Genomic DNA, 68,634 nt, shown 5'->3' with positions numbered 1-68,634 from the left:
CGTCAGGTAAGTTTTTAAGTATGTTGCTGTAATCGTTTACCACACATTTAACAATACATATCAATTTTGTTATAACGTTAGGAATTCAGAAATGTTTTCACACTTTGCATTTTCTGGTCTAAAATTTTATTCTTGACTTGTCTGTGGTCAGCATAGGTAGGCTATCTTTGAAATGAAACTATTTTGTTTTGATGCAGAGTTTCTTATCTTGGTTTTGTTGTCGCTTTGAAACGCAAGGGAAATGTACGATACAAGTAGTGGCGTAGAGATCCTAAAATCTGGGGGGTGTCCTAATATCTTAACTTTTAGCGATTAATAATAAGCTATAGCCTACTTTGTTTGGGGCACCACCTATTCAACCATAGCCGATTGCGACAAAAATGCTTAACTGGCAATCTAATAATTGAAAAGATAAGTCATTAGGTTTTGACAATATAAAATCGACTTTTTCAAACATTTTTTATCTGAAGCATAACATATAGGCTACCTAGAACCAACTCTTCTTCTAACGGTTAATCTAACGAGACGCTTGCAAGAGGTGAACTGTTGCATAACAGTTAACTCATCAAAATAGAGTAGTCTACTCCTCAGACAGCAAAATCCGTCTTTCTTACATTGATTCAACGTCTGCGGACGTGGCCCAGCCCGACCTAAATGCAGACATACAAGAACAAAGCAAACAGTATTCGAATTGTGTGGAGTTCCAGAATAAATCTTCTAAAGTGAACAACCACCCGTGGATGATGCCGAAAAATCATGAAGTCGGATACACCCAGACCACGCAATACAGTTCATCGGTAGAAACTGGCTAGTGATCGTTGTCGCCTACTCCAAATATCCGTATATTTATCCATTCCAAGTAGTTCTGTATCGACAAATACCACCATGGAACTACTAGAAAATTTCTTCACTCATTTTGGTTACCCCCACAGCCTTGTAGCCTAAAGGATAATGCAGATAATTTAATGTCGAATGACTTTCAGCAAATGGTGTAAAGAAAGAAGAATTGTCCACCTCACTGGAACACCTTACCATCCAACTACCAACGGAGCCGCTGAAAGACTCGTTTAAACCTTCAAACAAGCTCTGCGAAAGTCCACTCTTTCACCGAAAGCCGTTCTGCATGAATATTCGATGCGGTAGGGGCGTACCTCACTACCCTGTGGATATTCTCCAAGTGAACTACTCACTGGACGCCAGATCAGAACAAAATTGACGTCCTACTATCATAACCCGCTCATGCTGCATAAAAGAAGCAAGTGATGGAAGCTCGAAGAAAGAGGAAGAGAAGAATAAAAACCCTTATAAAAAAATACATGAACGTTTAAGCTTTTGTGTGTGGTCAAGCACAAAGCAGCTAACCTCGTTGGTCTAGCGGTTGCTATCAAAATATTAGGAACTCGTGCTGTTCAGGTACGAGTACACAGTGGGCATATACGGCGCAGACACGTTGACCAGCTCCGTCCACGATTCGACAGTAAATCTCAACCTTCGATTGGCGCTTATTTGGGTGATGAGGTTGACACTTGACAGTGGCATGACGACTCCCCAGAGATCGAATCGGCCTAAAAGAGTCATCAATCCCAGGGTGCCATATGATGTGTAGAATCGTTTTGCATCATAAATGTTATTTTATGTGTACCTCCTCAAACGTATGTGTTACATATGATTTATGTATACTTTCTTTTTTACGTGGGAGGTGTTATGGTGTTTTTTTCTGGCTGCGCCACTGGCTTATCGTAGCTTTATTTACAGTATTTTGTTGTAAGAACCCAAACAGTAAGCTAACAATTAGCTGTTTTTCTGCTTTATGGACTTTGAGTCCAAATTCATCGCAAAGACGTTTTACAGGTATAGTAGAAGAACTTAGGTTACATTTGTATCTGTGCATAACAAAGCTGATTTAATGTGGTTATGGAAGATAATTGGTATTGTTAACCGAAAAAAAATCATCCTAAAAACGAGAAGTTATAGCCTAAGATGTTGGAAAACAAGATATGTCTCACTCATTGAAATAATAACAAGGCAACATCAATAGAACAAGAACACTCTTCCTTAAGAAGGAAGTAGTTGAAAATTGCATGGAAGGTAGGCTACAAAACGACGAGGAAAAAACGATGAAGTTTTATATTCTTGATGTATTCTAGGTGTTTTTCAACCTTTTTTGAGCCACGGAACACTTTATGCATTAAATTAAGTTTGTGAAGTACCAAATGAAACTTTATAATGATGCTAATGTTATAAAATAAATAACACAACAATTTATTCACTTTCGGTTTTTCCTACTAAGATATCTGGGCCTGTTCGGATGAGCACAAGGTAGGTAGGCCTATTCGGGCAAGAATTAAAGCTCTTTTGATTTTCGACGGTTACTCTATGGAACAATAGTCAAACTAGTGGTAATGAACCAGTGTTCCGCAGAACACCGGTTGAAAATAGCTGTTCCGTTCGAAACCTATGGCAAAACGACGAAGACAGACGATAGTGATTAAGGAAAGACTAATGGACTAGCCAAGAAAGCAGACAATTAAACTGGACTACTAGGCTTCCGGTTTTTTTTAATTAGCTCAAACTTAAAAATACAACGTTACGTAAAGTTATCGCCGGTTGACAAGCTATTTGGTATTTTGAACAAAAGATGTCTAATTTAATTACGAAACATTGCATATTATTACAAGCAGATATGCAAACATGCATATTTAAACATAAGTTCATTAACTGTTGATCAATTTACAATAATGGCAAACGGATTGTCACAGACTACGTTGTTAACAAATAAAACTATTTTGCTAGCAATAAAATCCAATTGGATAAATGAAACCAGTAGCGCACCCAGCATGGGGCTAAGGGGGCTCAAGCCTCTCCCAAACTCGCCACAAAAAATAAAGTTTTTGTATGTTCTCTATGTATACCTTTTGCTTACAGGTTAGATATGAATAAGACACAACAATACAACAAGGCTGAGCATTATTTATAACAATATATTTTACATATTTTGAAATAGTTTTAACAGTCGAACGTTTTCGGCTTAACTTTAAGCCCTAATCAAGAATCAGAAAATAATTAATAAATGCATTAAATTTTAACTTCTTGAAGGTAAATTTACATTAGGAAAAGGCAACTACATAGATAACTACAAAAAAATTTGCACCACAGGGAACGTGATACATCAAGTAAATGTTGAGGAGAATATGGACGCGCCTCCAGCAAATAATTATTTGTTTAAATTTGGATTGTAGCGTATAGCGTTAACAGTGCTTCCTGAATTTTGGTGTCAAATTGGGATTTGCCTTTGCGTAAAATTATAAATGAGTCAGCAGAGAATTTTTGATCTGTGCAAAAAGAACACTCCATGATATGATCTTTGATGGCACCTTTCTTTAACTCTCTAAAGTTTAGATGCTCCGTACTCTCGTGGTCAAATGTCTGGTGGACTACTGGATATACCGATGTACCATACCGTCATACGTCAATGCCGAATCACACGGACATGTAAAACTGCATAGGCCTACGACATTTGAGCAGAGAGACGAAGGCGTCTGGGACTTTAATTGAAAATACGAACTAATTTTGAATGTTTTGTAAATAGGAAGAACGTCCACATCAAATTTAGCCTACTGTTTACAAAATTAGTGCTTTGTTTCAAACTGTTTTCGTGCTAGTTGTTGGTTTCGCACTTATCTGTGTTGGCAAACGGAAAGCTAATTTTATCTTGTCATAGGCCTACATGCAGTGGCGTAGCTAGGGGGGGGGGCGGGGAGGCGGACCGCCCCGGGCGGCACTTTCAGACAGGACGTTTTTTTTATAATGCAAAAGTACACGAAAAATAAAAGCAAACAGAATGGCAACGTTCAAAACACAGGGCCGGATTTAGCCTAAGCGCTGCCCTAGGCAGATACGAAAAGTGCCGCCCCCCAAAAAAATTTTTTCGATGGTGCGCTACGATTTATATTTTCAATTCCTTACAAAAAAGTTATTTGCACTGTTTATTTGAATACATCAATGAATGTCATTGTATAATGAACTAATTGTTTAAAATCGCTTGCGGCGGGCTTTTTCTCTTGCAAACAAATCAATAATTTCTTCAAAGTCTGTAGAAACAAGTAAAGATGAACTAATCCTCAAAAATGTGAGATCATTCATGGTTTACATACTTTAAGCATCAAGGCAAGTACACAAAATAGCCTGCAACTTTTCCTTCAACCTAACATTGACTAAAAACATTTTTTCTAGGCTCCTTTAAATTTACTAACAGTGAAACAACCGAACAAAGATTAATAAAAATTGCACAGACAAACCCTAGTCCTCCATACTAAGCGAAACAGAAAAATAAAACAAGCGCTAAGCAGCACATATTGTTGAAAACCAACCAAACGTGAAGTACTCTAGGGGCGATGACTTGCCATACATGACTTGCCGCACTGTTTATAAATGTGTGTGATGTGATAACATATTTATTAATTCCTATATATCTGTTGTGAATTATTATATTCACGTACAGTATTATCATTTATCAATGTAATATATTCGTATATTTTGCCGCCCCCAATAATTTGCCGCCTTAGCCAACTGCCTACTCTGCCTACTGCTAAATCCGGTCCTGTCAAAACATCTTAAATATCTAAAAACGTTTCAAATTTTCATGAATTTTTCTGCCGTTATGTTTTTAATACGTTACAAAATTCCTACTAGCCTTTATTAAGCAGAGGCGGAAACATGCTCTTCAAATTTGGGTAGCCTTGTAAAAGATTACAAATTGATTATTTTAATTCTGCAGCAGTGTTTGTGCTTTTGCATTCAGTATATTACTAAATTATAGTGGTCAGTGGCGTAGTCAAAGGGTGGGGAGGGTTAGGGGTTTCAACCCCCCCTTTTGAGAAAAACTAAATGGAGAAAACTGAATCACTCTTTGAATTTTACGAAGCAGATCTGCGTGTATAAACGCCCTTGCCATTATATCTGAACTGCGTATATGTGGTATCGATGTCTTTTCAATTCTTCCCGAACCAGTTTGCCAAAAAGTGCTGTAAGTGCATTGCCATTTTGCCCGCAGTCAACGTTTCCAAACATTAATATTTTACTCCGCATTCTGGTTACTCTTCCAGTTAGCCTACCACTTGCACCAATGAAAGATCTTTTTCTGCTCTTCGAAGACTTAAACTTATTTAAGAAATTCAACCTCTGAAAACCGATTAAATGGTTTGGCTTTGGTTAATCTGTATAGAAAATTGGTCCCAACTGTGGAGGATGTCATTAACAAGATGTGTGAAAAGGTTCGTCGACTTCCTTTTTCCCTTTAGTTTCATCAGTATCAATGATTTTTTGCATTCTTATTGCTTGTGTTGATGAATTTTTCATAGCTGTTAGCTGTAAGCATGATTCTACTAATTCGACATGTTAAAGCAATTCTGGTGCTTTATCTTTTAAAATGAGTAAGAACTTGTGTGTCATATTATGCTTTATAATTCGAATGACCTTTCATAATTCATATAGCAGGGTGTGACCGCTCTACAACTGTTCAGTATCCATGGTATCCAGCTAACTCGTGCAGTCGATGGAAACACTGCAATATCTACAGCTGTGAAAAATTGCACTAACCTTTTATAGCCTATACCCGATTCCAGTGATTCGTTATACAAAACTTGAATATATCAGAAATAAAGTAGCTCCTTTGTCTCAAAGCTTTTTGTCTGACACTCATTAAAATGTATGACGTGTATGACGTTACATTTTTTAAACTTCGGGTTAACTTTAAAATATAAAAGTTAGTGACTTACCGGAGTAAGATCGTTTTTTGGATCAACTAAGGAGAAAATTGATAAATAATAAAACTGTAATAATCTCGCAAAAAAAAGCAATCAACCTATGTCTCTAAAAAAAAGTTTGCCCAATTTTAAATGAAACTGCATTAAAAGAGCTAGTTTTTCCAATACCAAACATTCAAATATCTCAGTCAGGAATTAGCAACAAGAAAACATAAAGACTTCAGCTTTATTTTCGAAAAATGCCGAAGAAAACATGATCTTATTCTTTTGCTATGCCACCGGACAGCACCATTTTACAGGAATATTTATACCCACATTTTTGTTGAAAATGCTCTCAGAATGCACCAAATTCAAAATAATTTTTCAAAAATTTCTGGGGGAGGCCCCCCAGACCCCCCGCGGATAAGTGTCGTCTTCGGCGAGTACACCGTTGGGCTTCGCCCGCCGGCCGTCAAAACCTCTCCCTTTCACAATTCCTGGCTGCGCTACTGATAATGGTACGTTCGTCTGACTTTGCACCGCAAATTGAAAATAGCACGTTGCGTTTTGCCATGCTGATAAAAAAAACGCATTTCATTTTCACATGATTTTTCTTGAAGGGGCGGCAAAATCTGTATCCGCCCCGGGCGGCACATTCCCTAGCTACGCCACTGCCAACATGACGAAAAGTCGAGATCTATAGAAGATTGCGAGAGTGGACGTAGGGATGAGAGTGTTGATGGTTCTAATAGCTTGGGGTTCACTAGGCCAACTTCTAATCTGATTTGAGAGAACGAATCCTGCCTGATGTATCGGCAACCGGTGGGTTGTGGGCGTGAGTGACTTTAAGTATTAATGAAAGAGATGGGCTGCTGGGCATTGGCCTACTGTCACTATTGTCGCAAATCACTCGGCCAACATTTCTGAATTTGCCCCCCCTTAAATTTTTTTCTGGGTGCGCTATTGAATGAAACTACAAATATATTACCAAGGGAACTTCAAAAGGAAAGTTTGTTTAAAAGTGCTTACTGGATGCTAATTATTGCTAATGAATGCACTATGTAAACAACTTAATAATGAAAAGTTGACTCGCATTTAGGAGATTTACTTTGCCCTGCTCCATTTGGTATTTCAAGTAGCATATTTTTGACAGTTGAGCGTAGGCTATATCGCAAAAAAATAAAATGAAAGTAAAACCTGGTGTGGATTGAACCTTAAAAATATTTTAAAGTAGGCCTAAACTTTTGTTCTTTTCTGGCATGAATCCCAATATTGTATGATTGAAATCACTGGTAAGATTATTCTTTTTTCTTGTTGTACTTTCCCACATGAATGTGTGGTACTTTCCTATCTATTTATAACAAAACAGAAATATTTTTGAGATAAAAAATTGATGTCAATGTAAACAATTTCTGCCAAGATATCGCGACTTTGTTTAATATTTCACTTAGCCATCTCTGATAAATTTTACGCTAAACTAAACATAACGTTGACGCAACACATTCTTTTGTTGATTGTATGCCGGTATCTTGTTTTTAAGTCGGGCGTAAAAATCGTCATGGTAGCACAAGGCACGCAGTGACAACAAAAAAATCCTAGTCTGGTGCGCAACGCCAAGAGCGTTGCGCGGAGCAAAACGTCAGAACGTCAACGTGAGTTGTTGCTGTTTGACAATATCACGTTATCGGAATCCAGTATTTAATCTCACTTGCGATCAACGAAAGAAAATCGTTTTTTTTTATTATGGACTTTAGCCCCAGGGTCTGTACTTTTGTATATAAGTAGAGCCGCACTTCAGTTTCGTTATTTAAAAACTCATTCCAGTTTGGTTCGTCTGACAATCAAGACCAAAAGCTTATTTTTTTTCGTCAAGGTAAGTGACTTTGGCATTTTTATAACTTTTATTGATAACCATTGCTAAAACAACCTTACAAAAGATACGTACAAAATATTATGAGATCACTTGAAATCTCTTTGTCAGATAAGCATACCTACATATTTAAATAGACATAAATAAAATAGAAGTTATCTAATATTGCGTCAAAAGAAATGAAGCGGAACGTACGTAGCTGAGAATGCGGTTTTATAGTTCATATCATAATAAGCCTTCATGTAATGTGCCTAATTCTTCTGCCATATAGCCGCAAACGTTAGCAAGTTTTGTTCATTTTTAAAAATTAGCGTTGCTTGGTTTTATTTGTTTGTGGTGCAAGAAAGTTATCTCTCCATCAAATTGTATATGATAATTTTTTTTTCTTTTACGTATCCCGGATAAAAAATGACGTACACCAGTGGTATACCAGCATGCAAACTTAAAATAGTTGCTTGTGAACGGTAGCTGCAGAAATTGTCGGCAACTAAAAAAATTTGTATTAATTTTTACTTTAAACCTGAAGTTATTTTGTTGCATTTGGTGGAGGATGTTGCATGAAGCATCTTGCACATGATACAAGCAGATAGTCTAGTGCGCAAAGAAGTCATACGATGAAATATAGAAACTGATATGAAATGCCATTGAAATGCGACAAATATATGTTGCTAACAACTCCCAAAAAATCTGCTTAGTTTTCGAAAGTGATAAACGCTTTTTGGTTTGAATTGACTTTGCAAAAGGAAACTTGAGCGACTTATTCTGCATGTGACTTGTAATTACAGATGTTTAGCCTGCAGTTAACTGGCAAAAGTTGATAAAACGAACATAGAATGTTTAATTTGTGCATAAATTTCAGATAAAAAGTAACTGTACCCTGGTAAGCAAATGTTAAAACTGTTGTTTATGATTCGCGTCAGAGATGTGATTTTTGACCCACATGCATTTCCCTTCACCCGAACGAATTTTCCACCATTGGTTTTTGGTAGCGTACGTACAGCAGTAGTCTTAATCATTTTAAACATACTGTTTTCTACATCGCTCAAACAACTCAAGGTGTTACTTTTTTGCATGCTTGATGGCCTGTAAAATCAAGCATGAAGCATTTTAAACAGGATTAAAGTGTATCTTACATATTCTCTCATTTATTTTCAATAATATTCCACAACGATTACATCAATTCTAGTTGGACTACATCGAACCAACAAAAATGAAATATTTTTGGTTTTGTTTTACACTGCAATATATATATTTCTTTTTTGTGCATCTTTTCGGAAGCTTTTCTGTTTGCGCAGCAAAATGCAGCAGAAATTGTTTGATAGTTCGACGTCTACAAACGCTAACTCAATGATAGAAAGAGCCGACTTTCTAAATAGTGAGTGCCAGCCGAGACAGAAATAAATGTCATTTAAAATTAGCGTTACATTGTGATAACTCAGAATATTAATGTTAGTATAAAAACTTAGCTTGGCAGTTCGCTATTGCTTTATCAATAGCTACGTTGTAGAGCTACCAAGGGGGGTCGTAACTCGTATTTACGAAAGACAATAAAGCAATCATTATAGAAACTTTTGCACTCTATGTGTGAATAACCGATACTTTTTCAAAGAGCATGGAGGATATTTATTCAGTGGGATGACGAGTGACCTAGTGCAGGGCTTACCAAAGTAGGCGTAGCGCTACACAGTTTAAGAGTCGCAAGTATACCAGCTTTCCACAATGTGTTGCATACATACCTTGTACGTTTTTAGACCTTGCTGGGTACTAAAATGTCAAAACTCAAAAGTAATAATAAAAATAGAAGCCCTTTTTAACATATTATGCCAATCTATGCTTTCATCATGCGATTTTGTCACATGCAAACGTTATGCGACTAATCTCACAATGCAGAGTATCTTTACCTTTTTTACTTCATGGCGCACCTGCAGACTCTTGAAAATGTGATGGCCCACCAGGCGAGCATAATTTTTTTTGGGTACGGTACACCAGTAGGCTATTTTTCTCGAATTGATTGCAAGTTTTTATCACATAAGCCTCATAGTTGCCTTATCTTTAAAGTACTATGCTCATTTGCTCAACCAGACAAGCCAAATAAGAAAGCAAAAAGAAATATAACATATAAAGCCTTTTTTATATTGTATTAATTTTAAATTGTAAAAACACAAAGCACAGCATTTGATTAAAAAAAAATTGATTCTGATCAACAAAATATTACACCATTCATAAGCTGAACTACTCATTTTATTGCCTCAAGTTCAAAGAATACATACTTTCTATTTCTAATTCTAAAATTAATACAACCTTTTTTTTAATATTTTTTCGATTCCCCGCGGCGCACTTGGTGATCTTCCGCGGCGCACCGGATAAGCAGCGCAGTCCTAGTCTACAGACAGCAACGACGCGATGTGAGATATTTCGACAAGGAAAAGTTTTACTTCAACTCCACTTTTTGTAGCTGCTTGTACTTGAAGTAAACATCAGAAGGACAAATGAGTTTCTGAGACTTGCAAAAAGTAAAAAAAAAGTATAACATTGGCGAAGTAGCTTCTTTTAAGAACGGCAATTAAAATGTCTGCTATTGTTCACTGCCAACCAGAACCCGATAAAACATGGACCAACAATAATAAAAGTAGCGCATTAATATTTGTACAAATGTGGCAAAGTAATTGTACATGTACTATTTGACAAAATACATTTATTTTCCAGTAATGAAATTAGTGGTAGCAGTGAGAAAGTAGGAGCAGTGTATGATTTGTTGCAAAAACTATTAGGACAAGATTTTTTGCACCCCTACAAACTAAGCTTTCCTTACATCTATAAAACTAATCAAAACAAGTCAGCTTGATTTTGCTGTCTATTAGTATTTTTTTAATAAATGGTATGTTTTGAAATGCTATTTTTATCGTCAAACGTGCAGGGTCGCAAAATATTTCAAAACGTAAAAAGGGTTACAGACCAAAAAGTTTGGGAAGCCCTGGCTGAAGGGATGGAGTATCTACAGACAAGATTTCTACAAACGGAAATTTTACTTTGTAAATCTCGGTAACCAAACCTTCACAAGTATTTTTATTAGTTACTTATTTTTTTACACATTACGTTTCTTATTTCAACGGAGTAAAATATCATAGTGCCTACAGTCACATTATTCTCGCAGAGACGTGAAAGTCTACACGGTGTGCATTCTGACTTCACCAATTCCTCACTTCCGGCCCACTACTGTAGGTTAACAGAAATCTTACAACACTGTTCGTCTAACTTTTTAAGATTAATAAAGTTTTCGATGGGTCCGGGCCATCCAACAGTATTTTGTAAGCATGAGTGGTATCTGAAAACACAGCAAAAAAATTGATTAAAATGAATTCTTTAGTCACTTAATTGTTGCGATTTTGTTGGTCAGCCACCTCCAAGAGACACCACCAATGGCAAAGTGTGCACATGCAGGGCTGTTAAGATAATAATTTGGGCTCGGTATCAATAGAATATTTGGGCCCACAAACATCTATAAAAGAAAGAGACAATTTTCCCCAAAAAAAAACAGCAAGAGTTGTCTCCAATACAAAATAAACGAAATGGAAATGCGTAACAGCAAAAGAATAGCCTATGTGATGTTTTCTTCTAACTCTCCCCCCTGGACTTGGAAAGGTTCTGGGGCCTTAAAATCAATCATCAAGGGTGGGCATCTAAAAGTTAGATACCCCTGGGAGTCTCATAACAAAGTTAATGAACACATATATGTAACTAAGTGACTAGCTATCTTTGTTGAGGAAATTAATGGTAAATGCTCCGTTTGTGTATATTTTTGCATCAAAAATAGCATTTTTAGCAAAAATTGACCAGTTAACCCATTTTCACGCAAGGGAAGTTAATAGTTTCTACACTAGACAAACCTTTAAGTGTGCTATTTCACATGGTAATCTCCTTGCAAAAAAGGTAAAGGTGAGTCCCATACTTGATCCAAGCATCGGGGGATGAGAAGATAAGGTTCTCATTATACTAAGCCTTCGGCACTAACGAGAGTAGGGTGGCCAGTTCTTTTCTCTCGGCCGCCTTTCCTTCAGCAACTACGCCTACCCAATTTATTACACCCTGGGTAGAGGTGAGCGGTGTTTGTCAACAACCAGCTTAAGCCAGGAGTCGAACCAGGATTGCATGATGGGAAAGCGTAGCACTATTAAAAAAATGAAAGTCTTGATAAATAAATTTAGCGTTAACTTTGAAATATCGACATCCAAATCGCTTGCACAAAATGAAGATAGACCCTAATTGAAAACAAAATGAAATTGAATTTTTTAGGTTGTTTTATCTTTATTTGAAGAATGCTGTAGGCGGATTTTTCACAACTATGGTACGAGCTCAGCAGACAGTGAAAGCTTTTGTTGAGCGCCCGGGCTACTGATTGACCTTTCCAGCTCCCATTGGAAATTTTACACCTCATAGATCAATGTGAAAAGTGAATCATTTGTGTCTGGCTGCTCCACGCACAGAGGTATTTTTACATGATGTTATTTTTCTATAAATGCTACTGATTTCGCAATGACTTAGCTTTCTGCAGGTACTTGACTGTAAAAGGCACGTTACAAATGCGTTTCTATGAAGCTATTTTGATATTCTACCCAGAAATGATTTTATGAGTTAAATGTCTCAAGGTCGACACGGCCAGGTGAGACACTGTGTCATCTCTCCTGAATCACAAATTGTGTTTTATCAGCTTAGATTATTTGCTGCAGAGCATTGTTTGCATATTAGTCATAAAAAGGGGTATTTTATGTCTTTATCAACTTAAAAAAAAGTACCAACTTGTGGTCATATTCAAATCATGTAAATCTTCTTTTCATATGGAGTTGGTAAACGTAGATGAAGATGTCTGATTCGATCAGTTTTGCAAACGTTATAGTTTTGTGCCGTGTGCAAGTATTGCTGCATATGTGCTTGAAGATTTTCATCCTATTATGTTAGTCTCGCATCCTAATTGAATGTGTAAGTACCTAAGTGACTACATTAAAAAAAAGAGACACTGTCGAGAACAACAGCATTTAACTTGTGAATTTATTATCTGGTTTTCCATTAAAGAGTAGATTTCAACTGTAAATATTTCTTAATCAACATTCCACAGTAAAAATAGAGTGTAGATTCCACACTCTATTTTATACTAGTCATATTGGTACACTTGTGTAAAAGGTAAAGGTGGGTCCCATACTTGATCCAAGCATCGGGAAACGAGAAGATAAGGTTCTCATTAGACTAAGCCTTCGGCACTAACGAGAGTAGGGTGGCCAGTTCCTTTCTCTCGGCCGCCTTTCCTTCAGCAACTACGCCCACCCAATTTGTTACACCCTGGGTAGAGGTGAGCGGTGTTTGTCAACAACCAGTTTAAGCCGGGAGTCGAACCAGGATTGCGTGACTGGAAAGCGAGCGCCTTATCCGCTGCGCCATCCCACATCCCACACTTGTGTGCATAAGCTTAAATGAAAAAAGTAAAAATTGAGTTCATTGATTAAGCGTTTTGTCTATTGGAGCCTGATATTTTCTTTTTTACATTAAATAAAGGCCTGGACTAGGTAAGCTAGGCCTGTTATGTTTTTGTTAAGCCTACTTCAGAAGTATGCTTACAAGTTTGTGATTGCAATCATGGCAAGCAACAGCAAACCTACTAAGCGAAAGGTAGCCTACTGCAAGGGTAAATATAGAACAGAAATTCGTAACATTTTGTTATAGGTTTTATAGCATATTGAAAAGTTGGAATTAATCAATCTAAAAATTGGACATGAATAACTATTCTACATCAGTTCTCGCTGCAATTTTTAAGTGTAACTGTCTGACTCCTATCAGCAACAATAGTGCAGGATTAACACGTGAGGCTTCGCCCTGAGGATCACGAGACAAGTGAGCCCACCTAAAAAGAATCCGATTTCCTGAAAGTGTTTTGTCAATATTCTTGTTAATCATTGAAATCGGCGAAACAATACTTTAAGTAGCAAATAATGTGAACTAAGGAACATCAGAGAGACGAAGAGTGAGCTACAGATAGTTAAGTTTTGCTTAATTGAGAGATGTACAAATACGGTAGTCTAAGTTTCAACTTTGACTGAGTCCTTCGACAGAGCTGTAGCCTATGTGGGTTGATTGTATAAAATTAACAATGTAGTAACATGTAGACAGCGGTAGGCCTATATCAAAAAATCAAAATTTATTTATTGTAACAAAAAACTTGGGGAAACTTAAAATACATAATATCAAATAACAAAGAAATGCCAGTTCGTTTTTTAGCTACAAATAAATGAGGCAAAAACGCAAACACAATCAAAAGAAAGTCATAGCAGGGTCTTACAAATTAAAATCTCAAATTCAATCTCGTTTGAAGAGGCGTGTAAAGAGGTGGAAGTAAAGTTTTTATTATAGAGACAATCTGCAGTAGCTCCAAAAAGACATACGGTTGCATCCAAATTGAATGATTATTTTTCAGCGACATAGTCTTACACCAGTGGCGTAGCCAGGAAAAAATTTTGGGGGGGGGCAAATATTTGATGAATTGAAGAGAACGACAAAGTGTTTGATTTAAGTGAAGACATCGCCACCTGATGTGCAGTGGCGCATCCTGGTGGCTTGAGCAAGGGAAGCAATAAAACTGGTGGGGGTTAGAGCGTGCTGAAGGTACGCGTATTCTAGGGGGGTCCGGAGGCATGCTCCCCCGGAAATTTTTGCAAAATTGCACTTAAATGATGGATTATAGCGCTTTCTGGGAACACTTTTAGGGTAATATTTGTATGAAATTTATTAGAAGATAAACAGCTATTAACTTTTTAAAGGGAGCTCTTACACACGAACAGGCAAAATCTGTGGCTAAAATTAGAGAACACCAAAAACTCAGCTACACAAAAACCCAACAAAGTAAGCCATTCTGAAATTGCTTCCACAAATTAGTTAAAAGAAACGTAAATCGAGTAAATTTTGCGCGATTTATGATTTGCAAAATTTATTGGTGTCTTTCTGTGTGTCTAAAACAAGTCCTTGGGGGTGTTAATAGCCAGATGTCTTGGAAAAAGTTATAAATTTCTACAAATTTTATTATATTTTCAACAAAGGGTTCAACTTCGGATCCAAACTTTGAAATTTTGGGGGTGGGGGCATGGCCCCTTTCGCCCCCCCCCCCCCCCTGGCTACGCCTATGTCTTACACAGCAACATCCCTTCTCCATAGGCGTTTCCCTCTATCCGGTACCTTTAGTACAATTAAAGTGATTGTTTTTGGTTTACGTATTCATATTTGAAGCTTTTCTATTAATGTTTCTTTGTGAAAAGCGTAACCTTTGTATACTTGAAAGCCATCTCACCACTGGCTGTTGACAGTCATTTTTATGGATCTAATTGTATGTCACGGTGTGCAAAGGCCAAACCTAAGACTAATACTGTTTGAAATAACATAGCTAATATTGACTGAGTATGAATCGGCTCTTCGAGCGTTGTTCAAGAAACTGCGTGTCTGTGCAGAGCCAGTTATCACCTGACAAATATTAAACAAACATAAGCCACGTTGTTCGTTTGTCTATCAGGCGTGTCCGTGCGTTACCTTTCACTAAAATAGAACAACCATTTTTCCAACACTGTCTTTTAGACACTGAAGAGTCAGGAGATGCCACAAACCGGTAGCATCATAAGTCGCTTTCCTGTGAGGTCACGCTGCTTACAATTTCAAGCTGTTCATGCTTGACTTGTTGAAAGTTTGTGTTGCTTAATCGCATTTATGACGGTAGAAACACCTCAACAAAGACATTTATAAATGAGTGGAGCTTTGCCTCGACGTGGAGTGGTGAGTTTTTTTGCTAATAAGTTTTTAGTGTGTTAATATGGATGTTAAAATCAATTCTAAATCAGTTTGTTCAAGAGATGTTAATATAGAAGCAAAATATTGAATGTAAATATTTTAAAAAGTACAGATTAGCCAGATTGCTTCAAGAAAAAAAAGCTAATATACGTTTATTATTATTTACAGAGAGCATAGTTTTCTTAGATTTGGTAGCTGAAAAATGTTTATGACCTGTATTTAGTCAAATATTAAAATGTGTTTTCCACTTTTTAACCAATAGCCTGCTTTATTCATTATCCTATATATACAGTACATGCCGGTATTCTGGGTAATATTTTTAGTAAGACAATAGCGTCACAAGTTGATCATATAGGCTTAAGTTAAGTTTACCTGAAAGTAATTTTTTCTCGCCCAACCATACAGCTGCACTGTAAAGCTCTATGGATAGAGGATTTTTGCTATCGAAGTCATTGCAACGCTGGGGATGTTGGCATACAGTGGATTAGTTATCAGAGTTATGGTCGACTATGTCGGGAAACTATTGGAGGATCGTGTCGCACCAATGTACCAACAATAAACATAAGTACAAATTTTCTTTTTGGTGGAATTAAGTAAAAAACTAAACAAATTTTAATTGCTTTAGAGAGGCCTTATTCTAACTTATAAAAACACAAAAGCTTTTGTACAAGCGATTTTAGAATCAACCGCAACTAACGTGGTAAAACGTCACATAAACTAAGAACGTTGCTCGCCCAACTCGACTGACAAAGTCAACAACCATTTCAGCTAACCCGTTGAAGTGCCACTGAACTGGCGTAGGTACCTAGACAGCAACAGTCATTTTTTACATTTACAGACGTTGAATTAATGTAAAAATGACCGATTTGCTGTTTGGCTATGAACAATCTTTTTGGGTAGGATACCGTAGTACGATAGTCATTCACTGAAGTAGACACTGCAAGGAATGTAATGTGCTTTGAGTAAGATGTGTTTGCAATAGTCATAAATAAACAAAATGTGCGGATTTTAGCGTTCAATAATATTTTAAGTAGCAATTAAATCAACTATGTTTTTCAAAGGCTAAGTTTTTTTTAACACGGCCTACATATTACATTGTTAGAAAGTAGGCTAAATAGCCTACAATACAGAGGGTCTTTATTTACTTTACGGTTTTGCCATCAGTTCAGATTTATTTCATTATATTATCAAAACAAAAGGAATACTTTTCGTAGGCCAAATAGGGCCACATATGGTATATTGCCATAACATTTAATATATTTTTGGTTAGCTAATAATAATGTCCTGAATCCCAACTTAACAGTTTTATTTCACCAACTGTGGTTGAACTATAACAGCCAACGACGTGTTAAATCAGTATTCAAGTAACTTAACTGTAAAGAATATCAACTTCAATTGCACTGCATCTCAATTCAGCATTACTTTTGTAATTGTTTGTAATTCAGCAATAGCAAACTTTAAATTAAGAAAATATTTGTAAATAAGCATGCACATACGTAGTTTACAGCAGTTGGTTGTTTACAATACATAAAAAAGTTATTTTTGTAAGTCAATTGTGCAGTGTTTCGATTTTTAGAAAAATATCTGATGTACGCTGTGATATCAATCTCTGCGCACGAACAAGCCGGTTCTAAATCCGTTCCTTTCACGCAATTATTAGACGCATTGCGTCGTTTTTGACGTCTTTACGTTTTTTGCCTTCAGGCTAATGTAGCAGTTGATTGTGGTTCATCTGAACTCAACAGCAGAGCAGCATAGTGCTCTGATAACTAAGCAGATACTTCGCGAGAGTTTTCTCGTGACCTATAGGCCTACTATGCTCTGAGGCTGAACAGGAGGCCTTTTACCACTCTAAACCAAAGGGAGTAAAGCTGAACGCAAAGCAAAAATACTGGAACGCTCAGCAACCATTTCTTTGTCTGGCAAACCGTTGCTTGAATTAAAGCAGCATATTTGTCTGTATTTCGTAAACAATTGTGGCAGCATAGCCAAAGGGGATAATTTAAAATACTTTTGCGCACAAAAGAAACTAATTGGTTAATTTTTGTGAAGGATTTCAAGTGGAAACAATACAGACTACTGATAGACAAAAATAAAAAGTTTTAAATTAAATGGGAAAAATTGATTCGACTAGCAAATTTTTTTAAATCAAACACAAAACTGTTATATCAAATAAAAACATCAATCAAATTAAAATAAAATTATGCTTGGTCTACTTAATTTGAGACTTAAGACGACCCTTTCAACCAATTCACTGAGGGAAAGGCGTGTTTGTGCATTGTAAGTGGCATTTAGATTATTATCAGATAACAGACATAAAACAGAAATATATGTAGTTGTGGTTGTGAATGTATTGCTCCCACATAGCATCAACAAATTAGCTTACAGGCGTTTACTAGTTAATTATAGCAAATGGATACTGACATAATTTTTGGAAAGGGTCATATGCTCTTGAAAAAACAACAACCTTGTGAAACCATTCCCTTTTAAAAAGAATATTCACAAATACTTGACCCACTAAAAGGAGGTATTGGCGCTCTGTGATTAGCGGCAAGTGAAGTTTTAAACATCGTTTGAACGATATTAAACAGTTCACATCAGTGACTGTCTATCACGTGCGTCAACCAATCAGGTAAGCAGAGTTGCCAGATTAACATCGAATGAAACAGCTAAAGCATTGAAACGAACAATGCAATGATTTAAGTGAATATTATTATTATTTTTTTTATTTTTTTTTGGATTCATCTTTTTTGTCTTAAAAAGTTATCAAGTTGTGTTTTTTTTTATCATGAAAACAAAATTCAATTGCGATTATTTTTGCAGTTATTTTGATATAAGTATAACTGATGCAATTCTGACAAGCTTGAGGTACAATTGGTTAATTAAACTAAGACATTTATGATTCAAAGCTACATATCCCAATCAGTATTAACCATAGAAATGGACAAGTTTCAACTGGCCAGAAGTTCTTTAATGCTACAAATTGCAAATAAGACTGAAAAAGATAATATTTAGCTTATATTACACAATAAAAGGCCAAATTTATACTTAATCCTTAGGCTTAAAGAACCACTTTTGAGAAAGGTTTTCAGAAAAAAAAACAGACCTGGCAACTCTACAGATGGGATGTGAATTGTTTGCTGGGCGCGTAAAGCCGAGAAAAAAGTCTTTTCGAATTCAACACCGTGAAGCAAATTTGTCTCTTGACTGAGTCACGCGGCGAAATCAAGTACCACTTCACTGCAACTGAGGTGTATTGTAGCTAGCTTGGTAAGCTTGTACCAGAAAATATATGTCACAGAAAAGTAAAACTAGTTTTTTGTGAAGACGAGTTTCAAACGTCCCCTAATTTTGAGAATAAGTCGAAGACATTTTCTAACTTCGTATAAAATGGAAAAAGTGTACCGTAGCTGATTAAAAAGTTGACAGTTCACTCGAGTCATGTCGAATGCGTCTTATTTAGTCAAATGCATTAGGTTTTATGGCAAGATGTTGGCATAGCTATGATGTACTCGAGATATAGTGTGCCATCGTCAGGCCCTGATACCTATTGAGCTTGCTCTGTTGAAAAGACATCAGTCGCCTGAGAAATTACAATGAACTCACTAAAATGTACAAAGAGGAGCGTTAGGTTGTCGAGCATTTCGTTAACTGGACTTGTGTATCACTTAGTTAGTAGGCCTATTGTAAAGGTCATCATGAAATTTTACAACTACCAAAAATTTGAGATAAATACTAATGTGAAGACACCACTGATATACGACGAAATGCTAATGACGGTCTTTGGTAGCCATTTTGTTTTCTGGTGACCATTCTTTCACACTTACCGTATGATTAACAAACATATTACAAAACAAGTGGTTTTCCACTTATTGGTCAAACTTTGGGTGGATAAAAACAGTTTATGCACAACATTCTGTTCGCAAAGTTTTACGATACAGTTCCTGTTTAATAAGTTTTTGTTTTAAATCATTAAACTACCGTAATGTTTTAGAACTGCTTCATATAATTACCCGGGGCAAACTGTAACTTGCTACAAGTGTTCTCTCAACAGCTCTGTATTACACACAACTTCTGTAAACTAGTGAAGTGTGATGCTTGATAAAATTAACATTGATTTACGTCAAGCCAACAAAAATTACTTTGTGTTTCTTAAATAAATATGTCTTTAATACCACTTTAGCATTCTTTCACCGTTTTCTTTTGATATAGTTTCATTTGTTCGCTAAGAACATCGTGGGGTTGGGATATTAAAAGGTTTAAACACTATCAATAAATGCAATGGTATTGAACAACGCAGTTAGATGTCTTTTTGTAGTTAACTGCTTTTGCACTAAAATTGCAGGCTTTTACTTGTGGCACCTCAAAAAGTGGTTTTAATTGACGAAAGTGGGACCGCAACGGCTGTTTTAATTTACCGGAGTCTATATCACGTCTAGTCGGCCCATGGGTGTACTGTGTATGCTGAAGACTTGGGCAGCTGGCGATGAAAAAAGCGCTCCTGATGGTGTTTGCTGAACAAATGGGTTATTGAAAGATGCCAGTTTAAAGGTGAGTTCGAGGAAAATTCAAAATCCTGACTGGGCACACCTTTGTTAGCCACAAATGTTGTCCTTTTCTAATTAATCACAAAAATTGTCGTCCCGTTTTTGTCCGATCATCGAATGTAGACTGAGATTAATCAGAATGAAGTTGAAAATACAGTAAAGCTTTGTGCTAATATCCAGTGACTATTGGCTTTGCAAGTAGGCTTCTTTTGTTGACCTTTTCATCGCTTTTCGCTTTTATCCTTCAGTATGTTGAAGGTGTGATAAATTAGAAAGCAAATAAAACCTATTATTGAGATTAGTCACCATAACCGACCGTTGAGAATTTGCGCCAGAAAATTTTAGACTGGTTACTACGGAGATAGGGTTGTTTGATTTCGATGACAAAACCTTAGTAGGTTAAGCAGAAAGAATCATTTCAACCCTTGACAAACACAGCCATTCAAACTGACGCCGGAACACAAACTTTACTCTATGACGCGAGATATCGTTTTTCAAGGCAGGTTTTCTTTTGTAAATTCAGGAATAAAATTTTCTAGTTTTTCACACAAAGGTTTTTTTTAAAGCGATTGGTTGTCGTTTTTTTGCTTTTATAATTTAGAATACCAAAGGTAAACTTTCAGGCAGACTATTTGGAAAACAGAATTGATTTCGTTTTGGTGGATTGCCGTCGAATTATCGCTGTATAACGCGGGCTACATGTAGCTTATAACCAACAACGCTACAAGCCATGCACACTTCATTTAGCAGTAGGTTTATTTTTTCGCTTTCAAAGATATACATAATTTCAACATTTGAAACAGATTAATTGCTACAGTTGTAGGCATGCTTGGCGTAAACTTTTCAAAAATTGCAACTCAGATAAAATCATTTAACACTTGTAGTGGATTCTCTTATACGCACCAGAAAACACTGAGAAAAAGCCGTCAATTCAAATACTATTTAAAGGAAACAGTTTCTATCATGCCGTAAACTCGCCATTTTGATCAAATACAGCACTGTTAAAGTTGATCGAGATAAATTAACTTAAGAATTGCAGTTTGCCAGAGGCAACCAGCCTTGCTGCTGTGTCTCGTGCCATATCAACAGTTCGTAACTTCTTTGTACAGAGCCAAGCGACTGTTCACCAACGGCCCACAGTAGCCTAGCAGACAGGAAGACAATTTGATAACCTTGCATGTTAAACAAACACCGCGTTTTTCAAGGAAAACAGGTAAATTTATTGGATGCGTGTTTAAAGGATGTAAGATATGACCAAGCGTAAAAAGGTAGTGAGCACTGAGCAGGCTACTTACAACCAAGCAGTTTAAAACAAGTGTTTTTAGTGCCAAAAGTGCAAATTAAAAATGTATGCTAGGCTGCTTGTGGTTCAATTTGTAAAAGGTAGTGTACCTGATCAATTGCAATATTACTTTGATGAGTCACGTAATATTCCAGTAATTAAATGTTTTCATGAAAAGGTTGTTGTTCTTGACAAGCTCATGCTTTTAAAAATTCTAACAAATCGTGTTTACAACAAAGGAACGGTATTTCCCAGTGATTTAGGATTTCGTGGCATTAACCTTTTATGAAAAATCAGCATTACACAAACACGGCCGACATGTAATGCAACATCGACAACAGCAACTAAAAACACACACATTGTTTACCAAGTTTGCTGCGGTTGAAAAATCAAAAACATAAACATGTCTGTGTCATCAAAATCTACACTTGTACAAATAAGCCGTATTCTTAACATGCATTTGTAGTTGTAATGTGTTTTAATGATGCATTTCCAAGATGTGTGGTAATCTTTTTGTAATCCAAAAACCTAAAGCATAACAGTAGATTTAAAAACTCACAAAAAAATGCTTTTCAGTTTTAGTTTAATAACGGAATAGGCTACATTACACAGAATAATCGTCCTTCAAAACCAAACATTTCGTTCATCGACAACGACAAGGATCTCAAACAGTGTTGGTATTTACTTATCATATCCCAAGCTATTCCGCCATGTTTTTTAATTGAATCTTCATTATCAAACTGAGAAAGCCGTTTGGACGCTTAATTCTGGCAGCAGCGTGTACTCAAAGAAGCTTTAAGCTGATTACGCAGGCCTTGTGACCGAGGCGACAATAACTATTCAAAATAGGTAGCAGAAACAGTACAAGCGTTTCAAATACTCAACAGTATAAAAATAAGTATTATTGTATGACAATGTGTGATAAAGAAGAACATGTAAAATAATAATAACTAACATTGCAAACTTTGTAAAGATAAGATTAGCCTTCACTGTGTCATAAAAATGGGGTATGTCGGGATCTGATATAGGCCTATGAATATCTATTCCAATTGTAATTTGGGGTGCTGATTCTGAATTTGAACTCAGTTTTGCTCTATCACGTCAAGGTTTTGAATAATTTACATTTTTCAATCCAAATATAGAAAAGTAGGCTATAAATTGGCTAATTTTGTTTGTCCAAACGCCCCCAATTCGCTGTGATAGCCGTCTAGTTGAGCAAAGCAGGCATTAGCAAAAACGTATTGAAGATACCACAAAAAAACATCTATTATTTTATTGACAACATCATCCCATCTCGTCGAAGAAGTAATAAGTTTATTATGTTGTTTCCACCATGGGCACTGGATATTGAACCTGAACTGTCACACCACAAGGAGCGATTATGTTGAAGTCAAGATGCCGTTTGTGTTGGTTTGGAAACGTGGTCAAATTTATTCATACTTTAACAGCTGGATTTAAGTCCATGGTATCATTAATTTGATACATGTGCTCAACACTGAGGCTTTAATTCTTGAATAATGAAACTTTGTCTTCAGCAAGATAAGACGATTTTGTCAACAATAGATGTTTTTGGGTAGGCTATTTTCAATACCTGTTTGCTAATGCCTGCTTTGCTCAACTAGATTGGTATCATTCACAGCGATTTTGGGGGCTTTTGGACAAACAAAATTTGCTGATTGAGAAAGTAGGGCAAAACGAGGTTCTCGTTTTTAAAAAAAACTACTCACGCCACATAGCGGATATTTTAGTAGGAAGTAGCCATCTTGGAATTGAATCAGTTTTTTTAGTTCAATTTTGTAATTTTAGTGTACAGAGGTGTTTTGTGGAGCAGAATTAAAAACACAGGTAATTCGTTAAAAAAAAGGCCAAATGTTCCCGTGATTTTTTTATACTAAATGATTATTGGTTGCAGTTGTTGCTTTTTCTCATAATACTTTAGGAAGTAGTGATAGCATAAGAAGGAAAATATTTGAACTTCCTTTCACTGCGCACAAGTGCTTTACGGCCAGTTTTTTTCTGTGTAGTGCAATGGGGCATAATGGGATAGTTACATCATTGCATGAAACTACATGTGAAATGGGTTTCTTCGTTTTTGTTATCCTACTTCTGGAAGATATATGCTACAGGACATAGCAGAATTAAGCTATTTGTTTATTAATAGATCTTAAATTATAGCTTATATTCATTCAGGAATATCCTAGCTAATATTTTTGGTACAAGAGTAAAATGGTAAGAACTTATATTGGAAACACAACGCGGTAAAATTGGGATGAAGGCACAATGAAAGCCGCTATAGAGTGCATTGTGAATAAAGAATGTGGATACAAGAAAGCTGCACAGCTATTCGACATCTGATGAAGGGTGGATTTGTTGTTGTTCTTGTGAGCAATGGGCACATTGTTGTTGTGCAAAAGTTCAAGATGACAATAGTCTTATTGTTTACACTTGTGATTTATGAATTGAACAAGAATGGAAATGACAATATCGAAAACAAACAAAACTGATCATAAATGTGGTTCAAATGTTATTTCTGCTATTTTGCATGTTTATTGTTTAATCATCAATGATAAACTTGTTTCTAGACTGTCAATGCATTGTTGCGGTGCGATATTCTGATTCACTTCTCTCATCCCATTTTGCCCCACCCATGGGGCAAAATGGGAAAAAAGGCACCTCTGGAATTTATTTGATACTTAAATGAGCATTATCATTTTTTTTATTTTTTATGTTTGATTTGTGTAGCATGATGCCTGACCTTTCTGCCAAAAACAAATTGTTCGTTTTTCTTAAGTCTCTAGAATTTTATGACTGTTTAGGCTTAAGTATCCCATTTTGCCCTACTTTCCCCTATAGTCTATTTTTCTAGATTTGAAATGAAAAAATGTGAGCAATTCAAAACTCTGACGTGATAGAGCACAACTGAGCTCGAATTTGGATTCAGCGCCCAAAATTACATCTGGGATGGATATTTATATCTCAGTTCCCGACACAGGCTACTCCATTTTTTGCGACACAATAGTTAGGCTACTCAATAGGTAGATTTGCAAATGTTTATTTTTCTTTCTAAGGTTTTCACTAAAGGCGCAAACTATTTCACATTTTGCATGGAAGCATATTGAATTTGTAATTATAGTCTATACAGGAATGTAAAAATTGTCTTTTAAACTCACAGACTTACTGCTACTCAGCTTATTAAAAAACAGCAATTCTCTCAACATTTTGTATTGTTCCGTTTTTATGTGCCAAAATTCTGAGACGACAGCAACAAAGGTTATTTAAGATATAGGCTAGCATCTTGAACAAATAAAAATAAATGACCCATATGTATCATCAACCAATGTCTTTTCATAGTAGGCCTACAATATAATTTTTATAACTTATAGCTAGTTTCGTTTTCATTGTTTCCTGTTGCCAAATTTGTTTTCAAAGTTGATGTTGCTTCATGATTAACGGCTGAAACTGTCTTCTTCCACAAATCATAAACAAACCTACAAAATACAACAATCCTTTTTTAATCTAAATCACTACTGCAGTGAAATGAATCTTCTAAAATGTTTATTAATTAGGTTGCATGCTATGAAAGAAATAGAAAGCTTTCATTCAAAACACAACTGGGTTTTTGCAGGACAGAAAGCATATGCCACATGAACAACGAGAAGTTGAAGAAGCCACCAACTCTCAAAAAGTTACCTTCTCGAGATCTTTGCCTCTCAAGGACTCGTTGTAATTTCTTTGACAATTTTGATCACCACAGTGTTTTCGCTGTGATAGTCAGAAATGAAAACGAACTTCAAAGTGTGCATCTCCTAAGATTTATTCAATTGATGCGCAAAGTTAAAGAGTGCGTTATGCTCAACTTTCTCCGCAGGTTTATTTTACTGTGAAAGGTTAAATTTGATTTTATTTGTGTGTTTAATTCACTTATTTACGTATTTTTTGCATTTATTTTGGCTGCATTGTGCTCCATATCTACTTTCGTAATTTCATTGATATTGTAACTTAGGTGTACAAAAGCCGTACAATAAGATATTAAATCACGAGCCAGGGAGAAATTTCATGACACCCCAAGTGATGGGAGTACGAAAAAAGAGTCACTACTTTATCCCTTTGAATTATTTGGCGTAGGGTAGGTTACACACAAATATGCATTGACTTTTTGTGTCTTGCAGAACGAAAACGACTCATGTTGTGTGATTTAAAGCTGCAAGTATGTTGTTATCCGGCATTATGTTAATCAATGAGCGTGGTTTAATGTGGATTAAAAATTCACCACCAGACGCAATGCCAAGAGACCAGATTGCCATAATGTTTTTTTGTCAATTCAAAAGTTTGGATCGCTTAAGCAGAAATCTTGAACACAGTCTTTCAATAAAGCACTTCTTATTTAAAGCGTTTTTAAAGTCATAGTTTGCATTGTAAGCTTACAGTGTAGCCTGTGTAGGCCAACATAAATTTTAAATAAAAACGCAAGCCACAGCACAATTAATCCAGAAAAAGTGTGTCTTTACATGCAATCAACTTAGGCTAAATAGCCATTAAGCAAACTTCAAACCTAACGTGCGTTTAAAGCTTGCTAAAAAAAAGTGATCACCGAAAAAAACCTACTTCACAGAATCAGAAATAGACGCAACATGCAAATTACTTTGCAGAAATCAAAAAAGCATTTAATGGTGAATTAAACACATATAATCTTAAATTTCGAATCGTAGTTGGAGTTTGATAAATTAGCAGTGTTTTATTTTTTTCAAATTACTCTTAGCATACAGCTAGGCTTAGATCTTTAATTTTGGACTAACCTAAGTTTTTTTTTCTAAAGTATTCTGAATTTTGAAATCGAGCTGAAAGACAGTGTGTTTTATTCGAGTATTTCGTTAAATAGATGAGTCGACTAACATGAAAGGCATGAAAACTACTATTTACTTATTATTTTTTCCACACCTTTTCCTGTAGATTTCAGTAGCCCATAGATATTAAAGAAAAGATCTGATTTGAATGTTATTTGCATCTGTTGATCAAATTTATTGCAAATTTGATTTTTAGGCGAAGGTGAAGTTTTTAATCAGTCGGCCATTCAGCAGACAATTTCAGTTAATTAAATCCATTCGAAGGCAACACTTGCTACTTTCTCGTGTAGGCTGTTTCTGCAGTCAATACAGCAGAAAGAAGTTTCTGCTACGATCAGGATCACAAATAAAACTGGTTGTGAGAAAAAGACAGCAAAACCTATAACTTCGGGTAAAGGAAATGTGAGACCAATAAATCATAGCCTATTCATGCAGCCTAAAAGTCTACGAGCCCTCTCTCCGTTTGCTTTACGACTGATAGGCCTATACTGTTGCAGAGCAATATTGTCAGATCTGTTCGCCTGATAACTTATTGCCAATCAAAATGGCAGCTAAGTTGAAGCTTCGGAAGAATCGTTGGCCATGTAAGCCAGGTTTTGCCAGATGGGAAATTTTTCCCAATTTGGTGACATTTGGGGAACCTTTAATGTCGTTGGGGAAAATATTTAAAATTGAAATATTTTCTGACCCCGGAAAACTGGAACGGTAGAGATCTTTTTTTCAGAGGCCAGTTGAAGTCGGCGGGAAAACTGCTTTAAAAACGTGTGAAGACCTTTTTATGAGATTATGTTTAACTGGGCAGTAGAGGGAAATTGGTGACAAGAATTTGCGTTTGAGGGATTTGCTCGGTGGCCGTGGAAAAAATTATCCAGCGGCATCTGGCAACACATACATGAGCTACATTTGATTGGCTATCTACAGCACCTTATCTAACAAGTTGTAAGTTATTGCCACCAGCAATAAAAATTCAGACTTTTTAAAGGATAAGAATTTCGTAACCAACAGTGGCAGAGTTTTTAAGTCCGTTAACATTTTAAAAGTAGTCCTCTAAAATAAAAAGCATTAAATAGACGAAAAGGATCAAATAAAGCATTTGCAGTTACAAAAACAAAAGTTGGTTTCCATGCAGGTTACTCACCATTTCTCATGAGTTTCTTAAGTTCCGGCAACACTTTTAATGTCATAGCTTTGGTAGAGAGATAATTCTTGAATACCATAGAGTCGCATAGACAGATGATGGATAAACAACTCGATAGGATTGAGTTGCGATTGAATTTCATGTAATATCCATTTATGCTTGCTCAGTTGCTAATCATGTTATAAATTACAGATAACAAAATTTAAAAAAACATATTTTATGAGTTCAGTGTCTTAGGCAACTTGCCATAAGCGTCGATTCAGTATATACAGCGACAAAACAACAGTAGGCTGTAATAAACTTGCAGTAGCCAACTGGTGTGGAGAGTTTATATACAAGTGTGGTGTGTAGCTCTTAGCACGGACTTTCAAGTGAATCATCGCAGCCGCAACCATGAAAGGAACTCTGACTAACGACACTCATCTAGTTTTTTCCTGGTAACTTTTACTTGTTAGATTGTGCATGAACTTTAGTTAGTGTATAAACTCTGTTGAAGGATCACATGGGTTCATGCTGAACAGGTTTATTCAAAAACAATAATAGCTTACGTGACGTTTAGGCTACGTACTTTATGATACGAAAGCTATTACGTAGCTGCAGTTCAATTTCACCATTAACGATTAGAGTGATTCACTTCGGAAAAATTGTTGCGATACGGTATATTACACAAACAAACGAGATTTCAGCAAAAATCTCTAAATCTAGAAAATGTCATCAGTAGCTTACAAACATGTTAACAGACATTTTCTGATTCCGATCCAACGTCTGCAGACGTTGAATTAATGTAAAAACGAAGCATTTTGCCTTCTGGGTGAGGCACTGTTTCTATATCTTCAGTTGAGCTCGAGCTCAGTATGTTCTTGTCAACAGGTTGGACCTAACTTGGCCTCACATATTCAAAAATATATAAACATTAAAAAACAACAATGTGAAATGAGTTTCACCGATATTATTGTAAAAAAAACTTAAAACCTAGAAGCAGACTATAGAAAACTCAAATATGCTTACATACGTTCAACAGGAAGAATACTGTTGCTTAGCTTATGCAGCTTTTTCCAAAATCGAAAATAGTTCCGTATACTGCCACCAGATCGTTTTCAGTTCGTTTGCTGTTTGATCATGAAAATAAATCTTGTATTAAATACATGCAAGCAATGAAGAAATCCAGCAGAAAATCTGTAACCTATCATACAAGATAAATAAAATTTCAAAAATAATAACTTCCAAGTCACGATAGCCTTTATATAGCAGGTTTTGTAAGCTAAGCATTATCTTTTTATGGCCAACTCATTGGCAAATGGCCATTAGCCAAGCAGTAGCTTATCTGACAGCCTTGGTACGAGTCTATAACAGAGGTGTGGCCTCAGTGTTCTCATTTTTTAGAAATTTGTCCCTAGATTGGGTGTTTTATGCCTACTTAGGAGCACAGTTGGGGAAATGAGCAATTTATGGAAATTTTTCATCTTGGTTCACTTTCTGCACTGATTAAATATATTATATATAGGTGTAGGTAGTTTGTGCTGAAATCTGCTAAAATGCAAGTAGTTTTATTTATAAATCATTATGAAATAACCCATCCACCTAAAATTTCCAAATCAAATTTTACCTAACAACAGGGACTTTTATACAGTGAAGTCTGGACCACAGTGGAGTAGCAGTTCAGACTAAAACTGGAGCATTCCTCGTTGTCCTTAGCGAGTTTTAAGTGTGATGGAAATAAGCTTTTTTGACCTTTAAATCGATATTACTGTAACATTACAAGTTTTTAGGAATTTTTGAACATAGGTTTTAGAAATTTTACGCTTGCGTTTGTTTGAACACCTTGTGGCCTACAGGAGTCGTAGTTTTGGAGTATTAGAGCCAGAGTCTCGGGTCTTGCCTGAAGTCGGACTAAAGTTGGAGCCTGAAATTCATTGAAAAACAGAAGCCAGAGTTTAATTCTGTGCTAGTTGATACTTTTGCCATGCAATGCAACTATTTACGCTGTAGCCTACTCGGCGCAGTTGTTATTTTTGTGCAGGCTACTTCTATAGAGAGAGGGGGATTCAAGCAATAATTTTTTTGTTTAAAAATATGCCTTTCTTTCCATGACAGGAGGATAGGGAAGGTACAAGTGTTATAGCATATAAAAAAAACTTGGGTTGTGGTTTATGGTTTCCGTTTGGAGTCGCAGTATTCAGAGTTGAAGTGGAGCAGAGTCTAGAAATGTGTAGAAAAGTCTAGAAATCCTTAGCCTAGTCTACTTTGTACGTTTTTGATCTACAAGTGCCACAAGCTTTGCCTGGGTTAGTTAAGGAAATTTGGCCGTGGTTTTAGTCTTTAATATGTTTCTGGTGAGTTTTTTTACTGTTGCTATTCAGAAACCAGCTAAATTGTTCATAGAATTGTCTCAGAAAATGTTTTGAAGAGGGATGGCCCAGTGCACTCCCCTCTGCTTGTGTAGCCTATGTGTAGCTAGTGGCGAAAGTTTAGATTTGTGTATATGAGATGACATAGCCAGAATGCACCTACTGTCGATTTGTGCAATAGGCCTTCCATTACAGCAGGTAGCCTATAAGCCTAGTCATTAGAGTTAACAATATTTCAGCGTAGGCTCCCAGGAAACGCTGCCATATGAAACCCTAATAAAGTTTTACTGCACCATTCTGCAATTAGGAAAACAAACCTTTTTTACTTTGTGCCAATACGTTCATTATTTTCGAATAAATGCGAAATCCCATGTTTAGCAAACAAAACAGGGGCAGACGAAGTATCACTTTGTCGCCTTAATTTGCAGTAACCTATAATTTTAGTCAACAAACATTTAAAAAACATCTCTTTCTCCACCATGCGGACTAATTCACATGGTAGGCTAGCTACACTACAGTGTTGCAGGCAAGCCAACACTTCTACCAGATGATAGACTAAGTTATTTCCACAGTGTTTGTAGCCTTCTGCGTGGTCTAATTAAACAAATATCCTTCCCAAACTGAGAAAACGTTTTTGAGTTTTTTGCAGCTGTTTCGTGTACACTGCCTGACCTAGTTTTTAATGCCGTGTGCGATATAGAGGTAGCCTATGTAGGCCTAGGCCCAGTGGCGTAGCAGCCACCTGGCGGCTCTGGCTCTGCGCCAGGCTGCAAGGGGGCGGCAAAATGAGGCTGCACAGTGCACACAGCATGAGAAATGAAGTAATGCAAAAATAAATAAAAAGTAAAACAAGAAAATGATTTAGGGCAAAGTGGGGCGTGTTGTCACAGGGGCGTGTTGTCACAGCACGATTTCCATGTGATAACCCAAGCGTATAACTACGAGTTTTCAATGGAAGGCATAGTTTTCAGTTCTCTTTCGCACTAGCAGTGAAGATTAATAAATTTGTCACCACAGCAGAAATTATGAGGAGTGCCATTGAATTTTGGGCAAAATCAGGTTTTATAACTAAACTAAAAAATGGTCTGGAAAACTAAGGTATGATCATAACTGATCAGGAAAGATACCATTTGTTTGCTTTAAGCCTGCTCTTTTCATCATACCAAACAGATAAGACATGCAAGTAGAGATGTACACATGGTTGTTGAAACCACGTGATTTCATACCACGGGGCGTGTTGTCACAGCTGTGACTACACGCCCCATGGTGTGCATTTTTGATGTAAGAAACATAAAAAAATATTTTTGCTTATACAACGAGGTAATATGCGTATTTGTTAAAATACAACGCTTTTTTAGAAAAAAAAATTAATATTAGATAAATGATACACACATATATTCGATAGTGACACATAATTCTCAAGATGACATTTCTATTGCTTTTGACAATGGGCATAAACTTTTTACCAATATGTTGTAAATTAATTTCTTTGCATTTCGCATATTGTTTTATTCGTTCAGCCTGTTTTAAAACTATTTTTTATTGGTTTCTGTGATATTTTAATCATAAAGCAAGTGCAGAAATTTTGTGACAACACGCCCCGTGCTCTGTGACAACACGCCCCAGGGTGGGGCGTGTTGTCACAGCCCATTTACTTGCATTAAACATGCATTTATGTAAAAACGAAATAATCTAGAAAAACTTTAGCTGTAGCTAAAAGAAGTCGAATGATACCTCTTTCAATTGCACTATCTAGCATCTCGATACCATTGGCACAGAACGAGATATATGCAGATTTGTAAAAATTGTGACAACACGCCCCACTTTGCCCTACAAAGAGACAGCTAGCAAATAAGACGGTGCATGTTTCAAGCTTTAGACAGATTTAAACTTGAAGCTGAAACTAGGTTTACCGGCATACACCACTTGAATGATATGTTTGGATTTTTGAATCCTCACGCGCTGCTGCAAAGCGAAAGTCACAATGGATTCACCAACGCTTTTTAAAGCACTTATGACGACTAGATGGACTTTGTGGATTTAGCTGTGGAAATTGACAGATTTAAGAGGCTGCGATGCGAAGCAGTGAAACCACGTTTTATCGTAATGCAACAGCGTTTAATGTTTTACAGTGGTTAGCTAAATCACACCTACTTGATTCGACACCATATTTATGCTTGTGTCTGAAAGTTTATCTTACCATTGGTGTTTCAATTACGAGCTGTGAAAGGAGTTTCTCAAAGCTCAAAATGATAAAGTCGTATTTACGATCTATCATAAATGATCGGCTATCAGCTCTATCAATTCTTTCTATAAAAAAGACTACGTTCAAAAACTTGATTTTGAAGATATTATTGCTGATTTTGCTTCGGCGAAAGCTCGAAAAGTTCAATTTTGAGGCGGCTATTGACCTTTTATTTGCCTAATACATTTGTTGTCCATTTTTTGTCTTTTATTTTCGGCCTTAACGCTGAGACGGTGAGGCTTCTTTCTCAAGCAATATAGAACTTCTGAGACGCGGCACATTATTTGTAATTATTTTTATTAAAAAGATTGCTTGAACATGAAACTATTTCAAAATTTGCTGCCGTCTACTTAGGGCGGCATTTTCAACGAAAGCCAGGGGCGGCAGCATATGCTCCTACGCCACTGCCTAGGCCTAACAGCAAACCAATGCTATTAAAGGTCTACTCAGTGAACATAAAATTCTACAAAGCAAAAAAAACGTCTGCGCAGTGACTAAAAATATGCTCGAATAACTGTAACTGCGCCACACAGATGAAAAGCAAACTTAAGGCATGACTGCTCTGACGTAAATTAAACGATGAAAAACGCAAATGAAACTATAGGCTAAAGACAAGGTAGAAACAAGTTAGGCTACCTCCACGTTTCCAATAATTAACTTAGAACTACTCAGATCACGCAGTCGTCGAAGTTGAAGGCAAACTTTCTGCATAATTAGCCTGTAGCTGCAATGTTGCTTTCCTCATAAGCTATGCCCGTCTGGACTTTCAACAGGTCATTTACGCATTGAACGTGATTGTCCGCTGTTACTGCTAGCAAGTTGCAGTTTGGTACCGGTAGTTAGTTGTGGCAATGCTGCAAGTGAAAATTTGTAATAATCGCTGGCATTATTTGAAAAAAATTTCTGAATTGATTATGATTTCTACATTGATTTTTTCACACATTGTTTCCACAAAAATCTCCAAAAACAAAAGTATTTTTTACTTTAAATTGGAAAGCTACTTAAATAACTTAGTAGCGCTACTCCAGCAAAATGTAGATCCGCTACTGAAAAAGTAGCGCGCTACTGCCAACCTCTGTAAGTTGCCTAGCTATATTATAGAAAAATGTGTATTAGCAACCTACGTCACGAGAAAAGAGACACAGTTTTTAACTATCAGTGCAGACTAATCCAGTGAAAGTAGCCTACCTGTGATCTTTGTCTGTGAAAATGTTTTTCTCAAGTCTCAAAAAGTGTCTTCGGGAGCTTAAGCAGATGTCGATGCAAAGGAATTCTATGTAGAATTTATTATACTGCAGTTGCATCCTTACAGCTGATTCTTTCCTAACACTTCACGTTTCAGTAATATTCTACGGTGCTTTGGCAAGTACATTCTTGATCTTGTGGGAAGAATGTAGCCTACAACGGCATAAAGAGATGTTAAGACGTTAAAAGTTTCGAAAAACTTGTCTCAATTCAAAATAGCCTATGTACAGTAGGGTGTTTCATTTTTTCACCATTTTTGAAATTCAAAATGCATGGGGTCCCATCTGGTGGTATTTGGGGTAAAAAGTTTACACCCCAAATTTTTTTCAATTATGACGTCATATTGAGGTGGTCCACGAGGTTTGAAATTTTTGGACCTCAAAATCTCGAAATTTGGCCGTATCTCCGGAACCACTCATCATAGATCGACAAAATTAGTATCAAAATGCGCAGAAGGGTCGGTTTCCTATACCTGATGTAGAGAATATTAAGGTCTATGTGCTTTAGAAAAAAAGTTATTTCAAAAAATCTGATTTTCGGTCTATTTTCTCCTGATAAACAGAGATCAGGTGTTCAAGATAAGAATTTTTCTGTATTTTTCCATTCTTGGAAGCTGCTATTGCGTAATAATAGTGCTTGTTCGTTTTGCAAGAGATGAAATGGTAATTTGAAAGTATTACTATTATAATATTAATGTAACCGTTGAGGAAGAGGTATGCTGCTCACCTGCTTTAGATTAAGTGTCATAATGGCATTAAGGTCAGGTATTAGTAAGTTGACGCAAAATTTCAAGGAATTGGAGAGAAATGTGCTTCCCCTTAATTCAGATATAGTCAGTCACTATTTTTACTTGAGGAAGAAAGTAGCCGAAACTAATCTTATGTTATTGAAGAAAATACCCCATTTTAAAGATTTCAAAGATGAACTGCTGAAAGATGTAGTTGGCATATGGAACAAAGCTGGTCTTCCAGTGCTTAGCAAACAGAGAAACCTAGCACTTTTGGCATACAATCTGCCAAAGCATCGGCACTACTATGTTTAAAACAGAGAAAAAGAAAGGGAGTAGTTAGATGTCTACACAGTAGCGAAAGCGACTCTGATGGTGATATGAATTGGGAAGATGATAAGGAATACGAGCCTTTGAAACCAGCTGTTTGGGGAAAAGTGTACAAGAAAGTACATTCTTTTTCCATAAATGATAGAAGTTGTGTACTTGCTAATCGTAGGATGACTTCGGTACGCTAGCAGTCAGATCTTATGAGGTCGGTTCTTGGAAAAGATCAAGTAGCTGCAATGCTGCATCACCTTCGACAGTATACCGCCAACGACAAAAAACGAGAGAAAAATCTCTGATGGAAAGTGAGAACCTTCTCAACTCAGCTTCTGCCATGCAGTTATGTTATGATGGGCGCGTTGTCGATAAAATAGATCGATACGTTTTCTTGGGCCAACTTGTTAATGATAATGGCATGAAAGTGTGCTTGCTGTTAAATCTTTTCCCAAAAGTGTGTCGGTCACTGCAGAACTGATTTTTGGCACCATCATCCAGGAGGCTTGCAGAGTTCACCTATCCCAAGTATATTCATTATTCAGTCATGGCTGATACGACTGCTCTCAACACAGGAAAAAAGTCCGGAGTCAATACTTGACTGGTCAATTATTTTAATGATGAAGTTGGTCATGATATTCATACCCTTTAATGCATATTCCACATAAACGAAATACATCTTTCCCATGTCATTTCTTTTGTGGACGGCGCCAAGAAGAGTACCGGAGCAATGCAAGATGGGGCTTTGCTTAACCAGATAGCAAGACTAGACAAGCTCAGTACTGAAACCTTAACACCAACTATTATTACGCAATAACAGCTTCCAAGAGTGGAAAAATACAGAAAAACTTTCATCTTGATGACCCGATCTCTGTTCATCAGGAGAAAATAGACCGAAAATCAGATTTTTTGAAATAACTTTTTTTTCTGAAGCACATAGACCTTAATATTCTCTTCATCAGGTATGGGAAACCGACACTTCTGCGCATTTTGATACTAATTTTGTCGATCTATGATGAGCGGTTCCGGAGATACGGCCAAATTTCGAGATTTTGAGGCCCAAAAATTTCAAACCTCGTGGACCACCTCAATATGACGTTATAATTGAAAAAAATTTGGGGTGTAAACTTTTTTCTCCAAATACCACCAGATGGGACCCCAGGCATTTTGAATTTCAAAAATGGTGAAAAAATGAAACACCCTAATGTACAGTCTTACATTTTCCTTTTAAAAAAAAAAGGTTGTTTTGGCAAGCACTTTAATTTTTAAGTGATCGAGAAGGTGCAGATAAAATCAACCATGTGGATGGACCTCGATACTGTAGTAGGCTACGCGAATATCTTAAATAGTAATTTACAAGTGTCTAATTATTTATCTGCAACATGCGAAAACAGGATAAGAAAACAGGAGGCAAAATTCTTCGTGTGATCAAAGAGCATTCTCTGAACCAGTCATCATGTATTTCTACGTAACCGACCGAGCTATCGCTTTAACCTCAGTGAAAAAATCTATTACGTTATTTCTAAACAAAACAAACAACGGCACGCACAATGATAGCAAGAAGAGATTGTCTTTCTTCCAGGGATATCTAGAGAAGGGGATATGAAGGTTTTTATTACGTCTGACAATAGAAGGGCTTCTATTTATCTTAAATAATCTCTGTTTATGGTAAAATGACAATTGGCACATATAGTAACTTAATAAACTTTGTTATGACAATCTGCATTGCACTATTACCACCAGGTAGGCTATGGATATTCAACAAATGCTTATACAGTAGAATTCGCCTATAAAGGCACCTCTAGGGGATTTGCAAAAACTGACGTTATAGCCGAATTGACGAACTACTGCAAACTATTCCAAAACTGTCTTTTGATTAAAGAAAGAGGTGTATAATCCAGTCAGGTTTACTGTGTAGGCCTACCACCAAACTGACAAAAAACACACAGAAAATACAGTAAACAGAGAAATTATTTAAAAAAAAACAAACCTACAGCGAAAGGTACAGCGAAATTTGCGCAATAGGCTACAGCTCGTTACATACAGTAGTAGAGAAGTTCATTGTTTATTAGCAAAAAAGGTATTGATCTTCAGCTGTTTCGGTTTTGACACGGATTTCTCTACCACATAACGTTCAGCTTTTGTTAAATAATGTAGGATTTGCTCGCTATCGTCGTGACTTCGGATTTATACAGTAGGCCTATACAGTACTGCACGAGTGCACGTACAACTGTTGCTTTGAGTTGTTTAAAGGTCAGCTGTAGAGCTGCTTTTTACACGTGATAGTTTTTCACGCGGGAAAAAAGTTAATTCAGTTAAAGTCCCTGCTGAGAACGACGTAGCAAAATAAAGGGAAGACATTTTGCAAGCAGCAGCGCTAACTGGATTAAAAGACTGACCCTCGTGGTGAAGGTGATGGCTTAAAGTGACGTTATAAACGAATAAAAGACGTCTGGGGACTAATAAAGGGTGCTGTTACATGCGAATTGACGTTATAAGCGATGCTGTTGTAACCGAACTACAATGTACGTAAAAGATAGGAATTCTGCCGGGACCGAGCGAAATGTGACGTAATAGGCGAATTGACGTTATAAACGAAGCCGTTATAGGCGAATTCTACTGTAATCCCTTGTTAATTCAACTACCCGTATACTTGCTTTACACCTAGCCAACTGCATATGTTTTGTCAAAAAAAAAAACAGCTAAACTGGTAACCTTTCAACTCTCTTTTCAAACAAGTATTCTTAAATATGTTCTACATGACACTTGCTAACTGTCTTGTGTAGCTGAGTGTACCAGCTGCACTACAAAACTTTCTGCAATTTAAAAAAGAACCGCATGTTTAACGCGGTACCAACTACCGCCCTTCTAGTGTCATGAGAATCAGCAATCGCTCTGAGCCTTCGTATTCCCTTCTTCAGATATCCCTGCTTTCTTCTAGAACTTTCCTTTAGCCTTTGCAATTACGGGGTTGAAAGAACCACAATTTGTTGGAAAATTGCATAAATAGAAATTACGCAATAAATTCAGCATGATTAGATATTGCAGTTCAATGGCCTTCGTACTTGGGCGGCCTCTTTTCCTTGAAAGCGGTCAAACCTTCAATTCTATCCTTGGTGGGAATAACCTATAAAAACAAAAATATCCGTTCGTAACCAAAGACGTTTTTTTGCGAAAAAAGACAAGAAAAACATAAACGCAAGCTGTAGGCTACTTGTCACTGGTTATGTTATTTCAATGGACAGACATTTATAAGTAAAAATCAAACAAAAACTAGCCAAGAAAAATTACCAGAAAGTGCATGATTGAGATGACCTAATGCAAGCTGAAAGCAACAACTAAAGTGCCACATCAAAGATGCCGAAGTCATCTTTGAACACACTCATCAAAAGGCCGATGCTGAAAATGAGAAGCTATCTTATTAAGACTGCACAAACCTGAGCATAACAAGCTTGTTCAAAAGCCATTCCAGATGCCAAATCAACTTCCACACCACAATTAATAGCTTGCTTGGCCATTCGAAGGGCAATTGGACCCTGAATGCAATGTAAATGAACATTCTTCTTCGTCTACCTTTTTAATCCAATAGGTTCACACATGACATATTCACAGTAAAAAAAGTCGCGCTGGTTCAAGTGAGAAACCATAACAGCTCTTTGATCATCTACTAGAAGAAACTTGAATGAACTGTCATCAACATTGTCATTTAAACCGAGTTTGTAAAGCATATAAAAAAGATTCCGTAAATAATTCTTTACACGATTCCAGATGCCTTCCAAACGACTATGAAGTATCAAAACTACAACTCCAAACACGATAAAGTCGTATTGACTTTAAAGCCTTGTTTAGGACTGCGCACATGAGTGGACATGCTGACTACTGACTAGTCTGTCGGTAGCGCGAAGCCTTATCAAGAATAAAATGTTTGAGGCTGTGATTGCGTTTTATTACAGTTTGTGAAAAGAGATCACATTATCAAACCTGAGGAACTATTTCTTTGGCAAGATCTAACGCTTTTTGGTATGCAGCATCTCCTGCTTCATTCTGTTCGACAACGTGATTTACAAGACCAATGTCATGAGCCTGCAAGACGTAAAATTTGATAAAGTCAATAGCATTATTGATTCGTGTGGACACTTCATCAGCAAACTTTTGATTTCAGATGTGGCAATACTTAGTTGAAGCGATCACCTCTTTTCCAGACAAAACTCTCCCGGTGAAAATAAGTTCTTTCGCTATGCTTGGCCCGACTGTTCTTGCAAGAGTCTGTGTGCCACCTGCAAGCATAATCATCACAAATCATAAAGCTACAGTGGATTTTCTAGCCCAGTGGTTCTTAACCTTTTCTTTGGCACGCCTCCCTTTAACATTAATTACAAGTTCTGCGCCCCACTCTCAGCGTCGAACAACTGTGACATCAAAAGTATTTTTGTTACCTATTAGACTTAGTGAGGTATTTAAAATTGATTCTAAGCAAATAAATTTTATAATGCAAGGTTTACTTCTACAAATTGCACAACGTTGCTCAATTCTTCAACTCTCAGCCTGTCCCTGAACTCGACAGCAATTGCAGTAGAAAAAGGAGCAAAGATATGTGAATCTGAGCATTGTCAGTCTTTGAATATCTTGAGTTCAAACAAGTGAGTAAATAGGAAGGTAATCTCGAATTCTACTTCCAAGAAGTATGACTGGGCTGTGTGGTTAAACTTTCATGCAGAAAATTCCTCTTGTGCTTCTTCAAAGAAAATTTGTTTAATTAATTTACATGTTTTCATCTAAACTTGAAAATTACTTTATGCTGTTTCATGGTGAGCTAATTGCTTGTAGCTTGACGTTTAGGTGAGCTGTTGCTTGATTAGTCCACTCTTAAAAGTTACCATCCACAAGCGCAGAGCCCAACCTAGGCAAATGAACCTCCAGGATTTCCTTGCTACCTCGACTTTTCCAGATGTATTTGGATATGAAACTTCCACTTGGCATGTATTTTTTGGACAACCATCACTCATCCGTGAGAAAAATGCACCAGATTATACATTATTACGATCAGTTTGCATCTCTTTACTCAGGTTAATAAAAACAACTGCATGAGCTCCAGTTTTTTATAAACACTCTGCTTTTGCAAATTTGACTACCTTGATAATTGAGTTTAGGACACCGTTGCTTTACTGAAGGCAAAGTTTTGGATGATAAGGCTCTTCGAAAAGTAACGCAATGAAGGTGAACACTTAAAAGATTTTTCTCTTTTAGTTTTTCACACATAAAGAAACCAGATTGCAGAACAAAGGCAACAAAAGCTCCATCTGCATATAACCCTACCTCTTATTTCCAGTTTTAAAAAAAATGTTGGCCTGATATTGGCAAAAACATAGTTCAGGATATTGAAATTACTGCACAAAAATTAAATATCATTAGAAAGCTCACGCCCCTCCCCCCCCCCCATGAAAAGGGGTTGACGCCACCCCTGTTAAGAACCACTGTAATCTATCCCGAAGTAGGGAGTCAACTTTCAAAACACTCTACAGAAGTACGTTACAAGAACAGCTTATTACCGGTAAACAATAACGCTATTATATAAACAAATACCGGTACTGCTGTTGCATTGCGCATAGCTCAGTGAGCTATTACCTCACTGCTTGCTGTTTGAGCACTTTGGCAAGGTAGTCGAAAGTACCAATTTTGTGGTCTCTTTTGGGCCCACAATCCTACTGTAAAATCACCACGCGGAGTTTTTAGCCTTGTGGTCATTCCAATGTTCCCACTATACCGCTGGGTTGGAGATTGGCCGATTTCCCTCGAAACCATTCTTCTCCAATGGCAACAGTTGTTTCTACAACTTTACCTAGGGCTTCTACCGCTACATAAAAATTAATGCATGTTCTTGTCAACCGCACATTTTAGAAAGTTAGCTGACACTGTGCCCAAGCTACTGTTGGATAAGGTTTAAAATGGACATGTGCGCAATTACTGGAAGTGCTGGGCACCTCTGTGTTAACGATATATTATACCGCTTAAATCAAATATAGTTATTACTATCTGAAGCCTTTACAAATTGTTTCACCTAACGGATCATCAGAAGGTCTGAAAAAAACATGCAAACAATAAAGAATCGATAATTCTGAAAAGATATTAAATATTACAACTGTAATTTAATCTGCCAAAAAAATCTCTAAACCTGTACTTCCTGAAAAGATATCTTTTCAGGAATTCAGGTTTAGAGGTTTTTTTTGCAGATTAAATTACAGTTGCAATATTTAATATCTTCTCAGGAAGTACAGGTTTAGAGATTTTTTTGGCAGATTAAATTACAGTTGTAATATTTAATATCTTTTCAGAATTATCGATTCTTTATTGTTTGCATGTTTTTTTCAGACCTTCTGATGATCCGTTAGGTGAAACAATTTGTAAAGGCTTCAGATAGTAATAACTATATTTGATTTAATTCGCTCTGCTTTGCTTTTTTGCTTGGCATTGAGCACTTTTTGTAGTATTAATAGTTTTCATTGTTTTATTATACCGCTTATGTATCTTTCTTATTTATGCTATCTCCAGTCTCAACATCCACAGCACAGACAGAGCTAAAGTCGCACCATCATAAAACATGGCACTTCTCCCACATGCTCTCAAATACCTTTTCTTTCACCTTTAACAAAGCATTCTTTTTTGTTAAAACAATCAATTTCCATTGACAGACAAACCAGCTAAACATGTTGCATTGTAAATTTTTACTTGATAATAATCCACGCAAAAGTGATCACATACCTCCACCAGGAATAATTGCAAGCTTTGTCTCCACTAAACCCATTTTTGCAGTAGTGGCTAAACAATGAAACAAAATCTTTATGTAATTAATATCTATTCATATACAACATGTAATTATATCAGATATTTACTGCTCTTGCATAGTTTAACAAGGAAATTATTGACACAAACAAAACTGAAACTTATTGATTTGTCTAATTTGTATTAGTACAGACCAAGGGCCCATTGGTCAACTTACGTGCTGTTCTTCCGATTAATTGTAAAGTTGGTTGAAAACAAAAAGCGCCAAAGAACTTTAAGATACTGATGTAAAGAAACTGCCGGTGGAAATATAACAAGACTAGACGATTAAAGCTTTAAAATCAAGGGTGCATGACCGCATACCTGCTATTCTGATGTCATAACCAAGTGCCATCTCCAAGCCTCCTCCAACAGCAGTGCCATCAATAGCAGCAATGGTTGGTATAGGAAACTTTTGCATATCACCAATTAATTGCCGCAATCTACCAACAAAGGGCCCCACTTCTTCAGGTTTCATTTTCACTCGTTCCTTCAAATCAGCTCCTGGGTAAGACAATCACGTATGATTCTTCTGTAATTGGAATATATATGACAGTGTTTTCCATGGAAGATTTTGTTCAGTATTACACAGCTCAGTTGGATAAGCATCTAATTTTGTTAAAAGAGAAACGGCGAGATCACACCATGCTGGTGCAACATTGTAAAGACAATAATTTATAAATAAGCAACAACACTTCAACAACAAGCAAAAAATTTACTCTGTTAATCGAGCACTGGGCCTGTGTCAATGGTTCAAACCGTGACCTACGGTTCAAACGGTAAACGGAATTATGACGAGAACTGTATGTCACCATATCCGACTGATGGGTAACCTGTATGCCAAAAGGTATAAATGCCACAAGACTTGGTTATTTCTTGTGTGTGTTATTGAGATTGGGCTATTCAGAAGCATCGCTTACAGCAGTGGTCTCCAACCTGTGGGTCGCGACCCCAAGTGGGGTCGTCTTAACTTTTGCTGGGGTCGCCATAACTCACCATATTAAATTTATTACCAAAAAAAGGACTGATACTTTTTTGTTCTAGTTTACAACCTTTGTGAAGCGAAAACCAATGATCCAAAAAGATTTAAACATCCGTTCAAATTACACTTATTTGCAGTAAGTAATGTAACCTAAACGGGGTGGCTGCCACCCCGCCACACAGGGTTGATCGGTTTAAACCGGGGCGGTTTATACCGGTTAGAGATCAACCCTACCGCCACAGCGGTTGCGGGGTGGCCACCCCGTAAGTCGGCGCCAGTGGCTGGAGGTTGCTGGTAGTTTTTTGAGCCAAATAAAGAACTGTGTCATCAGCATAAAGTATAGTTTTTAAATTATTAGCATCGGGAAGATCGTTTATAAATGTAAACTGAAAACAAAAAGGGGCCAAGTACACTGCCCTGAGGAACTCCAATAGTAATATTTGAGCGAGAAGAGTTGATTTCCCCGCCATGTACGTATTGCTGCCTATTGGTTAGATATGAATGAATAAGGTTTTTAACGTTTCCCCTTACGCCATAATGATTCAACTTGTCAATTAAGATTTCATGATTAACTGTATTGAATGCTTTTTTGAGATCTATTAACACTGAGCACACAATCTGATTGTTGTTTAGTTCATTTATGATATCTTTATGAACTATTAGTTTCCTTGATTAAAACTTTAAGGAGTCTGAAATTCAGATTTTCCGCTTACCGGCAGTTTTATTTGAAATCAATTTCGGTATTTAATCCACAGATGTTTCCATTGGTAATGACCACTGGGTACAAGATTAACTGCAGGAAGCCAGACTTCCACTTGAGTATGCTAGACTGTTCTAATTATTATTAGTAAAATTTTATTTCAGGCATATATATGTCCTAATCCTATGTCCATAGAAGTGAAAAATTAAAAGATAATTAAATTGGCACCTTTAAGTTTGCTCTGACAACAGTTTTTAGATGAGATAATACATGTAATTTTTCTGTATTAGCATATACCATATGTCCAAATAACGCCACCTCAACAACTGACACAAGAAATAACCACGTTTTGTGCCATTAAAATTTCACACTATTACAATCTTGCGGCGTTTGAATCTTACTTTATTTGGGTATGGTGACACATGAATCGTTACATTCCAACTGCACCACAAAAATTCTGGGTTCAAATCCTCACAAGTATGTGAATTTGTGAAACCACCAGGATTATGCTTATGAATGGCTTTTTTAGTCTGAGGAAAATGTTTCAATCTGTCAGTTAAATGTGAGACTTAGCCTGCACGTTTGGACCTCAAAGGTGAAGTGCATGTTTGCTCCACCCTTTGAATGCAAGGTTTATTTGCCCTGACCCAGCATGCTGAGACAAGGGCAGCACGGTCTAAAATACCCAAACTAGAAACTTTTGAATAGTTTTCATTTTATGACTTACTCAGGACATACGCTGTAATTGTGATACACCAGTACAAATGTAGAAAATTGGTAGCAACCTGCACAAAATATTCCTGGCACAAGACTTCTCACAATCAAAACACGTAAACTTTGGTCATATTTTAACTCTTCCACAGCTTTCATCATCTGCATATGCAAACAAAAGAATGTAAAAAATTAGTAGGCTAGTTAGTATGTACTTTAATTCAGACAGGATACTATATGACAATATTGTTACTTCCCAGCTGTTACTAATAGAATTATTTGCCAGAAAAAAGAAAACTTCAATTGCATTCAAAATTCAATTTAAAATATATTTTACACATGATTCATTATTAGGACAAAATGAATTATTTCTCTCCATCATCATGGAAGTACAGCGCATAGAAGCGTAGTTTTCACTAAGAATAGTGCCTTATATGAATGCTATAATATTAATTATTATTATTATGTAATATCAAAATGGTTTGAAAACAAAACAAAATCAATGGTGCATTTTAGAACAGTTGCACATTTCAAACCATAAAACACAAGCTTCAGTAAAGAAGTTCCTAGTAAAAGTAGTAAAAGTATCATAGCAATAAAACTTTCGAAAGGATCAACACTGAAATAATGCATAAGGGGGTAAAATAAAAAAACATATTTGGTTTAATATTGAAAAGAGAAAGTTAATACTGCTCAGAACTGCTTATAGTGTTATGCAGAGGTAGGTATTTGATACTTTTAAAGTAGCGCACTACCTGCTACTTGGGCTAAAGTAGCACGTGCTACCACTACTTCTCCTGCTATTTTTGTCTTACTGATACAGAAAGCCCTTTACTTTTGATGTCAAAATGACCCTGAAAACAAATGATGTATATATATCATTCGTTTACACTGCCATTTCAACGTTTTTATAGAAAACACGTTCTAGGAGAAATGTAGTTACACATCTTTTAAAAACAGGAGCATTTAGAAATACGAGTCGCTGAGTCATTCCCCTTGATGTTCAGAACGTCTTTTCCAACAACACTGCAAGGAATGAAGATTGAAGAGTTATATTTAATGAAGAGACATTTTAAATTGGTACTGGGAAAGCTCAAGGACTTGCTTCTGTCTGAAAAAAGGATTCCACAATTGACTTGTTTTTCCATACCAACGTTTATGCGATGGCACCAATACACCAGAAATTCCTCCTCGGAGTCGTGACTGGTGTTGGACTAGGAATGGGCAATTTAGAATGGTGGGAACAAATCGATTCGAATCCTGAACTATTTCTTGTTTATACTTTATATCAGTGTGGCTTGATGTTTCTTGTGATAATCGAATGATTTCTGCTTTGATTTTTTTTCATGCATTGTTTTCATGAAAAATCTCCAAAAGTGAGTCATTTTTTTCTCTTTAAATTAGAAAGTACAGTAGAACTTGGATAACTCGTCTTCGGAAAATTGTCAGTTTGCCCAAGTCGTCAATGATTGCCAGGTCCCGGCAGAAAGCCTATCTTTTGTACACAATCAAGTTCGGTTAAGTGGTCATCGCATAATTCGTCAGTTCGATCATGTCGTCACTGTTTTTCTTCTCCTGGGACATAAAATTCGTCTAAGTTGTCATCCACCCAAATGCTGACATGGCATTTACAGACTCTTTCGAGAAGAAATTACTGCGCCAAGACGTGTGCACGCACACACTCTATTGGGCCAGACGCACATGCGTGGAGTATGTTGGTCTGGTCGATTGCGGGTGTGCGCGCACGTGCTCTGTTGCCGATAAGAGAAGCGCTGAATTGGTGAATTCGCAAGCTCACTATCAAAAATGCATGACTACTTGGTTGACAAGAGTCTTGCAAGCAAAACGCAGTCAAAAATATCTGTGTTCTTCAGTTAAGCTGACAAGACACTTGCAAGCAAAACGCAGTCAAAAATATCTGTGTTCTTCAGTTAAGCTGTTAAGTGTGTTATTACTGTATATACTGTACTTTATTGTGTACCGTAATTAAATTCTTTTCTCGCTTTCCTCTTCGTCTCACTTTACCACTATTGCATTTAATTAGGTCGCGGAGCACCATGAAATTAATGCGACACGAAACAATGGCAAAATTTAGCTGTTTGCATTGGTCGTCAGTTCGCGTAGGTCGTCACTTTTTCTGTTTCCCCTGGGGTGACGAGTTATCCAAGTTCTACTGTAGCAGGTAGCAGAAGTGCAAATTCTGAAAGAAATTTAGCGCTTTTCCGCTATCGCTACATTGAAAAAAAAGTAGCACCACTACTCCAACAAAAATGTAGCAGCGCTGTCGTTACTTCTACCAAAAATGTAGTGGTGCTAATAGTGGTGCTACAAAAGTAGTGCGCTACTACCCACCTCTAGTGCCATGCTATGCCAATCTATCCAGTACCGTATTTTATTTCCACAATTTTTTTCTGTTGTTTACGAACAAATACAATAAAAATCATACCAGATTTGACAGATTCTTGCTGAACGAATTTTTTGCTTTTGGGCGATTCAATCCCATTACAACTATACCTGAAATATTTAAGGTCCACAAGTATTTTTATTGTTAAATAATAATAAAAGTTGTGATAACATTAATGATAAATAAATTGTTAAATCTTTTTCTGTCAAATTATTTTCAATTGCAAAATATTTATAAAGTGCCGGACTGCCGATAGATGCAGTTCCGTCGATGGTCATAAATAAGTACATGGACCCTATATATACGCCTTTTTAAAAAAGGAAGTGGCTATTTTTCCACACTTGTTGCCATGGTTACAATCAAGTGTTGCCAGAGTAAGGATTAAAGTTAGGAAGGGTTAAGGTAAGGGTTGGAGTTAGGAATAAGATTAGGGTTTTGATCTTTGCCAGGACTAAAAAGAATTTCAAAAACACAAGTTTTTGTTTTCAAAAGCTTTAAACTTTTCTCAAATTAGGGCAGAATTCCTTATCTGGCAACATTATTGAGGCTATTATATTATTGAAGCTATTACACTATATAGTAGGGTGGTCCTCAAATGTGTGCAAAAATTTCAAACTTAAAAAATTGTAGTGCACACACTTCTAGTTGGTTCCTTTTTATATAAAAACATTTCCCTGAAAGTTTGAAAGATTTTGATAAAGGTTTAGAGGTGCCAGATTACAGGTGAAAATTTAATAAATTGAGCGATTTACGATACCCACCCAAGATAATGTAACATTTGCAATTGTACTTTAAAAAGATATAACACATCCTGACAGAGCAAACAATAAACATGAGAAAAATGATATGTAAGAATACTGTACTCTCATCCAACTCTGCAGCAGGAAACACTGATATTACTGGAAAACTAGAAGATGTTGGAGCTGGTATACAAGTCCCTCCCCCCCTTGGCAACTCATGACAAAGGGGAATTGACCAAAACATGTGGATTGAAGTGTGTGAACAGTAAAGCAAAGGTAAAGTAGTTTCACCCTACCCATATGTTTGGTCGAGTCCTGTCTTTGTCATGAGTTACCAAGGGGGGGGGGACTTGTATACCAGCTCCAAGAAGTTTAACTCGCAACAAGATTAACTAGTGCTTTATAAAAATAAATACATAATACAATTCAGTCTGTGGACTGATACACTTTCTGAAGATTTTTTTTTGCTGCAAGTCGGAAGAACATGCCGGTGCTGTTTCACAACTTGAGAATGTATTGAATTTGCTCTTCATCTTTCGTTAATACATTGTTAAAATTTTGCATCAAAGCAACACATCTTTCGGCAAAGTCATTGATTACATGGAGCCCATCAACAATAGTTGTCAATTGTCAATTCTTATAGTTGTCATCAACATTCCATGATGTGATTTCCACCTTCAGAAAGTCACATGGTAAGTTGAGAATCTGGAAAAATCTCATGGTGTTTGATGTGACAAAGTGCGACAGATCTTTTGATGAAATATCATCTGGTACTCGAGAAAGACGCTTTGAAGGAAGGTGTACTGCTTTGATGAGTTAACGCGGATACCATGGCGTTTTTTGAGTAACAGAAACAGCATCATTAAAAAATGCCAGGCCCACAAGTTCTTCACTTATACCACAAGTGCCTCGAAAATGTTTTCATGGCTTTTTGCGATAAACCTGCATCATGTTGCTCATACTCATTTACCGTTTTCAAGAGCACCAGGTCATGTTGTGGTGCACATTTAGCTAAAGGTGCTGTGAACCATGATTTTACATACACCTTCAAAACAAACAGAACAAATCGCTTTAAACCACGTTGCTCCTAACTTGACAAACCAAACTGCATTCGAAATAAGCAGATTTTGAGTGCATATACAGCAGTTGCCATCCATCTGGCACGATGAAGGGCACCAGGATGACAGAATCGAATTCCAGGTGGTGTTCCGTTGAGGATTATGACCGATAATTCTTGGTAGTCTCTTGGATGATTATTGTTATGCAGATGGTGGATACAGAACTGTATAATTTCATCAGAAAAGCTGCTGTCATCTTTTTCCAATGTCACATTCCCATCTTTTTTCAATGTACCTACTCCATTTTGATTTAAATCGCTTAAAAAGGAGAATGTCTGGTCCAGATGATGGCCCAAGGCATGTCAAGAATGCTTTTTGGAATATTAGTTCCAGAATATGGTGACAAGCCAGATGAAACATGTCCTTGTTCAATTCTTATAAAATTAGGACACAAGCACCAGACTTTTGACCAGTATTGCTGAATCGAACTAGCTTTAGCTGAGTCTAGAATATCTGCTCAACTACAGACAAAGCTTTGGTAGCTGGTGTGACATAATTTTATCTACTGTTAAAACTATCAACATGGCAGCCAAGTAATGGTGATCAGTGAAATGGAACAACATCATGCTGATAAAAATAGATTAACCCAGTTTAAAAGAGGACATTGCCTACAACTATATCAACAGTTATAATATAACTTCAGTGTGTCAAGTATGGTTTTACAGACTGTAGCTTCCCAATTCCCATATATTCGCATAGGGAAAAAATCTGAATTTTCAAAGTAAATCTGGCACCTCTAAACAAAGTTCAATCTCTCTGAAATTTTTACAGGGTCCATTTTTGGTCATTTGGAGATGTTTTGGGTAGTGTCACATTGCATTTTCTAAAATTCGATTTTCGGGACCACCTTACTATATAGTGTAAATATAGCAACAGTTTTTAAAAAAGGAAGTGGCTATATTTACGGCGCCATAAATACAGCCGTTCCATGCCTTTTTTTTATCTTTACGTCGCTTTTACTGCGCATGCGCGCTGGTGCAAATTTTTTCTTCTTTCTCGAAAGAACAAATGAAAAAAAGTGCATATATAACTTTTAAATTCAACCGCTTTTGCCAAGTGAATCTGTGGCGCGTGCGATCTTTGTCTGGCTCGTACTCCCAAAGATATTAGTTCGATACCAGTAAGAGGAGTTTCTTTTTTTAAACTAAATTCGAACCCGAAGTGACTCAATCGTTGGGCTATGCATTTTTGTGGCCGTTCAGTTTAGTTTGTTTTTAGTTCTGACCATCACAACGAAAAAACAATTTATAACAAACATAGCAGAGTAAGGTAGAAGCGACAAAACGCAGACGTTATAGGCTGGCGTACATGATACCAAAGCAGAACAATCAGTTCAAAATATGGCACGGTCGCTACTCAGCGACGTAAAGATTAAAAAAAGGTATGGAATGGCTGTATTTATGGCACCGTAAATGTAGCCACTTCCTTTAAAAAAAGCATAAAAAAAATATAGCAAAAGCTATAAAAAAAATATAGCAACAGCTTTTAAAAACTTAAGAAAAACGTAATCCAGTCTATAGCCTAGTTTAAAAAACAGATCCAGTTTTATTTTGTATGTTCAAGCTGCAGCTTAAGGCACCTTTCATGTCTCCATCCAACCTATCAACAATAAATTCATCGGCACCATTCCTCCTCCAACCCGACAACGAAAAAGCTCTAGACTGAGCTGACGTGAATCGCCCACAAAAGATTGCAGTTGCTCTACAAGTCAACAGAGACATGACACAGGTCACAAATTCGTTGCTTCAATTGAGTTAAAAATTGCTTTCATAAGAACAACAACACATTACACAATAACCACAATTTGATGTTGATAATCGACACAGTGCTGCCAGACGCCTCTAAAAGGTTTTCCCAAAGCTGCCTTACAAATTCCCAAAAGGCGACTTTATCTGTAATTTTACGAACTTTTTTTTATTACAAATTGATTTTATTTTCTTGTTTAATTTAAGATGTTTTCTCAAAGAAATGTGGTTTGACCTGTCTTTGAGATGTATGGTTCTTAGCATATTTTCTGCCGAATGACTTCCAAAAGAAAACAAGTTAATAGCTTTTTTTCTCTAAAGTTTGAACCTTAAAACATTTGACCAGGCTAACACACACAATACCGTAGTATATCAATAAGTTCGTAATATATCAATAGTATATCAGTCTCGGTGACCGGGACTGCGTCAGTGATTCAAAGCCTCTACAATTAGGCTCTCCAAAACAACTAGGATTAAGCTCTGCAAGAAGCTTTTCCAGTTCGAGGATGAAGATTCATATTATGTATTTGTTCTGAAATATATACCTAAGCTACTTAATATCGTTGCTGCGAACACTTTATTTCTGTATGAAATTTGTAAATAGTCCTTGTTTTGATAGTCTGTTACGTAATTTTAATATGTGTGTGTAACTGTGTAGGCCTATATTAGTTTGTTTTTGTGATGTTGTTGGGTTCAGTCGTGTTCTCATTGCTTTAAGAATTGGCGCTCCAGTTGTTCCAGCCTCCAGGAACGAGGAGGCGACTGATTCTTAATTAGTTCATCAACTTATTTTAAAGTATCAGGTTTGGTGGCCGTGCTTAACTATATTTGTTGATGCATATACCGCCATATTAGATCCTTTCATGCACGCCTTAAACCATTAAGGTTTTGCCACCTTTTCTTTTTGTTACCGTATTTCTTTTTCACAATATCATTTCTTTTGCATTCTGACAAAGAAAAATAAATTGAATTGAATTTGCAGAACAAAAAGTTTTATCAGGCAATTATTTTTGACCGTCACAGCAAAACAATACACGTCAACACAGCAAAGGTCGAGAAAAACGGTAAAAGAAACAAAACGGCTTAAAGTGCCCCTGCAGGTTGGATCCAAGTGTAGTAACTTTTTTAAGCATTTCCTACTAATTTCCTAGCGCAGAATTATGCTTAGCGAACGTTTAAACTTAACCTCGAAGCTCGACTGGTTAGGGCGAAATTTATATCATACTACTGCTTCGCAGCGTCACCACGGGCGAAACTCCATACTTCACTGCTCTGGGACGACTTTAGTGGTGTGATGTCATACTGGGTGAGCGTCATTAACGACGGATCAAACAAATGTTTCCTAGTAGATGTAGCCTAATTGGTGGATCACAGTAAGTGATACTGAAAAAGCATGGTACAAACCACATCCATTGCAGCTGCACATATTACTGCCAGTTAGACTTTTTTGGCCAGTCATTTCTTCAGGTGATTTCGTTTGTAGATGTGTAGACCAATTTGAGCATTTAATGACTGCAAAAGATAACTTTTGAACTCTTGTCAAAAGCTACAAAACTAAATTACAAATAAATAATTTTCTGGTTATCTAAAGCATGATATCCCGTGGTTGCAAAATCATTGAAAAACATAGCCTATACATATATATAGTTTCGGGAGAAAGTTTGCTTCTTTACACCAAAGATAGGCAAGAGTGCAAGACACAACAATAGCCTACCACAGGGTTGAGCCATAGACTGCTTCATAGAGATCACGCCCATCTCTGCTTATAAGCAATCCTTCGTTTATCGAACCAGATTTGTTGGCTTGGCCAATACATCCCTGTGGTCCTCCATCAGTAAAGTGGCTACGATAGTGCACTTAAGGAAATATAAACATCGGAGGTATCACAACACCGGAACCGCTAATTGTATAGGGGAGAGTGGGGCACAATTGGACATGGGGTACAATTGGACAGCGCATTTTATAGAAAAAATTGGAAACTCATAGAACTCATAAATGATAGTTTAAGCCGCTTAAAGTTGTCAGGTTATGCACCAATTGTTTTAAATTTTACTTTAAAAAAAAGCTTTCCGACCAGCCCCACTCTCCCCTACTATGAAAATTCAAAGAGTTTGTGTTGGTCGTGTATTGAGTTTGGCGGTGGGAAGTCTTTTAGCAATTGTATAGTATTTTTTGTGGATTTTGTTTTAATCATAATTTTTTTATATAACTTTTGTTTAACCTTTGTGCATTTTCAGTTTGTGGATTATTTCGTTGTATTGTTTTGGATATGGACAACTTTTCTGACGCAAATAAATAGGCCTAATAATAATAAAGTACCGGTAAAGATTTTTAGTTTCTTTCTTTTTCTGTTCAAGCCATATACAGTAAAGTATATTTTCATTAACTTTGCTTTGACCTGGCTTTTAGAACAGGTTGTCTCTGCCCAACTTTAAATCGATGTTGGTGTGTGGGGAACAATTGAACACAAATTTTGGGGTACAATTGGACAGCAACACACATGGTATACCGTATATCATACTGTAAGAATAATTCTTTTAATATTGCATGGTTTCACGTAATATAATGTCATTTAAACGTTGTAATAACATTAAAAATCCATTTTTTGGGGTAACAAGATTTTAGGGGCAGTAAAATTGCTTTTCCAAGACCCCCCCCCATGGCAACACCCCTGATTTTACCGCAATAAACAGGTAAAACCTATCTATTCGAGTCATTGTCATTTTCTTGATGACTTTTGTGTTGGTTTAAATTGTTGTTACTAAACAATTGATAAAATTTGCAAATGTCCAATTGTGCCCCATTACCGGGGTAGGCTACATTGGACATGTTATGGTGTTTTACGAAACGTAATTGGAAACTCTGCTCGTTCTCACGAGGAGACCATTGTTTAATTTCGTACTTTTTCGATTGGTTTAAAATGAATACAAGACATGCAAAAACGGTCATCTTTGTTTACAGTTTCCGAACTGAGAAAGCTTAGTTTAGCTTTATTCATTTGTTGTAAAAACACAACAGGACACAAACAATATATTTTTTCAATTGACTGTACTATTTAATATGCATTACCTAAGTGTTGTTTCACTTTCTCAATTTGTTAACAGTGTGATACTTTGTTATTGTGCAAAAGTTGGATTTTGTTGGACTTTTAATATAGAAGGGATTTCTATTTTACTATTTTTTGTCCAACTGTGCCCCACTCTCCCCCGCAAGAGTGACCAATTCATCTCGTTCTGCGGATGTGATTGAACCTACTTGTTTTTTTTTTTTTCCTTTAGCAGTGACTACATCTCTTGGGTTCTGAACAGTGGTGTAGGCTACATCCTGTTTCATATAAATTGTAAATTTCATTGTGTCTAAAAGAATTTTCCATCGATAACCTGTGCAGGATTTTATAAGAACTCACCGAAAGTAAATCTGTTAAAAGCAGACGCTCTTCTAAGTGACGTTGCTTCTGGAAAGCGTATGGCCAAGTTGTGACGTTTTTTGAACCCTAACCACCAAGCTTTTACGGCTTTTTTGTTTTCAGTCCATGATTGTGGTATTTTCAGGTTGTTTTCTCGCACAAAATTGTATGCAAGCTTTCACATGTTCTCCTAAATCGTTTTCCCTTCTGGGTGGAAATACAAAGAGAGAACTAGAAACAGCAGCGTATCCTGTGGGTGCTTGGGAATCTTTTTTTGTGTTTTGCTATGAAGCGAGACAAAGTCATTTTGTCTATATTGAAGTCTTGTGCTACACTTTGAAGAGATTTGCCTTGGCCATCATCAGCTGCTCTTTTCGTCACATCTGGGGGGTTCTTCCGGCTCTTTCTGTTTATCTGACATAAAACTGAGGCATTTTGTCATGGGCTCTATCCAAGGGGGGTGAGGGGGTGATCACTAATCACTCCCCACTTAGTGGAGTGGTTGGAATGACTAAGACGATTTTAGCCCACTGTCCAAAAACCCCCCCTCCGAGATCTAAAAGTGGATAGAGCCCCAGCGATTTGTGAATTTTGGTTAAGGAAACGTTCAAATATTACGTAACGCCTTCGAGGGGGAGGGGGGGTTTATGCAAAGCGTTACGTTAGCGTCACATCGGGGGGGGGGGTTCAAGCAAAACGTTACGTAACGCTTTCGAGTACGGAATGGTAGTTTTTAGTGCTGAATTCGTAGTGAAAAAACGTTACATGGGGGAGGGGGATTGAAAAAAGCGTTACGTTGGCGTTACATGGGGGAGGGGGGGGTCAAAAATTCGGAAAAAAAGCGTTACGTAATATTTGAACGTTCCCTAACTGCGGGAACTACGTAAATCTCTTTTGAACGTGAAATGCAATTGTAATGTAATATAAACCTGCAATAAAATGACATGATAATTTTTGTTTTATTCAGTAACAGTTAAGTTAGTTGATACATGTGTATCAACTAACCTTCCAACCACCATTTTTCTTTAAGTCCTGTTTACTGCCCTGACTTCAATGGTTTAACATTCAAAACACTTTGGGCTGCAATTCATATTAATATACTATCATTTGAACTTTAAACCTCGTTAAAAATCCTCACAGTAAGAAAGTATAAAAACACTTTTGTCTGTCTACTACTTTTTACTCAAAAGGCCAAAAAACGACTTTTTAAAATAAAGTAACTGTTGCTTTTCCAACGCGTGTAGTTTCTTTGCAAATACAAAAACACCAAACAGTGCAGTGCTAGAGAGCAGGATTTCTAAAAAAAACTAGAAAATATTTCATCCGCTAAATGGCGATAAATCTTCCTTGAAGTGCGTTGCTCAAGCGACAGAAGAACCATTACTGCATGTGGTCGTCTTTTGTTTGTTTCAGAGCTAGGTGAATTACTGGAGCAGGGTTTCTCAACCGGGGCCCTTGGCCCCAAAGAGGGCCATAAATAGCGTTCTTCGGGGGAAGGCAGGGCACGAGCAGAGGTCTTCACTAGGTATGGGCTTGCCGTAGTATTGCAAAACCCAAATGTCACAACATGAATCAATCCAGTGGCGTAGCCAAGGGGGAGTTTTAGGGGTTTCAACCCCCCTTTGCCACGGGTGTGAAGTCACGATATTGAGAATAATGCTTTAAAACAAACAAAGTTTGCCTAATTTCAAACGAAACTGCATTAAAAGAGCGAGTTTTGCCAATACCAAACATTCAAATACCTCAGCCAGGAATCAGTAACAAGAAAACATAGAGACTTAGCTTCATATCCAAAAAATGCCGAAGAAAACATGATCTTATCCTTTTGCTATGCCACCGGACAGCACCATTTTACAGGAATATTCATACCCACATATTTGTTGAAAATGCTCTCAGAATGCACCAAATTCAAAGTAATTTTTCAAAATTTTCTGGTGCCCCAAGACCCCCCACCTCTGGTCGTCGTCTTAGGCGAACACGTTTTCGGGCTTCGCCCGCCGGCCGTCAAGCCCCCTCCCTTTAAAATTCCTTGCTACGCCACTGAATTAATCGCTAGTTAAACTCTAATTGGTGACTTTCGTTATCTCTTCATAGACCTCCTTTGTGCCAGTTAACAACAAAACTTAGATTACACATTACAGACTATCTTGAATCATCTGTAAGGACTCAATCTTAAGTTAGGTTAACAACAGCAATGAAAAACTAGTGACTCCAGCTTTCAGTTGTCTCTATGATTCATATCCACTGCTTAGCAAGAAAGCTCTCGGAGTGTGCGCTTGAGCAACGCATTTCAAGACTGCTCTCCATTCAGCGGCACCTAGTGAATGGAATAATTCCCTGGCAATAAGATTTCAACAATCAGAAACTTCCCTCTGCCAATTTCGATAACCGGCTCTGCGTCAAGAGCCTCTACAAGTATGCGAAACTACCAGGAATAGCCTATCAAGGCTTTGTCAGTCCGATGATAAAGATTTAAAAACCAAACCAAATGTCACCTTGTTCGAAGTATTTTTTTCAGAGGCCCTGTGCTAAATTATACTATGTCTATAGTTTTCTTATTGAGTTTTAAGCCAACACACTTCACAAGTAATTTACAAAATACAAACAGAAATCATTTTTGGGTTGTACCTTTCAGTCAAACTAAAAGAAAAAGCTTTACTGAAAAAAACAATACTAGGTAGGCAATAGCAGGTGCTTAGTGGTCCTTGCACAGCAGAGGTGTAGGGATCCAAGATGTTTTGGATCCTTATACGATCCTGTTTTTGCTTTTTGAGATCCAGATCCGATTCGAATCCAGAAACCTGATTCGAATCCGATCTAGATCCTGTTATTAAAAAAAAAACTAAATCCAGATCCGATTCAGGTCCAGTGAAAAAACAATAAGATGCAAGTCCGGATCTGGTCCGGATTATGTCCGGACTATGTACACCTCTGATGCACAGTGCACACATGACTAGTGGACATTCACAAGAATCCCGAAAGCTATAGGTAAAATGTTCATCTACGGACTGAGAAATATTTTTTATGATTAATTGTGGTAAGCTTAGTTTCACTTGCAGTAACTTAGGCCTACTTGTAGCCTAGAAGCAAACTTTCTCACAGAAGATTGGCCAATAAAATAAACAATCTTAGCATGAACTCAAAGTTTCAGAATTGTGCTAAAATAGCCAAGTTCTTTGATTTTAAATTGCGAAATATTTTCTTTCGAATAACCATCTCTTAGGCAGTTCTAGTTTAACCCTTTGCTTTTCAACGTTTTTTTGGAAGTTAACTGCTCAAGGGGGGGCCGTTTTTGGATCAAATTCAATCAGCTGTTACGAGTTATCCGCTGATGCTATTTCAACAGAAGTTGCACTGGTGTGAAAGCAAATCACTTGTCTATAAGTTTGAAAACTCATTATTTTAAAATTTTATATGTTAAACTTGATATTTCAATTTTTGCAAAGGTACCCAAAAACGACAATTTTGATTTAACTTGCCGCCTTTAATTAACCGTGCTAATCCGATTTCATGCAAACTTCTAAATAACAAAGAGCTCGATCGAACGCACGAAGTGTGTGTGCGGTGTGCCGAATCATTGCATTGATTTGAATTTACGACTTGCGAGCAAATCTTGTTGTAAGCTACTTACTGATTCTAAAATAGTTACAATCAGAGTAATATTGTTACACGAATTTGAAAAAAACAAAATTGCGTTTGTTGTCTTACATTTTTATCCTAAACTAATGCATTCCGAAACTCATGGCTAGCTTCTAGTTTTATGGAACCAAATTTCTCATAAGTAACACCTTAGCCTGCTTGAATAGCTCTTTACATCTTCGTTTGTGTATTTTAGGTCTACAATTGAGTTTGTAGTATGAATATTTTTAGTAGAGAGAAGACAATTGAACAAGTTGTTGAAATAATCTGAAATTTCTAAGTTCAAATTAGGTGCTTTTGAAATTGTGGATTTGTGTCAAGTCGCATCACAAATATCATGCAGGCCACATCATAAGTCATTTCGCTTACGGGTGTTTATAAACATGACTCATAAATTACATCCACAAAAAATACAGCATTTACATCAACAAAGCTAAGTTCGAAGCTCACTTTTTATTGAAGATTGTGTCAATCAATTTGAAAATACATTTTTAGTCAGCCAGCGTCGAAATAATGCAACAGCGAATTGAGGAACATGCGTAAACAAAGGAAATGTGAAATAACCCACAGTCAGCAAATCTACATAAATTTAACGTTTACAAATGTTGAATCAATGTAAAAGGACTGGATTGCTGACTGGGTCCTTATTGTTTGAAGCACTAAAAATACGCGTAAAAGGGACAACGTCAGCAAGGCAGTGATTATGTTTCTGGCCAAAAAAAAATAACGTTTGACTTCAAAGATAAAAATGATTATAACGAAGCTTCAAAGTTTGTCGTAAAACATTTTACTGAGATACAATAAACATAATCATTTTGTGCCAGATTGTGAGAAGACTTCCTAGATTCTTTCCAACCATTTGCATGATTGCAAATTATTTTCTATAACTTTACACTGCTAAACAATGGCTTCTTTGTTGAAACAACGTGGCTACAATTCTATAAAAAATTCTTAGGCCTACTACATTGAAGTAATGAAATTTTTTTTGTGATTTTGCTGATGACGTTTTACCATATCCGAGAAGTAAAAAATAATAATGATGAATTATTTTACAAAACCGTGGTTTGCAAGTGCTTCACAAAAAATTGTTGGGGGAAAATTTACTATTAGACGTAAAACGTTTGTAAAAGAAAATTGTCGGTTTACGTATTTATGATGTTTATTGCGCTGTTATCGAATTATAAACTGCCTGTAGGCTATTGTCTACCTTTGTGGTTGCCGGCCAGCTTAGAGCAGCATGCAAACTAAGCGTTTATGGTATTTGCATCGTGTTATGATTCTCGAAAATTTCCCACAAGGTCTTTATTTTTATCGTGATATTTTGTGCCTCTTCTGTCCTAAACTTGAAGTTATTGTGCAGCACTATCCACATCGGTTTTTAGACTCAGTCTTCATTGAAAATCTTTTGTGTGGTGCATCATTTCAAGTAGTGTCTTTCCCTAAACTGTTACACAAATCGCCCAGAACCAGGTTGATTATTATGTATCTTACAGCAGTTGAGAGCCCGTTATTGTATGTGTGGAATTATTACTGTAGATGTCTGACTAAATTCATGCCAAAGTCGAGCAAATTCTGCTTTCGGGATCCTTGCCGTTATTTACTGTATTTTTTGTTGATAAGTTTAGGCAGCATTTTTCCAAGATAAATGAAGACATCGGTATTGTTCGTCACTTAGATTTACTTTTCTCAGCATTATTTATTCATTCTTTGATCCACTAGTTTGTCCCACTTTTGGTATAATCGGATCGTTTATAAATGGCGGGTCTTCACAATAGCCGGCCTCTTATACATTGGCGCAACGTATTCAGATGTTGAATCAATGATGAAGAAAGCTGATTTGTTGTTTGTCTTATGTGACGCCTAAATTTATGCCTCGTCTACAGTACAAAATATTTTGTAATGTACATTGTACATTTTGTTTGTAGGCCTACATTACAAAATATTTTGTAATGTAGATGAGGCATTATCATCTTTATTTTGCGCTCTTTGGAACAAAACACAGTGCACTGTGAAACAAAAAATACAGGACATAACAACAAGTAGGCGACATAAAGCAGTGAAGGGACGCCATCGAGTTAGCTGCTACGTGTAAATGGAGCCTATCTCATAATTTTGAGTGTATCTCACAATTACTGTTTGCAAAAACGCTATTTCTCCGGCTTCTCCCAAAAGCATTTGCAGTGATACATTTCCACAATTGCAAGTTTTGTCAATGAGAGCATTTCCATAGAACGTTTATTTCGAAACCAGGTTTTCGTGTCTTTATCCAAGAGAAGGTTTCTTATTGTAACGTTTTTTATTCGTCAATGAATATTATCTGCTTGAAACAACTGTTTTGAATAGTTTGTGGCCTCCATAGCCTACTATTTTGATCGTGGATTGCTATTCTTCTTTGTAGAGCTGATAACGCAAAAAAGCTTGCTATTATTGTTTCTAATTAACAGCTTTGTGATCACTGGCTTTTCTTTGTAGCATAAGAAATAACGCGCTTTGTATTATTGAGGTCAAACTAAACAAAAGAAAGCAAGAGGATGCTTCTCTCTGCTCGCGCATATCGATGCACGAAGCAATTATGAGCTTATGGCTTGTCATCGCAATGTAATCCATTTCACGCTTTGCTGGAAGTTAGCTAGAAATAGCAAAAATTCACCAAAATCTTGAATTTACAAGAAAACTACACAACTTTTAGCATCAAATTTAATATCATCAGATCCGCCTGGCAATTTTAGGAAAAGTCAAGAAAAACCAAGTGCATGGCGTTACTGTGCTTCAAATAATTAAAGGAAATATGAGGGGGGGGCCAAATCTGGCCTCCCTTTGAGGAGCAAAGTGTTAAGCAGAAAGTCAAACTTGTTTGCACCCAAGATTACTAAAAGTAACAGTTTTGGATCACATAAGGTTTTACTATGCAAAACTGCGAGATTGCAATTTGCAATATTTTGAATGGCGCATAGCAAGCATTAAAAACACAAAAACTACTGATTTAAAAAAGGCATTGGACATCTCGCATTTGTACAAACAAAGGAACAAAAACACAACACTTGCAAAACAAACAATAACACGTAAGCTATCATAACATATAGAGTAGGTCACACATAGGTGAATGATTTCACTGTTAGACTATATTTCATCAGCAGAATTTGTAAAATGACGTTTCAAGTGAGTTTTCATATTACACTGTTGACCAAAGCTGCGTTTGCATACTGGGCAAATGTATTTCTTTTCGCCTAAATGAATAGTGCGCACGTGAACATTCAAATTTCCTCCAGTAGAGAGATATTTTCCACACAACCTACACTGGTGTGACTTATGTCCCATGTGGACTGTCTCTATGTGGACCTTTAGGTAGTTTTTGTGTCCAAATCCTTTACCACAGTGGTTGCATCGGTGAGGACGCACGTGGCTTACTTTAATATGGCGGTTGAGTTCGAACTTGTGGGGGTAACGAAGGCTGCAAATTGAACACTGATACAAATCATCTTTAGCGTCGATTTCTGTGTTGGCAAATCTTCTGGTTCGATATTGTTGCTTTTTCTGAACTCCCAATGGCGATGCAAAGAGATGTGACATGACATTTTCTTTGCCAGTCACTTTATTCACATCATTGATTTTTTTCGATGTTGAACACTGTAAATTCAACGCTTTCCACTTTATCGAGAAAACATTTGGAGATAATTTTAGTTTCACGTCATCTCCAGGAGGCGGTGATGGAGAAGGCATGGGTGATGTAAAAAGTGATAAGGAAGATTCTACAGAATGCTGCTCGTTTGTTATATCTTTAAACTGCTTCCTTACGTCTTGATTTTCTTTGCTTGGTGTATTTTTATGCATGTTATCAAATAAAGAACATTTATAAGCAAGCAATGAGTTTATGACAGGATTCCATTGATTTGTATATTTTCCAAAGATTGGAGCTGCAAAAAGCGCAGAAGACATTTCTTGTTGTAATTGTTTTTGCATGATAGCGCGTGCAAAGTTGTTGGAAGCGGCCAGTTGAGCCCAGCAATGCAAAAACGTTCGTTCAATTGCTGTGGTTGAAAGTTTTTGAAGCTGACCAGTCGCATGAATTACCGGTCCGGGTTGGTTCGATTGAAATGTAGTCTTGAAGACTGGCGTGGTGGAGCGGCAACTTTCCAACGTTGTCATTGAAAATGAATTGCTTTGTCCCCGTTGCTTGCAAGTTAACTTTAAAGGAAATTTCTGCAAAACAAGGTTGAGTTATTTTTTCACTGTAATCGAAATGAGCCTATACTTAAATCGTTTTTTAAGTTTCATTAGATAGTTCAGTTGAATGAGCTAGGTCAGTTGCATTGACGCCCAGCTTTGCAACTAAATAAAGGCAAAGTCAAGCAACCATGATTCATGTCAACTCTTGTGATGTGCGCTTGAGCAACGGATTTCAAGGACAGGTCTTCATTCAATTGCAAGCTTAAAACCCTTTAATGCCCAGTGTAGCCAATTGGCACACCTTAATTGAGGGGCCCCTGTAACTTTTTTAAAAACAAATATGTTTCCTTGTCATGGTTTAATCCACCATTCTATCTCTTGTGAAGACAATAATAGCAAAGAAATTTATTGGAAACACTAATTACCCACAATACCCTTCCGAAGAAAGCATGGTGATGAGGTGACCATTGAAAAGTTGAAATAGTCAGAAAATGAGGCAGCTTCAGAGCACTGCAGATTTGTTTATTTGAAGAAATGATTGCACTTTTGTGTGTTTTCACAAAGTCATATCAACAAATAACTAGCCTAAATACTTTAATTTTGAAGTTAATGTTTTTAATCTTAGTTATGTTACCCGAAATTTTGATGTAGCCAAATGGCTACATTGGGCGTAGAAAGAGTCCAAATTCCATGGAATAGAATAAATTTCTATTTTTTTTTACTTTTTATGCAGATACGTTCTTTACTGTAACGCTGCCTGAATTATCTACAATTGATGAAAATAATGTAGATTTGGTGTTGAATGGGATATTGCGATAGTTGTGCCCGCTGGTGACATTTCAGAGTAAGAGGATGAGTCCGATGAAGATGCGGAATGCCTACTTCTCCATCAAGGTTATCTTCGGCGCCTTCTACTACAAGACAGCCACAAGTTGAAGTGGTTGAGGAAAGTGTGAAAGAGGTTCAACCGACAAAACGCTCAACCAGTAAAACCACAAAATGCCAGTGCACGTGGAAGAAGGAGGTATTTAAACCCAGTTTGGATGTTCAGTGGGAGGATCAAGGGTATACTCTATCTGAATATGAAACCCCTTTGGAGTATTTTTTAGAGTTTTTTGATGACGAGCTGTTTGGAAATATTGTCCGTGAATCAAAACTCTACGCTCATCAAAAAGACGGACATGTCTTGATTACATCTATTGCTGAAATGAAAAAGCTTAGGCTATAGGAGTGCTCCTCCTACACATCAGTATTGTAAAGATGCCTTCGAAAAGGATGTAATGGGAAAGACGAACGAGATACTCTCTAATAGCTGACTGAATGCCACGCAACAGATTTGAAACGCTGTTGCATGCACTTCAATGTCTTGCTGTTGTTTCTCTGGGCAAGAAACTTTACGATAATTGCCTCTACCCAGTGATCGATTTCGAGTAATGGGTAGTACCAAATTTCAGTAATAAGTAGAGTAGACAACCGGAAACAGACATTGCCGTCGGCTGCAGCGTGGGTCAGGAGTACGTCGGAAGGCGTACACCGATGCATAGCGCTCAAGTCCGCTTTCCCGCAATGCAGGGTAAAGATATGAAAACAAACAAAAAAACAAACACAGATATGAAGAAAAGAGACGAGGAAGGCTATGACAATCGAAGTGAATCCCTTGATAGAGCATCTGTAATCGAAATGTCAGAAAATTCCTCCGGAGGAATATAATATAAATTGCAAATAGCCTGCCAAAGAATCTTGAAGCCATTTTAGTTTTCTTGTTACTCTTTGTAAAATGCATATAACATTTCTTCTTCGGTTTTTGACCTTCAGCAATCGAATTTACAGGATAATTTGTATCTAAGAATTTTTATATTTGCGCACTCTGTATGCCCAATGTAGCCATTTGGCAACATTTTTTAATTTTTTATTTAAAACACAAAAAATAAAATTTTTGATAAAAATGGATTTATTGGGTCACAAATGTCACTAAAAAACAAAAAAATTTTTTTTTTTGTTTGTAGAAAGTAGTCCGGGCATTAAAGGGTTAAAGTTATCAAGTACAGTATGATATTTTATCTACATATCTCGATCGTTTATCGAATCAGAGCAAAATTACGATGTTACTTGACGCTTTTTGTCAACAATCGCTGAAGCACAAGAGAAATCCAAGTGACCAGAGTAGGGTTTTCTGAAGTGACATAAAAAGCACAAATCACGACTTAAAAATTAAAATTTGCAAACGGAACTAACTTTTATGATATATCAGATAACCACCGCATACTTTGACTTGCTATTCTCTTCACAAAATGGCTTTGTTTAATAAAGCATTTAATTTTCTTTGAAGTTAATTTTTTCGAATTCAAAATCAAAAATTATCATCACAAAGCTATGCGTTGATAGGACAGTAGTCATGTATGAAAAGAAACAATGGTGTGTTCGTGACCAACACACCCTGGTTAAACCAACTTAACTATGCAGATGTGGTCGAATATTAATTGAAAGTCACTTTTCTGCTGCACGTATGGTGATCAACTATCGCCTATACTGGCTAAGTAAGAATGCAAAATTGCACAACAATTATTTTGTCATTAAAATTTATCTGTAGCACTTTTATAATGGCCAATAAGTTGATATTTAAATTTCTCCTTTAAGTTTTTTCAAGGGGTTGTTTATAAGAACAGGTTTTGGGGGCTGGGGATCCAATTAGTAGCCTAACGGGCCCAAATTATCTTCTCCACCATCTTGTGCATAAGGTTATGGACTAGGGGAGACTGGGGTTAGTTGGAAAGTTTTTTTTGTTCAAACTGGAATTTAAAACAATTGGTGCATAACCTGACAGACACAAAATTGTCAGTCAAACATACTTCTACTCAACAAATCAAACCTTTACATCACATGATGGCAGTAAGTATTTAAAAATAAGTCATCGAAAGATACAAAAATGATGATTTTTCAACTAAACCCGCCTTCCAACTAACCCCAGTTTAATGTGCTGCATACATATAGAATGAGCTGGAAAGTAATCGATTTACGGAAAGCAATCGGTTTATGTCTGCAGGTTTCTGCTACCTTCAATCTCATTCAATTACTTCATTTTTGTACGATCAATTTATAATACAAACTTTGCAGTTTTCAGTTAAAACCAAATTACGTCTGCGCAAATCTCATTTTGTTTTTATTCTGAAGAGGTTTTCAGCGAGGGCGGATAAGAATTCTCGACCAGATAAAGTTTTCAATTTGTAAGGATGGGATTTTGTAATTATGTAAGCTATCATGATAGTGCGAACTGTTTGTCGTCACTCCGTAACATCGTGGACTAACTGACACCAACTAACGTTCAAATTTATTATTAAATATTTCAATCAAATTTTTTTTATCTAACTTCTAGGTGGCATTTCCGTCCGAGATTTGCAACTTTAAAGTCGAAAAATTGTCTACAGACGTACACGTCAGAGATTTTTGATCTGAACTTATCCATACAAACATAACAAATGCATTGCAATTGCGCATGTTCTCAATATGTGGCAATGGAAGCTTTATTATCGAAACTTTGTAAATGCAGCTTGACGTCAATCTTATTTATTTGTGTTGCATAAAAACTGAGTATCCAACGGACAGATTAGCTTTTATTTTAATTACCGTGGTTGCCTCAGCCCGAGATAAACGAGCTACGGTGTCGTCAATGCGGTTCCATTGTTATCATTTCTAAGATAAATTCAGTGTTTCGATCACGCTAAGGTTATAAATATAGCGTACGCTTGCATCTAAACTAGGGGTGACGAACCTTTTTGCGGTCGCGGGCCACTTTGTCAATTACACATGAGCTATCGGGCCACACAACTTTTTAATCGTAACCTACTATGAAATCTTTTAGAAGCGACTCAAGATATTACTCATGAAAATTAACAAACGGCAGATGAAAGTAATAAAACCCACACAGTTGAAATTATCTTACACAGAATCGAAACATACAACAGAAAAAATAATAACAAATCAACTTGAACAAAAAGGATAGAGCAACAGTACTTGCACTGATAATGAAGACAGTTAAATTTTCGAAGCGTTTGCTTTCATATGAGTATGATTTCTTCTGTTTTAGCTCTATCCTTTTTGCTTAAGTTGACTAAATGTTTCGAACATTATGCTCCGAAACAACAAATCAGTTACTGGTAATGAAATTTCTTTTTCAAACAACAAACAAAAGCCCATGCAAATCATACAGCTGAAGCCATCTAATGCAGCATTGAAGCATAAAATATTAAAAAATAACATTGAAGCATTGAATTTTTTTGCTTAGTGAGATTTTTAGAAAGTTTTTTGCTTGATTAAGCGTTCAATATTAAGTCGAACAGACGATGTGGCAACTCTCAACTGCATACTAAGATTTGCATAAAATGCATAAAACATAATGAAGGCATAAAACAGCTTTGACATGTCTTTTGTCTTTAACTGAGCGATTGTCAAATTGTTTTGCGGGCCGCACAAAATTCTTTGACGGGCCGCAGGTTCACACTAAATCGTCATTTCATGTTGTTAAGCCTATTCTATGTTTTGAGAGGGATGAGCTATACATACAAATTATGCCAGTTCAAAGCATTAACGTCGCCCTGTAAACACAAACCCATTTAAGACGTCACGAATGTTGCATTGTTAGCTGTGAGTTTGTGAAATCTTTTTCACTGTTGTGGACGTTGATCATAAGATAATTTGCAATATTGTCTAATTATATTTTGCATTTAGGTTGTAGAAAAAGAGGGAAAAATTATTTTTGTTATTATTCAAGCACATTTGCCAACGTGTATATTAATCAATTCATGTGCACAGTAGCCTAGTGTTGTCATGGAGTAACCTTCTTTAGGACACGGACTCTGAATGATTTTAAGGAACCGTAACTTTTACTTTGCATATAAAAAGCACTTAACCTATGACACATATAGGTTACTTGTTTTGTTCAACTTCAAGAATTTTATTAAAAATACACAACAAAACATGCAATATAGTCCAATGCCTGTGAGTTAATACATTATTTACATTCCTTCGTAATTTTAAAATACATTTTAAAATACCAAGTTTTTCTTTAGAACAAAACGTAAAGCATTATTAGGCCTCCTTTACACAAATTACGTTTATCATCAGCCTATCACTTGCAGCTACAAAATACTCACGTCGCACTTTTGAGGAAAAGTTTCTTGATTGCTGCAAAGCTGCTCTTTTAAAACAAAATCTTTCCTGCTGCTGCTGAAGTTTGATGGCAAATCTTTCTGAGATTCAAAAATTGACGAACTGTCCGTGTCTTGCTCAATCCGTAAGGTACTGATCCCATGGGATGAAAGAGAAGATGAACGAATCATTGCCGAAGAATTTTACAAAAAACAAATTATAGACCTCTTATCGTTTCGAAAAGTTTGAGGTAGTTAACAACAATGTAATGGAGCCAAGCAAAACAAGCTTTCTTCTATATATGAAGGAAAAAACAATTCTTTTCAATTCAGTAACTTTTTTTTGAAAAACAAAATTAGCCGAGAGTTTGTCGGACGTTAGAATCACTGTCAAACTCTTTTTTCTTCTTCATGAAACGTGTTTTGGTTAAGTGCGGACAAATAGTAATGATGTTAACATCTACGAGGTTAACCGCGTCCAAACGTGATTCGTCCTTGTCCCTCATGATTCCAAGTATGTTGCAACAATTTTTGAAGTCACGATCATGTATAAACATTTACAAACCTTCAGTTAATCTATCACAGATGCATAGGCGTTGAAAATTGTAGGCCTACCACTACCTTTGTTTAGTTACAATAATATTTGTAGTTATTGGACCAGTTTTATGCTTGCTTTGTGAGCGTAAAAAGCAGAATACCTCAGACTGGTGACGTGTTATTTGATTTTTATGCAGCTGTGACAAAATGGTGCGAGAAAATATCATACAAAGTTTGATCGCACAAAGCTACAAATATCTCAAACTTAAGCTTAAATTATCAAAACCAAGCCGTAGGAATATCATGTATCGTAGCGGGGCTACAGTAACGCTGGCAGCAAATTAAAATTAAAAAGTTTTCTTGTCATGCAAACAGAATTCTAAGAATTGATAAAGCACAAAAAAACGATCAATGCATGGGCTAACGATTATCTATTATCAAAACTCCGGGGCATTTAGCATAATGAAGAAAACTGATAGAATTCTTGCATCTTGCACAATAGTTGTATAGCTTAATATCTCAGATCGTCCGCATTGATTTTAACTACTGTATTTTCTAAAACTAATCAAAACAAGCAGTTATAGGCTACAGTAGTTAACATTTGTTACTTGACATTTGTCCAAAAGCTAAGAAATCATCCCCGCCTTTTCCTGAAAATAAGCCACTCTTTTTAGCTATCGTCTGTTCTTTAATACTTATTTGTGAAATTAATGTAACCACTTTATTTGCAAAAATTTATCGGTATCAGTGTTCTAACCTATCTTTGGTTACATGAAATCTGCAAACACAATATTTGTTTAGCTTGTGATGAGCATTGATTCATAATCCCATCGTGTAGCTTATCATTCAACTCTTTCTCCAATCCTCAGCCGCCGCAGATCACATCCTTATGGTACACTAGCACCATTTTCCAACGTGACTCTTGAATTCACATACAGTGCAAGAAATCGAACAGCATTTTTTTGATTTGTTGTGGTCTGTGGACTGTTACAGATTTAATCATTTTTTTTAGCTTTAGCAAACGTTTCTACCAATAAGCTAGAAAATCACGACACACTGAAGAATATTGTAGCCTAGATGAAACTGTCACACAAGATGTAAATATGCCTGAAAAAGGTTAAATTCCCTTCCATGCACATACCATCAGCATCAAAATGCTAATGTCAGTGTGACCTTGATTCGATACCACAATTACCTGACCTAATGTGTGGCCAAGATTAAGACTTTGCGCTTTCTTACCGCAATGTGGGCTTCTTTACGTATTTAACTATAAACAAAACATTCGACTTGCTGCTGTGCATATCGGTGTGAACAATCAATATTCAAAAATAGGGTTGTGCACATGAATAGTCCAGCAACTTTTCCGTACGATCATTTGTTTATATGTAGTCAGATAATGGCACTGCACCAAACCAGCATCTCTTTTGAATTTATTATAAAAATTCTTAATTAAGCATTCTTTGTTGAGTGTTTGTATACATTTTTGAACATTTTACTCAAAAATATGCTAAATTGTGATTGAAGTGCACACAACAAGAGGAGTAACGTATCCAAAGTTTTTCTTGTAAAAATATTTATTATTTACGAGTTTAATTAAGTCATTTGCCGGTTCGACACCGCTCAAGAGCATGCGGCTGTGTCTTTAGCAGGACACTTAAAGGCATGCCTGAAGGTGGACATGAAGATTGGCTTCCTTGCCTTCCCGTCCACTTAATCTAAATCCTCAACCACCAGGTGTAAGCCTGGATACGACAAACAAGAACAATTAACTTTTAATCTAAGTTACAAAAGGAGTTCAACAATAACTTGTCATATTTATGTACATGTTTATTTTCGAAGTGCGCTGGATAAATAAAATAACAATCATGATTTGTTAAAAGAGAAATGTTAAATAACAAAAACTTCAATTTTCTTGCAACTTATCTTTAAAGACAGATAACTTGGACTTGATAAACCTTTCCAATGAAAATATATATATCCGAAATGTTTATATTAAATTTTTTGGGGAAAAGAATCATCCGGAATAAAATTATTACTGTGTTTCCAGATTTAAAAGTAATTTTTCGCTTATAAGCATTACATTTTTCAGTTGTTATGCAAACAGCCGCCATGCGCCCATGGTATGCTTTCAGAATAAAACTTTTATGAATTATAGTGATAAAATAACATAATCGAAAACAAAAAGTAAGGCTGTAGCTGTGGCCTATGAAGCATAAATAACCAAAACCCAATGAAGTTTTGCTTTCAAGTATAATTTACTTTCCTTGATAACATGCGAATATTTTTTTTTAGTTTTAAATTGAACTGCCTTTGATACAATACGTTGCAATTTCATTTGCTTCAAGAATTAAGACGTTGATCATAGAGATTTTAGGACTTTAGAATATTGG

The 68,634-nt window shown here is 36.6% G+C and overlaps 1 protein-coding gene across 1 annotated transcript; it reads right to left on the bottom strand.

The window, feature by feature from the left end:
- Window positions 1-32,064: 32,064 nt before the first annotated feature.
- On the bottom strand, window positions 32,065-49,399 carry LOC145778140 (methylglutaconyl-CoA hydratase, mitochondrial-like). The gene is made up of 11 exons (XM_082589565.1): window positions 49,186-49,399; window positions 45,791-45,858; window positions 43,419-43,506; window positions 41,276-41,455; window positions 40,892-40,948; window positions 38,324-38,409; window positions 38,114-38,215; window positions 37,570-37,668; window positions 37,198-37,259; window positions 33,028-33,237; window positions 32,065-32,693 (listed from the first exon to the last, which is right to left on the bottom strand). The coding sequence occupies exons 1-10, from the start codon at window positions 49,325-49,327 to the stop codon at window positions 33,189-33,191; spliced, it is 933 nt and encodes a 310-aa protein (XP_082445691.1). The 5' UTR covers window positions 49,328-49,399; the 3' UTR covers window positions 32,065-32,693; window positions 33,028-33,188.
- Window positions 49,400-68,634: the final 19,235 nt, after the last annotated feature.

This window comes from Aplidium turbinatum, chromosome 10, assembly GCF_918807975.1.
Source record: "Aplidium turbinatum chromosome 10, kaAplTurb1.1, whole genome shotgun sequence".
Classification (NCBI taxonomy): Eukaryota; Metazoa; Chordata; class Ascidiacea; order Aplousobranchia; family Polyclinidae; genus Aplidium; species Aplidium turbinatum.
The sequence above is the reverse complement of the archived record's forward strand: the minus strand, read 5'-3'. Positions and strand labels throughout refer to the sequence as shown.

What these genes read in the sequence shown, in the direction of transcription:
- LOC145778140 (XM_082589565.1), bottom strand. Translation starts at nt 49,327, where the DNA reads ATGTCTCTGTTGACTTGTAGAGCAACTGCAATCTTTTGTGGGCGATTC. An exon ending in TTATGACATCAGAATAGCAG is followed by an intron (nt 40,949 to 41,275) that starts GTATGCGGTCAT and finishes TTCATTGTTTAG; the next exon opens with CCACTACTGCAAAAATGGGT. An exon ending in GAGTTTTGTCTGGAAAAGAG is followed by an intron (nt 38,216 to 38,323) that starts GTGATCGCTTCA and finishes TACGTCTTGCAG; the next exon opens with GCTCATGACATTGGTCTTGT.